The sequence below is a fragment of the Sceloporus occidentalis genome, unplaced genomic scaffold (genome assembly GCF_023333645.1).
Source record: "Sceloporus occidentalis isolate IW3139 unplaced genomic scaffold, rSceOcc1.0.p SCAF_8, whole genome shotgun sequence".
Classification (NCBI taxonomy): domain Eukaryota; kingdom Metazoa; phylum Chordata; class Lepidosauria; order Squamata; family Phrynosomatidae; genus Sceloporus; species Sceloporus occidentalis.
Window position 1 is genome coordinate 1,716,437 of NW_028316988.1, and position 64,783 is coordinate 1,781,219.

The 64,783-nt window shown below is 46.3% G+C and overlaps 1 long non-coding RNA gene across 1 annotated transcript; it reads left to right on the forward strand.

The window, feature by feature from the left end:
• The first annotated feature begins 19,721 nt into the window (after window positions 1-19,721).
• On the forward strand, window positions 19,722-46,607 carry LOC149307631 (uncharacterized). Its single transcript, XR_016282157.1, has 3 exons — window positions 19,722-19,806; window positions 34,533-34,659; window positions 46,548-46,607. It is a non-coding gene; the product is annotated as an uncharacterized LOC149307631 (long non-coding RNA).
• Window positions 46,608-64,783: the final 18,176 nt, after the last annotated feature.

Consider the following 64,783-nt stretch of genomic DNA (forward strand, 5'->3'; position numbering starts at 1 on the left):
CTCCTTCTTCTCTTCCTTCCTCTTCTTCTCTTTCTTCTCCAGTTTCACACTCTTCCAGATGTTCCCGAATGGACTTTTGAGCCACCAACAATTCCAATTCTGTCCAAGGATCCAGGAGATGCCATTGCCTTCCTAGCAATGTCACTTGGAATTAAGTGGAGCGAACATCTTCTTAGACTTTGAAGATTCAAAGGGACAGATCATTAGAGCACAATAGGCCGATAGAGGAGCAAAAGAGAGTTTGGTCGTCGATTGTGGCAATCCTTAGGGGATTATTGCTTTATGATTATGAACACTACATCTTCATCCTCCTCATCACCTCTTCATTTCCGTCTTCATCCTCTTTGGCCTGAAGCCTATGGCCATTTCCAATTGGCGCAGGCCTACCGAATCAATATTCAATATTCAGCAATGCAATGCAATATACATTTATTCCGTGGGACTAGTCTAGTTTGGACTAGGGTTCAAACCGTAATCTATACCTTCCCTTTCCCTTCAGAACCAGGACTCAGAGGATGGCAATGGCAAACCCCCTCCGAAAAAACTTAGCCTTAAGACTCAATTAAGGAAATCAATTGGACTCGAGAGCAAACGAACTTTCCTCCCATCTTGTTGTTCTTCTTCTTCTTTCAGACACTCCAGAATGTTCTTCCTCGCAGGGAACACTGTGCGGCGCGTTGGGTGCCAAGAGACCTTGTCGAACAGCGGTACAAGGAACGCACCGCCTGCATCTGTTGCCACAGCAACCACATCCCCACATCCGCGCATACACACATGTGGTCTCCTGCCCCAGATTTCTCCGCTGTGCGAAAAACTGGAGCAAAACCGGAGAAAACAACCCCGGTGCGTATGTATGCACATATTTTTTGTGGAGTTTGGGATGAGGGGTATGTGTGTGTGTGTTTGTGTTTGTTTGCATTTTTGGATACGAATGACAACAAACTTCTGGCACTCACTTTCTTGGAGCAGTGCATCCACTGTGGTTTTTGAGTCCAAGTTTCAAAGCCAAGTCTCAGATCCAGAACACACTGCGGAAATCATCCAGTTTGAGACCGCTTTAACTGCTATGTTGTTTTGTGAGACGTTGCGCCTTCTCTGTCAATCTGCAATTCCCAGAATTCCCTGGCACCGAACCAGGGGAGTTAAAGTGGTCTCACACATTATTATTATTATTATTATTATTATTATTATTTATAGAGGGTTGTAAATTTACACAGCGCTGTGCATACAATCAGTTAATAATAGAATCTTGCCTTCTCTGTCAGAGAACTCTAGGGCCACAAAGGACTGCACTTCCCAGAATTCCATAGCATTGAGTCACAGCAATTAAAGTGGTGTCAACCTGGATTATTTCTACAGTGCAGATGCAGCCTAAGACTTGGAAGGGCACTATCCTTGTCACCGAAACCCGCTGCTAATTCCTTGAATTAGCAAGAACCTCGTCTATCTGGATTGCCACCAATTCTGGGTGAGCAAGGATGATCTTTTTTTGGATAGCATCTGGGACTATATTTCAATGTAACTTAGTACTGATTTTTCTAATTGAGGACCTGTCTTTGCAAAGAGTTGTTCGCTGCGGACAGACCCTTCACAGTTCGGATTGAAAACCTGAGCTGATTCAGTGACCTGTTGACTTGGATCAGCCAGTGCATTTTGTGGCTAAGTGGCAATTGAACCCTGGTCTCCAGAGCCGTAATCCAGTGCTCAAGCCACTACACCATGCTACCTGACTTTTGAAAAACACTGGAGATGCCAAGGATTTGGGGGGGGGGGGCAGCATGGTATAGTGGTTTGAGCATTGGATTATGACTCTGGGGACCAGGGTTCGAATCGACACTTAGCCATGAAATGCACTGGGTAAACCTGGGCAAGTCACACTCTCTCAGCCTCAGAGGATGGCTATGGCAAACCCTCTCTGAAGAAACAGCCAAGATTAGAAATGACTTGAAGGCACACAACAATAACAACCACAACAATAACAAGGAGCCAAGGATTGTAATCTGGGACCTTTGGTACATGAGACTGACCTATTATTTGCCATTAGCCTTTCCTGTAATTGAATATAGGCCTCATTCTCACTTACGGACAAATCGGTGTGCAATCTGAATCGATGGATCCATTCGACAGCGGAGCGTGGTTCCCACTACATTTGCCCCGATTGCATTTTCCCCACTGTAAAATAACCCACTTGTGGTTCACATTCACAAATGAATCGATCCAAAATGGACCCGCTCCAGCCGGCCGAAGGGCAACTTTAAACCGGTTCTGATCTGCATCTGGTTCACACTTGTGCAGAAAGACTCGGAAAAAAGACGCTGGTTAAATAGATGTGGCGCGTGGTCCCCCCTCTCCGAATTGCTTCAAGTGGGAACCGGGGTCATTTGAATTGGTTGAAACCAAATTGTGATCCGGTTTAAAAGGTAATGGGAATGAGGCCATAGTGGGTTTCTTTTCTTCCTTCTTTAATCGTCTCCATGGAGGGATTAAAGAGGTGGATTCATTCCTTGAAACTGGAGGGGAGAGAAATCGATGGCAGTGGTTAGCAGGGATGGTTTGCTTCCTTCTGTACTTTGCCCCTGATGGTGCATCGCAGTACCATCGGCGAAGATTGATCGGCGTCTTTCATCTGGACTTCCAAACCTGCTAAGTCACTTCAATAGCAAACCGGGGAGGAAAATTAATCCCATTCAGCCTGCTCTTGAGACGTCTGGTCTAACCGGGGTGAAATGCGGCACGGAGAACACGGAGAACGCTAAGCATTTGTAGCTCCTCCAGAGCAACTCTATGGTCAGATGTTGACCACTTTGTTCACCTGTCAGTCTTGGGTTTGGGAAATATATCCCGCTGCAAACCGTGTTGGGAAGTGACTCCTCCGTTCCCTTCCCGCACCGAGGACGGCGCTATCCATTGTGCTTTATTAGTTTAATCTATGTGGAGGGTGCCGCTCGGATGCCGGAGACCAGGTGGAACGGATGAAATGTGACTAACTTCGGGGATGATGGATAATGAGCAGAAGCCGGGGAAATCAATGGCGTTAATTCCGGCCCTGTCAGCGGGAGAGGAAATTAATGAGAAAAATCTGTCCAACTTTATGGTATTTGCACATTTTACCGAGAGGCGATAATGATGTTGTTTCTGGGATGGCATGGCACCGCAGTGGTGCCATGCTTGACAGCCCAGGGTCCACAAATACATATATATATAGAGAGAGTAGTCCTTGGCTGTCTTCATACTGTGGGACAACCTCCCCCTTCAAAACCCAAAGGAAACCTCCACAAACATTTCGGGAGAAAAGGATCTAGTGCGGAGGGTCTGTCTGGTGTAATGGTTAGAGTAAGAACAGCCGACTTATATAGAATCCTATAGTTAGAAGGGACCCTAAGGGCTATCCAACCCAACCTCATTCTGCCATGCAAGAAGACACCATCCAAGCCCTCCTTGTGACAGATGGACATCCAGCCTCCGTTTGAAAGCCTCCAAAGAAGGAGACTCCATCACCCTCCAAGGCAGTGTCTTCCAATGTTGAACAGCTCTTACCGTCATGAAGTTCTTCCTAATGTCGAGGTGGATCCTCTCCACCTGTAGCTTGAATCCATTGCTTCATTGGGTCCTAGTCTCCGGAGCAGCAGAAAACAAGCTCGCCCCGTCCTCAATAGGACATCCCTTCGGATATTTAAACATGTCCCGTCTTAACCTTCTCTTCTGCAGGCTAAACATCTCCAGATCCCTGAGTCAATCTTCATGGGACTTGGTGGTTTCCAGACCTTCCACCATTTTGGTTCCCCTCCTCTGGACACCTTGCACCTATAAATGATGGTGATGATGCATCATCAAGATGGGACCTAAGTCTAAACACAACATTCATGTATATCTTGTATGCACCACAGTGGTTTGAGTGTTGGATTGTGACTCTCAATTCACACCTCGGCCATAAAACCTATTGGGTGATCTTGGGCAGGTCACACTTTCTCAGCCTCGGGGGAAGGCCATGGCGAACCTCCTCTGAGCACATCTTGCCAAGAAAGCTTGGTTTTTCTTGGTTTCGTGGCTGGTTTTGCAGTGGTTGAAGCACCATGGTGCGCTCTCATTCCTGTGTCCCAGCAAAATAATGCGGCAAATCTGGTTTTGGGGTTGCTTTGGTCTAATCTCCTTGTTTTCTCAGTGATATATATGGAAATGGAGACGCCGGGAGGGAGATGAAGCTGAAAGCAGGAGTCTCACTGTAACTTCGGCGCACCATTCGGTGCCACAAGGGAAGGGTTAGTTTGCGGTGAGATATCATTTCGTGACTAATTAAAACATTCTCAAGAGCCAGAGAGGTTTTCGTGGCTGTGAATCTCAACTCAAGAGTTACTTGGGGCAGGGGGAATCCTGGGAATTGGGATCCGGGAAAGCAACTTTTCCAACCTCTGGAAAGTGCTTAAGGCTTTCCTTGTTTGCAAGGGAGAGGTGGGACCTCAGAGGAAAGGAAACGTTTTGGAACCAGCGTTCCACTCCACATCTAACTGTTGTACCCCAAGCCCCCGCTAACCCTTCCCCAAATCCATACCCGGTTCCTTTAATCCTTTCATATTATTATGATCATTATTTTAAAAGAGAAAGCGGGGGAAGCCTGAGTGGAGCATTGCTGCCTTTCCGAGGCCTGGAGGGATCTGCTTCTTCTGCCTTTCTCATCCGTCGGGAGAGATTTGCTTTCCTGCCTTGCGCCGGCTTATCGCCTGGAACTTGGGGCCGGATGATAAGACTTTGAGCGGAGGGAAAAAATAATAAAATAAAATAAAAATATAAAATCAGAGGAAGCTGGTTCTAAACCCCTCAAAGAATGAAAGGATTAAAATCGAAAAGCCTCTCGCGCCCGGCTCTCTGGAGTTGGCTTTCCTGGGAATCCTTGGGGAGCCGGTGCGTCTATCTCTTTATTACCACTGACTGGCAAAAGAGGAAAGCATCTTTATTATTAGCCACGCTGGAAGAATCGCTTATCTCCCCCCCCCCTCCTTATTTGCTCTTTCTCAAGCCCAGGTTTCATCTTCTGGTCTTATTTATCTTGCAAATACCAGTCTGGATGCCACTGGGCAAAACTGGGTGGCGGGCAAAAGAGAAGGCCAAGGAGCGTGCCATTGAAATGGATAAAAGTTTGCAAACTTTGCAAGGATCGATGCTTCTCTGCATGCGTGGGGTTCGTCTCCTCTTGACCAAAGCTGGGCCATTTTGGGGGGTATCACTTCTTGAGAACCAACGTTGGACTATGTCTCCCTGAAAATGAATTTAGAACTAAAAGAGATCCCTTGGCCTTGGTTTTGTTTATCCTGAAAACAAGGAGCTGAGCTTAGTTTGAAGAGGCCCTAAGGCTGGCTCTCATCTTCATGATGGGCTACCAACCATTATTGTAGTTGAATTGTCTGCAACTACAATAATTTGGTTGGTAGCCCATCTTGCAGATGAGAGCCAGCTTTAGGGGCTCTTGAAACTATTATTATTATTATTAAACTTTATTTCTATAGCGCTGTAATTATACACAGCGCTGTACAAAGTCGGTAAAATTAGAAGTAAATAAAAGCCTGCCCAAGGCGTACATTCTAAGATAATAACAATTAAAAGAGGAATAGATAAAATTACCATATAGAAAGGAAAAAACAGAGTAAAAACATCAAATATCAAACAAATCACATCACATCAAATATTGTCAGACAGCCAGATAACAATCACAAATTCCCTGAGAACGCTTCCCTAAACAATATGGTTTTCAGCTCAGCTTTAAAGCTGGTTAGGGAAGTGATGAGCCGTGCATGCAGAGGAAGAAGGTTCCAGGAATGAGGGGCAGCTAGAGAGAAGGGACGGATCCGGGATGGGGCAGAGGAGATCCTGGGTTGAGAGAGGAGACTTTGGCTACCAGAGTGCAGCTCAGCTCCTATTAGCTATTCCATTTTCTATTTTTGGGTTGATTTCCTGAGACATCTAAGTTTTCCTTTCTACCTGACTAGAATACCCAGAGTAATGATTTTGTTGATCTGGACCCAATGTTGTTGTTGTTCTCGAGTCGATCTGGACCCATGGTGACCTTGTAGATGAGACATCTCCAAGACTCCCTATGCTCCAATGCTCTGCTCAGCTCCTGTAAATTCATATTTATGGTCTCTTTAATAAAGTCCATCCATCTGGCATGTGGCCTTCCTCTCTTTCTGCATCCCTCCACCTTTTCTAGCATTATTGTCTTTTCCAGCAAGTCCTTCCTTCTCATGATGTGTCCAAAGTACGACAGCCTCAGCTTTATCATCTTGGCTTCCAGAGAGATTTCTGGCTTGGTCTCCTCTAGGACCCATTTGTTGGACTTCTTGGTTGTCCATGGGGTCTTCTTTTCCAGCCCCACATCTCCAATGAATTCATTCCCTTCCTATCCGCTTTCTTAACTGTCCAGCTCTCGCATCCATCCATGGCAATCGGGAATACCATGGCTTGTGTGATTCTAACTTTCATGCTCAGTTGTATGTCTTTGCATTTGAGGATATTTTCTAGCGCGCTCATAGCTGCCCTCCCCGTTCTTAGTCTTCTTATGATTTCTTGACTGCAGTCCCCACTCCGATTGATATCTGATCCCAGTAATTTACCTCCATTTTTACCATAAGATCATCTTGCATTGGCCATAGGGCTTTCTGCTAGTATAAACCCCAAATATCCCTACAGGTTGTAGGCCCAGGATGCTTCCGTTCTTACTCATATCACCTCTGCAAATACACAAAGCCTACACCATGGTATACAACTGAAGAAGACTTTCTGCTTGTAGCAGTTCTAGTTAATAACTTTTTCTGGGTTTTTCGGACAATGTGGCTACGTTCTAGAAGAGTTTATTCCTGACGTTTTGCCATCATCTAAAGATGCCAGCCACAGTTCCTTTGAAACGTCAGGAATAAACTCTTCTAGAGCATGGCTCCATAGCCCCAAAAAACCACAAAAACACTATGGATGCCAGCCATGAAAACCTCTGAGTTCACAAATTCTAGTTAAGTCCTAAACCATCGAACATGACTTCAGGGACACAGAGGATGCATCCTACAAACCCAGATTTGGCCAATCCTGGTTGTATGGACCTCCACCTTCCCTTTCTGTTTGTTTGTTTCCAAAGGCAATATTGGCTCATCTTGTCTTGATGTGGGATTAATAGGATGTCGGCTTGGCATCGAAGGTGCGGAGGGAGAGGAACGGGATGATGAATATGACAGTTCTGCAATAACCAGTTTTAATCTTCCGTGACAGCTATGCAAAGAGCCTGACGAAGGAACCTTGGTTTGGAAAAGTCATCTCCGCCAAGGGAGCCGCGTTCGATGTCACCGACAGGAGAGGCAGGTATTATCAATAACATCAATAGTTCATACACCACCCATTAATTTTTGGCCAAGGCCTGAAAGAGGAGCAAAATCCTCTCCTGTGGGGCAGTAATGCCATTTTGTACAAGCAGCAGATAGACTGGATTTACACTGAGACATGAAACGCCAAACCGGTTCCGCGCCAACCTCCACTCCTTTGCTCCTCGACCGTTGGCGTTGCTTTTTATGAGGAGCATCCCCATAAAGCATTATCTTCCCCGAATTAGGGAAAACAGGCAAAATATGGTTTATGCGCCTTTTGCGCAACCGAGGAGCACTTTGCCGCTCTGTCTTGGCAGGCAGGCCGGCCAGCGCCGCAGGAGGGTGCGTTTAAATTGGAAATGAAGGGAATTTACTATGGCGTCTCCCCTTGATTGCCGGAGAGGAGGTGAAGTAAAGTACACTCTGGTTTATTAGCCAGGCTCCGCCATTGTGTTCGGCAGTAAACACCCAGAACGGGTGCCAATCTCGGCCTGGCAGATGGGCTGATAGAGGACTCCTGCCGAATTTTAATGGCCTTGTTTTGCTAAGAGTGAAACAACTCTACCGCTGATGCACACGGCCTCAAAAGGCTCCTCTCAACCTGAGCTTGCAAGTTACTATATATATATATATATATATGAAAAATTTAATATCTCTATTCAAAATATGCAACCACAATCAGATAGACATGATACAAAACAAACAAACAAGGCAGTCATATTTGTATCCCTAAAAAACAACATAAGAATCGTAGATTGTTCTTAACCTTAACCTTACACACTTTACACACATCTTAATGGTAGTAGTAGTAGTAGTAGTAATGTTTGTGAAGTCGAAGGCTTCCATAGTTTTTTGTGGGATTTTCAGCCTATGTGGCTGTGTTCTGGAAGAGTTTATTCCTGACGTTTCGCCGGCATCTGTGGCTGGCATCTTCAGAGAAACGCGGGCTTCCTCTGCAGCAAAAAGAACACGTTAAAAGCAGGTTCTTTTTGGTGCGTGCGGCAGATGCCATGAGTGCGCCATTGGCGCACTGTCATGTGTTGATGACGCAGGCACGGCACCGCGATGTGAGGACACAGCACCGCACTTGTGTCATGCTGGTGGCCCCCGTGTGGATAGGAGGCCGCCATGATGGAGGCGCCATTATGTACTAGGGTTCGGGAACATGCCATTGCTCCACAATCCCGAACCCTAAAATCGGCCCCAGACTGCCGCTTTCCAGCAGTCTGTACTGGGCCTCAGTTACTGAATTTTATACTTATTACCCTTCTATATCAACATTATGCATAACATTATATAACATTAGGTTCAATACATTTTAATACTTATTTTATTATACGTTACACACATGTTATACCGATACTTTTATACAGATATACCCTTCTCTCATCTTACCCATTTCCTGGCTGTCTTCACAAACTGTTGGCAGCAATATTATCCTTACCTTTTCCATCTTGGATGGAATAGTCGAAATCTTGGAGTATTAACAATTTACTGTTGTCATCTTTCGTATGATTCAGCCAACATAATGGCGAGTGATTTGTTTTTATCACCAACTTTCTCCCCCCATAAATATGGTTTCAGCTTGTTCAAGGCCCACACTAGAGCTATGCGCTCTTTTCCAATAGTGGCTAAATGTCTTTCTCTTGGTAACAGCTTTTTACTCAGAAACAATGTGTGTTTGTGTAGTTGTGTGCCTTCAAGTCGCCTGTTGACTTTTGAGGACCCCCGTGACTTTCATAGGGTTTTCTTAGAGGCAGTTTTGCCAGCGCCTTTCTCCGAAACCCTTGGCATTCGTTGGTGGTCTCTCATCCAAGTACTAACCAGGGCTTCAGTTTCCAGAACAACATCTTTATTCTAAGCCCATTTGTGCCTGGGACCAAACTAGCGTGAGCCATGTTAAGTGTTAAAGGTGCTTGCAAGAGTATTGGCAGGTGCATGATCGATGGCGCATGCCAACAGTCTGGCGATAAACTGGAGATTCGTTATTTATTTCCAAACGGCGCAAGGCACGGAGGGCGGGTGGTTTTTATGTCTTGGGAAGAAATAGATTGAACAAATAAAGGTAAGGAGCCCACAAGGTTGGCGAGAAGGGAGTTGCACACAGAACTGAGTATCCTGAAGGCACCAGATCTCAGCTAAGCGGAGTCAGCTCTGGTTAGTGGCTGGATGGGATTCCGCCAAGGAACGTTGTAGGCTAGGAGAAGGCCATTGCAAACCATAAGTAAACCCTATGAGATCCATGGGGTTGCCATAAGTTGGCAGGCAACTTGTAGGTGCACACAGATACACAAACACATACTCTCTTGGGGAACTGCTTTGTCACTATCTCTGTACTGAGATATTTCCCTCCATGGTTAAAACATCTTCTTGTTGTTGTGTGCCTTCCAAGTTGTTTCCGACTTTCGGTGATGCTGCAGCGAACCCTGTCACAGAGTTTTCTTGGCAAGGTTTGTTCATCAAAGGGTGGAGGTTGCTTTTGCCTTCCTCCGAGACTGAGAGAGTGTGACTTGCCCAAATTCACCCGATGGGTTTTCATGAGGGTTTCAAATCCTGGTCTCTGGTCATAGTCCAAAGCTATGGAAGGAGGTAGAGAATACCAGACTTTGCAATGACACCCAAATACATTCAGAGATGCAAGATGGACTAGACCAGTGATTCCCAAACTTTGGTCCTCCGGATGTTTCCTGACTTTTGGCAATGTTGGCTGGAGCTTCTGGGGGTTGGAGTCCAAAACATCCGGAGGACAAAAGTATCACTGGTCCAGACTTTCTATACTTTGTCTCCGTCATCAATTAAAATGGAGCCTGAAGTCAAGAAATTGGGAGATGACTAAGATTTGGAAGAGCAGCTATGTAGGGACTAGGTACGATCCTCAAGTGTAAAGAATGATCACCGAATACCAATGTCAGCATCACCAATGCTATTTGAATTCTTGATTTCTATGTACGGCTGTTTAAGAGAGCCAAGAAAGCTGGGATGAAGACAATCAACTCATTTGAAATGCACTAGAGCGGAATAATGATACCGCGGATTGCTAAGAATGAGTCTTTGAGCAAATCAAGCCTGAATTCTTACTATAAGCAAAGACGACTGAACCGAAGCTGTCCTACTTTGGACATGAGAAGATGCGACTCATTAGAAAGCACAATAATTGCTTGGGCATGAAACTCACTGAGTAGCCTTGGGCAAGTCACACTCTCTCAGCCTCAAAGGAAGGCAAGGGCAAGCCTTTTTTGAACAAGTTTTGGAAGGGGTCTCAAGGGTGCAACCTTCTGCCATGCAGGAATACACAACCCAAGAACCCCTATAAAGTGCCCATCCAACCTCTCCAAAATGGAGAGCCCACCTCCTATCCGTGGCACTGAATTCTGCTATCTGTCCAACAGCTCTTTCAGTTACAAAGTTCCTTCTAATTAATAATTGGTGCCTTTTTCCATATCTGTTGCCCGAGGCCTAATGGCGGAGTCGGCCTCGGATGAGTTCATGCGCCACTGACCGCCAACGACGGTCATTGTACGCCTGCCCTTTAATTCTTTTGCAGCCGCGTGGCATAATGACTGACTGTGTTAATGTTTCACTGACACCGAGTGTCGCCGATTATGATGACAAATGGCTTTAATTTGCTCGGAAATGAGAACGCGCCGCAAACGATCCGGTCGCCGAAGCCGAAATTCCTGGAGCTGGGGCTTTTGGAGGTGGCCTTGTTGGGCGCCTCATCAGGATGGCAGGGGACCTGTCGTCAAGACGCATTATTTCCTGCGCATTAGCAGAGTCCGCGGCGGCCTCCGGAAATGTATTTCCTGTCCTAGCTGCACACTACAATCCATTAGCCCGATCCACTTACGGCTGGCAGAGGGACCGTTCCCATCTCTCGGGAGTAATCCCTACTGTTTCCTCCATTAGTGTCGCTCGGCTCTTGGTAATGCGTTCCTTAATGGCGCATTCATAAAGTCCTCATTGCAGAGCAGGAAGCATTCTGAGCATGGTGGGGGGAGAGGCACGAGGGAGATGTAAAAGTGCGGTCATGTTGTGTACGGTTATGGGCCTTTGGGCATGAAACTTTGACTTTGGGCAAGTCGCACACTCTCTCAGGCTCCATGGCGAACCTCCTCCGAACAAACCTTGCCAACAAAACTTAAGCAGGTGTGGTGTAGTTAGACTTTATGGAGTTGTCCAATTCTAATTTCCGCAGCTGTAAGTCCACTTACGAAGGATAAATCCCCTATCATCATAATAATGCCTTTATGAATCATCCTCTTTCCATAAAGACTGGGGTGAAGAGGTATGTGAGAGTAGTGGCAGTGCTGAGCCAACCTTATTGTCATCTTCTACCTAAAAAAAAACCCAATCCACAATCCTTCCTTATAAAAATAGTGGTTCAGGTTCCAGGGGAGTTCAGCAGGCAAAGATTGCGAAATGAGATTATAAAAGCATGGGACGTTAAAGCTTGGTGTTGCATGGCAAATCTCCATGGGAAATCTCCAAAGCTGCTTTTATGCGCTGTTGTAAAGGGATGGACGAGTCGCTCATGCGATGCTGCGGGGATGATTTGCTAGGATCCTGTGGAGGTTATAGGGAAAGTGCAAATCCTGGAAAGCTGGGAGGTAGTTGGTCACATTGTGGACAGGCCTCCAAACAGCAGTCCTTGAACTATATACACATACATACACATACATACATACATACATACAGTTCAAGGACTGCTGCTTGGAAGTTTGAGAATCCACAATGTAACCATGCAACTGTCTGTCTGTCTGTCTGTCTGTCTGTCTGTCTATCTATCAATCATCTATCCATCCTGGAAATGTGGGAGGTAGTTGGTCACATTGTGCACATTCTGTCTCAGACCTCCAAACAGTAATCCTTGAACTATCTATCTATCTATCCATCTATCTATCTATTGTTCAAGGACTGCGTCTGAGAGTCCATAACGTAACCATGTACTATCTATCTATCTATCTATCTATCTATCTATCTATCTATCTATCTATCTATCTATCTATCCTTCCAAAACTTTTGTATCCTAGAAAGCTAGTAGGTAGTTGGTTACATTATGGAAAGTTTGTCTCAGGCCTCCAAACAGCAGCCCTTGAACTACACATATAGTTCAACTATATCTATATATATACTTGAACTATATCTGTCTATCTATCTATCATCTATCATTCCAAAACTTTTCCTCCTGTCTCCTATTTTTGTTGCTGTTGTTGTGTGCTTTCAAGTTGTTTCTGACTTATGGCAACCCTAAGGCATGCAGACTGTATATGGGGATCCTAAGGCAACCCTATCAATGGAGGTGTATGCATGTGCATATCTATATATCTACACACACACACACACACACACACACACAGAAAAGAGAAAGAGCTGAATTAGGATAAATCCACAAACTCCAGTCCTTTGGCAGTGCTGTCCATCACCTTGGAAGCCCTTCATTTGGCTTTACACAGTTTTAACCTTTTAACACTTTTAAGATGCTCAACTCTTTCATTGTTTCACCCTGCGGAACGTGCTTTAACCGATGTTAAATTTGTTTTGAAAGGCCTTGGTTGTTGAGATCCCACGTTGTGCGGTTAGTGGCGGCGGAGAGGAATAAAGAGAAAGACCGAAAGCGAAACCAAGGGAAGCAGCTTGAGTTGGCTCATGGCTACATCTTCCCAATGGTCGGCCCAAGCGCAAATCGGAGGCAAAATGGTGGACGCAGAGAATGGAGAAATAGACGTGCCATGGAAAGGTGGGCAGTGATCTTGGCACGGCGGGAATCCCCGATATTTTATGTTACCGAGGTGCATGGGTGTTTTTGTTTATCACAGGGGATGGTTGTGCGGTGAGACCGTTTTGCAATGTCTCTTGAGGCTGGAGGCTGAAGCAATGGGAGAGAAACAGCGAAACAGAGATGGAGCATACAGGGAACGCACAATCCCAGCTCCAAACAGACGCTGGGGGTAAAACGTCTGAACACAGATCATAAAAAGAACAGAGCAAAGCCATAAACGAGGCTGGAAAGCTTGGGGTGGAAGGCATCCTTTTGCATGCTGAGAACCATTGGCTTTCAAAACTACGTCTGCTCAATACCTTTGCTGGTATAAGCGCTGCCTGTTGCGCATTTGTGTTAGTGTGGGTCTTATTTTCAGCACATGAAAGATCAGCTTGTTCTTGGTTATGGAGATGGTGGAAGGGGGGAAAGCCGTAGTTATTACCAACAGCTTGAAATAGCAAAGACGGCAGGATTTTAACGCTGGATTTTATGGTCTTCTTAATCCTGTTGGTTAGTTCCAGCTAGAAGACCCTTTGGATCCGTTGCTGAGCAGGGAATCAATGGAAATCCCATTGATTCTATGGGTCTTCTCTAGTTGAGATGAACAATGGGAACCAGGCCTTTGTAAAGCTGTTCAATAAGAGTATGGAGCTTGGAAAAGTTACTTTGTCTAGACAAACTCCAGAACCCTCCAGAAATCCTGGCTGATTTGGGGGAGTTATAGTCCAAGGAAGTAACTTTTCCAAGCTCTGATGGGTTTTTCAGAGACTACAGTCTCATCCGTACTTGAGAATTGATGCGGTTTGATGCCGCTTCACCTGCCATGGCTCCATGCTGTAGAAATCCTGGGATTTGTAGTTTTGCGAGTGATTGAACCTTCTCCGTCTGGTGCCACCACAAACGACAAACCCCAGGATCCCGTAGCATTGAGCCACGACAGTTAAAGCGGCTTCAAACTGCATTATTTCTGCAGTGCAGACGAGGCCTTCATTGACTTGCAACCTTTTCTGGGCACTAAATAGACTGGAATGACTGGAGATAAGAATACAAAACGCTTGCAGGCCTTTGGCTATGTCTGCATCCAGACTATGCACAGAGATTCCTTATTCTTTGGCTCAATCGAATGCAAAGATTTTATTTTTTCGCATGATTCTTGTAAGCAGACAGAAAATTGCTTCCTTTCAGGTTTCTGGCGCCTGCCTCTCGAAACCGAGGCTTCAAAACAGTTTCAAGGAGTCCTCTGGGATAATTCCATTTTTATCTCTGCATCTTCCGATAAATGCTATTGCTCGCTGTTGCTAAATCCCACAGAAACACATTCCACCTTGTATTCAGCATGTGCTGAGCACCGATTTATTTCATTTTAATTTCTTTTTGGGTTGTTCTTGTTACATGGAATTGGAAATCTGCTTCGGAAACCAATGCGCAGCGCTCTAACTTTGCATCTTAAATATTCCAAGTGCTTTGGATGTTCTCCTTTCTCTCGCCAGAGACAGCTAATGCTACAAATTTGAATTATAAACCAATTATTTCCCGGCCGCTATGAACCTGTTTCTTTCCCTCTCCAGCATCCGGTGCAGAGGTACGTCATGAAGATCAGGGATCCAGAAAGCCAGAGATGTTGAGATGGGATTTCTTTGGTGCTCTTATCTGGCGCAATGAAATGGCCTGAGCAAAGCTAATTTATTATTATTATTATTATTATTATTATTATAGCGAGCATTGAATCAGCTCCAATGGCCTCATTGGCCCAGCCTCCTGAATGTAAAGTGCAGAGAGCATTGCCTGACCTTTTGCTCCTTGCGCTTTAATTTATGTTGCTGGAGAAAGTGAAGTGCCTCTGTCTCCATCTTCTCCTCCTGATGCTGCCTAGGATGGATTGGGTTCTCACTCTGTCAGTAACATGGCAAGAATGCCAGCCTCTTCTTCTGGCTCCGACGGGAGTCCTTCATCTTGGCTGTCCTCTTCTTCTTTGACCAAAGAAGACATGATAGGAAGAGTAGATGACTCCTTAGAGGAGTATTGCATTCTCTGTCATTGGAAGTCTCCAAGCAACAGAGTCATCTCCAGCTTTGCCTTTCTGACATCTAACAAGGGTCAGGCTATGCGGCCTCTGGATAACCTCCTCCTCCTACGAATCTGTTTGAAAAAACATCCATGTATCTCCGCAGCTGTTTGATCCCTGCCAAAAAGAAGTTTGGCCAAGAGCAGTCCGCACCACACAGCGGCCCTTTCTACCGATTATGCATGGCCTTAAAACAGATGTGGCTTGTCATTGATCTGCGCTGCCGGTACCCAGTGCCTTTGACAGCCGCCGACTCTCTCCGAAATTCCAAGAGCGCTTGCCAAACGATTGCGAGCAAAACAGATGAATATTTGTTAACTGTCTGTCATTTGTTTTCAAAAAAGAAGGAGAAAATTTGGGCCTCCCGTGAAGCAAGGGCGATGCTCACACACGGCTGGCTCTCCTTAGCTTGACAGCCCAGGCTCTCCCTTCCCATCCTTTCTGCCTCAGCTGCGAATTTGCCATCATGGCGCTGCTGATGGATTCACGGGGGACTTCCACCAAGCGCTGATGGATTGCCGCTCCAGCCCGCCGCGCGTTCCAGCTGTCATGACCGTCCGCGCCGTCGGATTGACAGGGCCCATAAATCATCCCTGAAGGCAGCGCGCTTTGGAAAGGCAAAGGTGGGCCTGCGCTTGGCATGCACCATGGCATGGAGCGACCCAGAAGAGTCTCATCTTGGAAGAGGGATGTCACCCCTTTGCTAATTTTCTTCTCGCAAAAATGAATTATTTGAGCCCTTTTCTTCCTGCGGTGAGAAAGTCTGCAATGCCGGCACACTGCCTTGCAGCAAGAATTCAGGTCTAATCTGCACTGCAGAAATAATAGACTGCCATTGGCTTCATGCTATGAGAGTCTGGGGTTTGTAGTTTGGACAACTATCGAGGTTGCTCCATCAGAGAGCGCTGGAGCTACCACAAACGACAAAATCCCAGGATTCCATAGCACAAACCCATGGCGCATAAACATTAGGGAGAACTTCCTGATGGTAAGAGCTGTTGAAGATAGAGCCAGCTTGTTTTCTGTTGCACCAGAGACTAGGGCATGGAGCAATGGAGTCAAGCTATAGGAAAAGAGATTCCACCTGTCCGACAGTTTAATACACTGCCTTGGAAAGTGGTGGAATCTCCTCTGGAGGTTTTTAAACAGAGATTGGATGTCCAGGAGTGCTTTGGTTGTGTCTTCTTGCATGGCAGAATGGGGTTGGATTGGATTGCCCTTGCAATTGTAGGATACTATGGTTCTAGACACTGTTTGCATGCTGCGGACCCTCTTCTGGCCACTTCAGGTTGTGGGATTGTTCCCCCATCCCTGTTAGGTTATGGCTTTGTTTGGGGACGAAGTGAAAGCCCAGCGTACTATGACATCTCCGCCAAAGTCAGCCAGCCACGGATGCTGGCGAAAATGGGAATAAACTCTTCTAGAGCCTGACCACAGAACCTGAAAAACCCACCCAGAAATCTTTATTTACACTTGCATGCTAAACCTCTTGCAACTGGCGTATGGTGACTGACAGATTCAGGTGATCCTGGGTGTTTCCCCGGAGGAACAGACTGAGGAGGATGCTTTTGATCCTCAAAGGAGGAGAGATAAGTCGCCGTCTTGAAGCAGCCACCCACTCAGTTGCATGCAGAGAGAGGGCCGAAGGATGCTTTCCTACCCAAGGAGGGGTGGCGGGTGGTCAGACTCTGCCAGCGCCTTCTGAATCATTAAAGATACAACAGACACACGCAGAGGATGGTGAGTCACAAAGAAGAAGCTTGCAGGAGCCGGTGCTGTGCATGCTCAGCCTGGGCTTTGAGATGGCATTGGTACCCCTTTGGCGACAGACCTGTGCCGCAATGGGCAGTCTGTGCCAATACTACTACTACTATTACTACTACTACTACTACTAATAATAATTATAATGCTAGGCAAACTGGAAGTTTCTATATAATCTATATCCTTGGGAGACCAAGTGGATTATTCGGGGAAGGCCTGTCGGAAGAGATCCATCTTGGCGGCCTTTTGGATCTCTTCCGACAGGCCATTCCATAATTTGGGATGTCAGAGAAAAAGATGGTGAGAACGAGAGAGAAAGGTTGTGCCAGAGACAACGAAAGAGGGAAGGAGTGTCGAAGAAAGAAAACAAGGAGAGTGTCAGAGAGAGAGGGAATGAGAAGGAAAGGAAATGAAAAGGAAGAGTGAGACAAAAAGGGGCCTCCAAAAGACAGAGAGAATGGGAATTTTTGGAAAGGGATGTCAGATCATTGCATTTATTCCTCAACGTCTGTTTTGCAAGGCATCAGTCGAAAGTGGCGATGTCTGTTTTTGGGCGTTTCGGTAGCTTCACTCGTTCCACTGTTGTTTATTGCCACGATCTTCATTAGTTTTGGTTTCGGAGCCTTCGACATCCAGGGAAATTTCTGAGCGAAAGTGTGCGTGTGTGTGTGTGTTTATTACCAAAAAAATGAGCCATGAATATTCAATGCACCAGCTACACTTTGCAGTCATGGATTATTTATATGTGAAATAGCGAAAGCATCATAAATAATGAAGTGGGAACGATCATGGCTTGGGCGCGCGTGTCTTGTGCGTTGCCTTCTCTTCTGGGCGAGGACAGATGCAGATTTATTTATTGAAAGGCCTTTAAAAGAGCCGATCCTGTGCGTTATTTTCAAATAAGGCCAGGGATAGGATTCAAGTCTGCAAACTCCCCTCCAAGATAGATGCACAGCCCCAAATGTGTGGGGCTTGGTTTGTTGTTGTCGTTGTGTGGCATCAAGTCATTTCTGGTTCATGGAGACCCTAAGGTGAACCTGGGGTTTTCTTGGCAAGGTTTGTTCAGAGAAGGTTAACCATTGCCGACCCCTGAGGGTGAGAGAGTGTGACTTGGTGTGGCGTGGGACATGTGATTTAATGCCACAGGGGGTGCTCTGCGCATGTTTGGGGGGATTGTTTTGATTGGAAGGCAGATCAGGGAATGTGCTGGATGGGGTTACACACCCCCTGAAGATGCAAGTTCATATTTTGGGGATATCCCTGGATTCAGCTTTGAGGAGATTATCAGACGGGGGATGAAACGTCCTTGTTGTGTTCTTACAGTGCAATTGCGAGGAGATTTTCATACGACGTCACGCTTATCCCATCCAGAAAGTGTGATTGACCACGATGGCACGAAAGACGGATGTTGCGCAGGTCCCATCATTGTCCCGTCATTGAAGCGGCATTGCCCAGCATTTTGCATTAATGTGAGTTTGCGTTAATGCAGCGCCACTTCAATGGCAGAACAATAGCCCTGCGATCTGAAAGCCTTTTGCGGGGAGCGATCCTGTCAGTGTATGATATTCTTCTGAACCTGGAAGCCCAGGTTTCAGCTATTTCCAGGTGTGCATTTGGGCAGTTAAAAACTAGAGGGCAAACAATTCTTGGGGGGGGGGGGGAGTCAACATGCTTTTGACCTTTGGGATTCTCCAAGGCCTACAAAAACATCCCCGAAGGGCCACATGTAAGTAAGTAAGTAAAATTTTATTTGTATACCGCCTTTCTAAGACCAAGGCGGTTTCCAGCATTCCACATAACAATAATAATATGACAATATGTCAATATAAACAGTATAAAATCACAAAAACATAACATTAAAAACCTTATACAATAGAAACAATAAAAACCACCACTCATGCCAGCTGACATGCTGACGAAGGGGGCGAGGAGAGAATACTTCAGGGGTCAGAGAGTCAGGGGTAAGCCTGCTCAAATAGGAATGTTTTTAACCCCTTCCTAAACTGAGTAAGGGAGGCGGCCGAGCGGAGCTCAAAGGGCAGCGCGTTCCAGAGGCTGGGGGCCGAGATGGAAAAGGCCCTCCTAGTAGTAGCAACTAATCTGGCCTCTGGAACCCTTAGCAATTGCTGCCCAGATGATCTGAGTGTGCGGGGTGGATTGTACGGAGAGAGGCGGTCCTCTAAGTACCCTGGGCCCAAGCCATTTAGGGCTTTATAGGTAACAACCAACACCTTGTATTGCGCCCGGAAGCGAATAGGCAGCCAGTGTAGGTCGTTAAGGACCGGTGTTATATGACTGGCCCTGGCTGTACCAGTGACCAGTCGTGCTGCCATATTCTGCACTAATTGCAGCTTCCAGGTATGATACAAGGGCTGCCCCATACAGCCCTTTTTGGGGCTTATGCTGCCCATCCTTGTTTTATAAGAACAGAGTAAAACAAGAACGGCAGCGTTTTTGGAATTCCACTGCATTCCCAGCCTCTCTCCAAAAAAGCCTTCCATGAGTCAAGCGCAATGGCTTCCAGATTTATTAACTGCTCTTCCAACTACCTTGAGCTATTCCTCTCTCTTTCACCGGGGAGTATTTCTATTTCTTAAAATAAAAATTAAAAATCCAACCACTGTTCATTTTTATTCTTTCAGACTCCTCCGTCTCTCACACTTTCTTTCGCTGCGGAACCAGCCGCCGGGTCATGCTGGGTTGAGAGGCGTTTCCGTGGGCATCGCCGGCGGCTGTATCTTTCCAGGGCTGGTTGGCTGTCAGGTCTGGGAAGCAGAGCTGAGTTGAGTTCCTTGAAGGAGGTGATGAAAGGACTTCCAAAGGGACCCCTGTGAGAAGAAAGAGGCAGCGGCATTGAGGTTGGCGGAGCTGACCAGGTATCACCCCTCTTTTGGAGTGTCACTCTTTGCGCACAGCAGTCCTTGCACTGTCCTAGTGACGCCACTGCCATAGAACAACACTGAGGCCATGTATTGTCCCACCCAGAGGAGTTCACTTTTGGGAAACAACTCTCAAGGTAGGAAGAGGTTAAATACAGTGAGACAGAGGTACACACGCATATAGGAGATTTTTACACCAGGGAGAGATCATCATTGTCCTGTCCATGTCCTGTCCTTCCCACGCGGCTTTACAATGACATTACATTCATCCGGACACTGTCCTGTCCGGAAAGCGCTAGTGACAGCAATTGTACAAAAGCCTTTCATATGACGTCGCGGTGATCCTGTCATTGTCTCATCATTGAAGTGCCATTGCCAACCATTTTGTATTAATGGGAGTTTGTGTTAATGCAATGCCGCTTCAATGACAGAATAATGACAGGATCAGTGCTATGTTATGAAAGGCTTTTGCGCCATTGCTGTCATAAACGATAAGGACAGGGGACCGATCCCATCCCTATCCCATCAGTGTATAATAGTCCCTAGAGAATCTGTTTCTGAGACTTGTTTCCCCTCTTTCTGTGAGACTTGCCTTTGGCTTCTCCAATCTCTAGTTGTCTTCTTCATGTCAAAGGGTGAGAAAATCTATATGTGTGTTTCCAGTTCGTAATCTCTTAAGCTTAGCTTGGTTAGGAATAGTTCCCGTGCCATTTCCCACCTCTTTTACTTTGCGAAACAGCTTGCATTGAACATAGACTGTTGTGTTGGTTTCTGTTGCAATATTCTAGAAACAGCAACCATCTATCAATGGGGCAGTGAATCCTCCCCAGGTTTTTATCACTCAATGCTTTGGCCTTGGTGTCGAAGAGGAAACTGGCAACTGTCATAGTAACACAAGTGTTCCAGTCTGGTACACAGTACATACTACCCAAGCGTTCTCATCTGAAATAGCTCTGCAGTTTATGCAGGAGAGGGAAAATTTTATGGTCTTTTAAGTCTACATAAAAATTACAGTCTAGCAGAGCGAGTGCGGAAGATTCAGCAGCTCTGGTAAATGGAGCAATCAGTAGGGCACTAAATCTACTTTGGGGTAGTAGACTGAACTCCAAATCTTGACTTAGGACATTGAAAGGTGCCAAATCCCAGCAAAAAAAATAGCTTTGGCACTGTGGAAACTCCCTATCAGAATGCAGAGAAGAGCAAACCAGGCACAGCTCCATCATGCCTTGGTCCATCGGCTGGTGAGAAGTCCTCCCTCCATGTTCCTACTGCCATTGCTCTGCCATCTGAGGGGTAGAAGATAAGCCAGGCATAGCTCCATCATGCCTTGGTCCATTGGCTGGTAAGCCCTCCCTCCATGTTCCTACTACTATTGCTCTGGCATCTGAGGGGGAGAAGATATTTAGCCAGGCACAGCTCCATCATGCCTTGGTCCATCAACTGGTAAGTCCTCCCTCCATGTTCCTACTACTATTGCTCTGCCCTGTGAAGGGAGAGAAGATCATCCAAGCATGGCTCCATCGTGCCTTGGCCCAGCAACTGGGCAGAGGACCTCTCTCCATGTTCCTACTGCCATTGCTCCAGCCTTCAAGAGCAACCATCCTCTGATAAATGTACCCTCACCTCCAGCATCCCCTTTTCCTTGCGTGTCCTGTCTGATTTAGATTGTAAGCCTGAGGTCCTGGATCTGTCCGACTAATGATTTGTAAGCTACCCTGGGAGCCTTTTCGACTCAAGGGTGAGATATAAATATTCCCAGTAAATCAATTCGCCACGCTGCCAGGAGCCACCCCTTGAAACGGGTCGGACGTGCCCAAAGAGAGGATGGACAGCCTTGGGGGATGTGCAGAGTGCTTTTGGAAGAAGATCACTGCTCCTATGTGCATCTTTGGGGGGAACAGAAGAGGGTACAGAGAGAAATGGAAGGGAAAATATGTTCCTAAATTGGCTCTCTAAATTATTCCTTCAACGAAGCCAACGCTGAAGGTCACCAGTAATGAAGCTGTCAGGAGACAAGTCCTGGGTAGTCAGCAGCCATGAGGCGGATGGAAGGAGAGGAATATGGCTTGCTAGATAATGTTTACAGGCAAGGATTTCATTTGAACCAGGAGAGCGAGGATGTGCAATGTGCATGCTTTCGCTCCGATTCTCTTTCGGCCACATCCACAGATTCTCAGTCTTCTTAATTTTTCATTTTTGATATATATATTTTATCCATTCGATGTTTTATGCAGAGGAAAAAATATGCCACGTATAAGGTTCTCGGGTACAAATAGTGATGTATTACATTATATTGCCGTGCAGCAAAAGGGAAGAAGGAGATGTTCTTAAACAGGAAGCAAAAGACGTTGCAGTTGTTTCTCCGTATCCACGGATTTTCCCCCCAAGCACCCACAGTTTGAAAATATTTTTTAAATGTATAAATTCCCAACAGCAAACCTTAATTTGGCCATTTTATACAAGGGACACAATCTCACTGTGCCATTATATTTAATGGGACTTAAGCGTCCACAGATTTTGGTGTCCTGGAACCAAATCCCAGTGGATACCAAGGGTCCTCTGTACTTCCAAATTTCAATAGAAATCAGGCCACATATTTAAATGTTAGCCCCTTCCCAAGTTAGGTCGATATATCTTTTCTTCTCTCTCTCACTGATATCTTTATGAGACGCAAATCGAATCAAATTGATGGAACGGGTTTCTGTCGGGTTTTTGGACGATCGGCGGAGGCCTGAAGCTGGCGTTGCTCCATCCCCACGTCTCATTATCCTATAAACTCTGTCAGTATCTCTCCTCACTTCATCTCGGTTGGATGCGGGAAGCCCGTTTCTTGAACCTTAAACGAAATCCACTTTGCAAAGAAGAAAATGAACCATATATATATATGAAGAAGACGCAGCAGAGCTGTAAGAAGTGTTTCAGGAGGGAGCCATGGCTTTCTCTGATCCTGTTTTGCCACTAAGGGATGCCAGGCGCATGCAATATTGAAGACGAGCTGCAGACTCTGTCTCCTGGAAGAGCCATTGTGTTCTTCTCCGCCGCAGGCCCTTTCTCTGGGGAGGGCAGCCTTGACGTCAGGGCCCCGAACCATGCTGTGGGCCTATTCTCTCTTGCCAGGGTGCATGATTGTTTTGGACCACAATGGGAGCCGGACACTCCAAGGACCCTTTGGCTTATTCTTTTGTTGAGCCTCTCTCCTCCTCTCTCCATCCCTCTGTCTCTTTGTGTGGGTAGGAGTTGGGGGCCTTCCGGTGAGCATCAAAAGATGCTATGGGTATGGGTACAGGGGAAGAAAAGGAGAAGGAAGAAGAGATGGAGGCTCACATTTCCATGGCAACTGGTCCCCGTTCTGCTGACTTTGGCTCCCTGTCACTCTCTGGAAGCGTCTGTCGCCCACGGCGCCTGGGGTTTTGGGGCCAGCCATTTGTTACAGGGCCAGGATCACACAGACAAGCCTGGCGCAGCCCGATGTTCAGGGGTGAGTCAGCCGCAAAAGCGTGCAGCCAAGAGAGAAGCATCAAGGTTAAGACGGTGCATCAGAAAGCTTCCCAGCCATACAAAAGCAGCAAGGCAGGAAGGAAAAGGAGGCAGCATACAATACATCCCATTGTATTCCCCCCACTTCTGCCTTTGAAATGCCAATTATGGACTCAGCAACTTTGAATTTATATATGCCCTCCCTCCTCCCTTCCCTTCTGTTCTTCCTTTCCTACCTACCTTATACCTTCCTTCCTTCCTTCCTTCCTTCTTTCCTTCCTTCCCTAAGTTCCTTTCCTCCCTTCCGGTCTTCCATTCTCTCTTTTCTCCATTCTTCCTCCCTACATTGCTTTCCCTCTTTTCTTCCTTTCTTCCCTTCCTTCTTGTCTTCCATTCTCCCTTTTTTCCATCCTTCCTCCCTATATTCCTTCCTTCCTTCCTTCCTGTCATTCTTTCCTTCTTTCCTTTCTTCCCCATTGCCGTTAAAGTGGGGTCAAACTACATTATTTCTGCAGTATAGAGGCAGCCTCTGTCAGGAGGAGGAGGAGGAGGAAGAGAAATGTCTTTGCTTGCTATTGGAAGGACTGCAAGGAAGGAATCAATATAGCCTTCCTAGGTAGGAAATTCCAGATCCTAAGGGCAGCCACTGAAAAGGCCCTGTCTTGGGTCCCAACCAACTAAACCTGTGAAGATGGTAGAATGAGGAAATCGTGTTCTGGTCGAGCAAGCGGCTGCGCAGTTGTCCTCACGGGTGTCTGATATTTTCCCTTCTTCTCTCTCTCTCTCTATTGCGCATGCAAACGGCGGCCTGGATTGTTCTTGCCGAGGAAATGTCAATTGTATGGAAATGTCATCTCCGTTGCAAAGTTCTCTGGGGATTGCCAAGAATGGCAAACTTTTGGCTCTCTTAATTTTCCTCCCTCTCTCTTTCTCGTTCTTGCGCTCCCTCCCCTCTTTTGTCTTTTAACCTTTCTGAAGAGAAAGGCGGGTGCGTGTGTGTGAGTGCGAAGCAGTTGCACCCAGTTTTTGCATTCTGCCCAAATGCACGGCAGTAACTGAAGGAGAAAGGTTAAGAAGGCTGGATGAGAAAGGTCATGCCGCACAAAGCGACGACGCATCAGAAAACTGCAACATGGTGGGATGTGAACCAGTTGCAGCCCTGCTGCGTCCTTAACAAGACTGGAGAGTCCCTGGCTTTGCAGTCCTAGGGTTTGTGTGAAGTGTCAGTTTCGGAAGGATGAGAATGACTCTTGTCATGATAACAGGAAAGCCCAAGTATTGCAGGAATGCAATCGGCTGCAATGTCTCTGCATCACAGAGGCAATACATCTCTTTGGAAAGTGCGTTGGGGGAGGCCTTGCATCTCTGAACATCAGGTGCTAGAGAGGCAGTACATCATGGCACATAACATGTGGGGGGGCAACAAGTCCCTGTGCAACATGCATCAAGGGACACAATATGCTGGCCCAATATATAGTAGTGATAGTGGCTGTGGTTGGTGTCATCTGATGCAGCTGGGAGTAGGGCATGCTGCCCCACTGTCCTCCATCCTTCCCAATGGTTTGCTTGCCTGCCCCATGGCTGGCAAAACTGCTGCTGAGGGGGGTATGATGGCTGTTTGGGGTCCGGTGCCATCGCTCAGGGGAGCAGCCATGCCGGACCCCAAACAAAAAGCACTCCCCAAACAGTGCCTTTTGCTTGAAGAGCAATGCTGTGGCCTCTGGAGTCTTACACGGCTGCAAGAGTACGATGCAGCAGCTAAAAAAGCCAACACCATTCTAGCTTGCATCAATGGAAGCATAGCATCTAGATGGTGGCTCTACCCACTATGGATGCTGGCCATGGCTGACACGTTCCGGTTCCCCCAGGGACGGAGCTCCGAGCGGATGGCTAAACCCGACGAGAAGAATTACACAAATCCCAATTGATTTCCCGCCCTTAATGAACCGTGCAAGTGCTTTTGATTGCATCTCGAAACGATTTATAATTATTCGTTGAATCGCAGGGGATAATTAAACTTCATAACGATTAAAAAAAAATACACGCCGGAATGAGGAGAAGGAAGAAGAACCGAAACCTTTTTGTCCCTTGTATTTTAAGACGGGGAAGAGCGGAGGAGACGAGAGGAAAAAAATGAGAACGGAGACGATATATAAGTGGGAGCAAAGAGCCCTGAAACGCATATGGAACAAAGTTGATCTCTTCCCTGGGCTTTGCCAAGATACGGCTGTTAAATAGTCCGAGCGGCATCAAACTGGATTATTTCCACAGTGTGGATGCAGTCTAAATAGCACCTGCATAATTCTGGTGCATATTTCTCATCTGTAAAATGAGTAGAAAAGTAGATTAGAGTACCTTGTGAGGAAGAGACTGAGAAGGGACCAAGGGGACGTCTTGACTTTCTTGACTTCGACCCGTCTTCCTCAACCCTATTAGGGGTGACCCTCACCTCCTTTCGCTCCATTTGTGCATATGGCTTTCTTATCATCTCTTAAACTAGCCAGGCGATAGATAAAGAGATGAGCTTTACTATTTGGTGTGCGCCTCTCATCCCAAGCCATTAGATGCTCCCAAAATAGCAGCAAATCAATGGATTCATAAGTAATTAAACTCGCTCCTTTTTCCCTCCGGCGACTCGGGGATCTATAGCGAAGGAATTAGCAAATTCTTCCTTCCCGCTCTTTGGGTTTTCTCATAACGTGGGCTTTCCCCAAACGGCGCAACTTCTTCTACCCAAGGTCCCAAACATAAAGGAGCAATCCAAGGTACCAAAAATGAAGGAGCAATCCAAGGTACCAAACCCTTTCCCTCCCAAAATAAGTCCAGCTCCTTGCATTGCTTCTTTCCAGTTCAGACGACAAACCAAAGCGGATTTGCCGTCCCAATGCCAAGCAGACGCCTGTCGCCAATGGGGCGACTTTGGGTCGAAGTTACTTTCATAGCGGCTGGCGCATTATTAAATTCATTGGTGAAACTTGAGCTTGTTCTGACTTCCAGCAAACCCACGTCAAATTCCTCCGAGAGAGAGAAAGAGAGAGGAAAAGAAAGAAATCTATTTGGTGGTGGCAGCCACATCCCTCGGTGGAGATCAGTGAGCTGTAGCAAATGAAAGCAAACCCCATAAGGGCCCATTGAATGCCTGGCTTCTCCGGGAATCTGAGCAAGGCTTCGGGTTCGCAGGCAGAAGTAGGTCTCCAGGGAGCCAGGTTCAGCCGTGTGTGAGGCAAGGAAAGGCAGGCGGCAGCCGAGGCGGAAGGGAAGCCGGTCGCATCTCATTTTGGAAGCTAAGCAGGGTGGTTTGGACTTGGATGGGAGACCACCAAGATCTCCAGACATGGTTAGGAAGGAAGCCTGGAGACCCACAGCTGGACAGCATCTGATAATATCCCAGCCACATCTCCCTTGTTGCAACAGCCCCATCCTCCCTTTCCAGGCAGAATTCAAAGCGCTGGCGATGGCCTATACAATTCTGTACGGTTTGTCGGTTTTTGTGGGTTTTTACAGCTCTGTGGCCATGTTCTAGAAGAGTTTATTCCTGACGTTTTGCCGACATCTGTGGCTGGCATCTTCAGAGAAAGGCATCTTTCCCAGGGTTTTCTTATGGACAGAATAGACAGAGATGGCTTTGCCAGTTCCTTCCTCTGAAATGTAGCCTACAGCGTTTGGTATCCATAGACGGTCTCCCAGCCAAGGACTAACCGGGGCTGAGCCGGCTTAGCTTCCAAGATCAGACAGGATCTGGTCCCTTTATTGGACTCTCAATACTGACAGCCGTTCTGGTGCATGTGTGCCTTCGAGTTGCCTGACAACTAATAATAATAATAATAATAATAATGATGATAATAATAATAATAATATGTTTTATTTATAGACCGCTATTCCGCAATGATCATAGCGGTGTACAGTAAAAATTGCAATAGAATACAATATAAAATACACGGTGACAGTTAAAGGAGGGAGGGGCCTCTTCTTTCAGGCAGTCCCCGATGTTGCTGGGTCTGCCTGATCGCTCCCTCTGAGGCCAAGATGACAGTTACAAGAGGGAGGGGCCTCTTCCTTCAGGCAGTCCCCGATGTTGCTGGGTCTGCCTGATCGCTCCCTCTCAGGCCAAGATGACAGTTACAAGAGGGAGGGGCCTCTTCCTTCAGGCAGTCCCCGATGTTGCTGGGTCTGCCTGATCGCTCCCTCTGAGGCCAAGATGACAGTTACAAGAGGGAGGGGCCTCTTCCTTCAGGCAGTCCCCGATGCTGCTGGGTCTGCCTGATCGCTCCCTCTCAGGCCAAGATGACAGTTACAAGAGGGAGGGGCCTCTTCCTTCAGGCAGTCCCCGATGTTGCTGGGTCTGCCTGATCGCTCCCTCTGAGGCCAAGATGACAGTTACAAGAGGGTTTTATGACAACTCCATGAATTTCAGAGGGTTTTTCGTAGGCAAGGGATCCTCGGAGGTGGTTTTGAAATGTAGCCTCCAGCACCTGGCACTCCTTGGCGGCCCACCATCCAAGCATTCGCCAGGCTTGACCCTGCTTCGCTTCCAAGATCAGACAGGATCTGACAGCTGCTTTAATGTTCAAGGCAGAGCGTGGAGCACATTTATTATACCAATGACATGGCGGCCACCATAGATGTTAGAAGACTTCTCCTGGTTGCCTCACACCTGTTCATCGATCCCGTCCTCCTTTGCATTCAGGCCATGCCAGGTTGGGCACGAAGGGAACACTCTGCAGTTGGCATGGCTGGAAAAAAGAAGAAGGAAAGTGAACCTGAAATGAAACGGCGAAGCAGAGCTGGGGAGGAAGGCAACCGTTTTGGAGACAGAGGAAGAAGAAAGGAAAGGTATCCCAGAGGCATCCGGGGAGATGAGTGTAATGCTTCATTGCTGGTGTCAGAGAGATTGAGCCAAAGCTCCCTCCTTTCCGTTCACTTCCCATTTAGCATCTCTGGCTAATGAGGGCTTCATTGGAAAATCTGTCTGAAAACAATTAGAATTATGCTGCCGGTGGGGAGTTAATTCAATCTCGGAGTATTGTGAGGCAGGGAAGCTGCGTAGTTGTCACCTGGTGAGTTGCAACAAGGAGGAGGCTGGTTTCAAGAGGGAGCAGAGAGAGCGCTACGAAGGTGCTCTGATGGAAAACATAGTTTGGCTAGAGTCCTCTGGAAGCAAATGTTGAATAGCATGGGGAAGAAACTGTTTGGACTGGCACACCCAGGCCTCATTCCCAGTTACAACTAAATCGGTTTGTGATCCAAATTGATGGATCAGTTCAACAGCGGAGCATGGTTCCCACTACATTTGCCCCAGTCGCATTTTTTGCCTCTAAAATAACCCACTTGTGGTTCACATTCAGGCATGAACCGATTCAAAATGGCCCCGCTCCAGCTGGTCGAAGGGCACATTGAAATCCATTCTGATCTGCATCTAGTTCACACTTGTGCGGAATCGATTTATCCAAAAAGACGCGGAGAAAATCAGTGTCAAAAAGATGCGGGTTAAATGGGCCTAGCGCATGGCTCCCTTCTCCGAATCGCTCTGGATGGCCCTTTTTGAACTCCGATTCCCCAATTAACTACAAATCCCAGGATTCCATAGCATGGTGTAATGACAGTTAAAGCAGTACATTATTTTTTCTGCACTATTTCTGCAGGGCAGATTCAGGCCTGGTCTGAGATATTTTTTGCCTGTTTGCTGAAACCAACATTTGATGGCCAAGACATCACTGGGAAGACACATGACCAACTTTGGCTTGTCATTAGGTTCAAATTTGGGGAAACAGAGGGGAACCAATTCATTTTCCTGAGCTCCGATGTTGCCAAAAGGGAAGGCAAGGATTTGCTTCAAGTCTCCTCCAAATTCCTTTGTTCTCACCAAAGTTAAAGGGATGGGGTCTCCATCTTCCCTTGCATCCGTTCCCTTAATAGGCCATTAAAAACGCATCCTTGCAGGGAAAGGGTTTGATGCCGGCGTCGCACCAGCGCCGCACGTTTCTCTGCCTTGAAAGCCGAAGAGATCTCCCCCGTCAATCAGGTTCTGCCAGAGAAAGTGGAGGGAAGGCCCTTGAAGCTCCTGGATGTCTTGCTTTTGAAAGTTGGAGATAAGAAGGCGTTGGGTATTGACTTTCATTCCAGAGATTGGAGCCGGAACATGGTGTCTTTTTGACGTGTGAGCGGAAGATATTCTGAGCATGGAAGAGGAGAGATAGACGGGATTGATGGGTGAACAAGCAAAGAAGACAGTTGGCGATGCATAAGAAATTAAAGGAGTGGAATCTCAGGCTCCTTCCTTCCTTCCTTCCTTCCTTCTGTCCAGTTTTTGCAACCATATCAGGAATGCAACAGCCTGGGCAATCCTGACTTTCCCTGTGAGCTACTTGTGAATTCCTTCAGTTGCTCTTCCTTTGCATCACACCTGACACATCTGTTCCACCAACCATTCCCTGCCTTCATAGAAATTCGGCGTGAACGGTGGAGAAAACGTCACCGCTTCTTGGCTAATGGAGACCTTTGGGGTGTGTGTGTTTAGCTGGCAGAAAGTAGGCCAAATAGGGTGAGGAAGAGGGGGAATAAACATCTTCTCCTGCAATGCAAAGAATCAAGAAATTGGGGTGGTGGCAGCGGATGGTGTGTTTTGCTCTGAAATAGGAAAATACAACAGGGAATCAAAAGGGGAGAATCCAGACTCTCACATCTGCTAACATTTTAAACCGTAAGGGAGCACGAACTTCACCTTTTGTTTATGGAGATGTGTGTGTGTGTGTGTGTGTGTGTATATATATATATATATATATTCTTACTGCCTTCAACAGGGAAGGGTTTCCAAACAGGCGAACAAGGCAGCTGAGTAAAACCAGGGAAACAATCACATTTGAAACGGCAGCATAGCAAAATAAAAAAGGTGGGGTTAAAGCCATGGCTGGACTTCATGATTTCGGTTTGTAAACCAGAGCTACGTATTGATAACCGGTTCCTATGGACAGTCCCTATGTATTCAATAGGGTTGGAAATATGTCAACGTCCTCCAGTTTTGACTTACCAGGCAGCAGCCGCTGCAAAAAACGGGGGTTTGTTGCCCTGTTTGTGGGGACATCGCAAAGTAATGTTTCCCCACCAGTAATCTCCAGTTTGCTACTGGTTGTTACACTGGAAGTAATTGGAACAAAAGGTGGGAATATAATCTCTTCTGCACCCCGGATCGACCCCGTTATTCAATGTCTGCTGTTTTGGCCCAATCTGGAAAGATGTTTCCAAAGACAGAAAGTTTGCAGTCTCTTGGCTTAGGACCCCCAGTTTGGGAAACGTAGCGCATGTGTGTGTTTTTATGTGTGACAGTCAGAAAGTGGGTGGCGCATGGCACGCAACCTCTTTTATTTCCACTCTCATCTCCCCTCATCGCATTATTAATTAAACATTTCCCACATTGTCTGGTGCGGCTCTCGACGTTCAGAGGAACCGAGGCACGCAAAAAAAGGAGAGGGATGTTTAATTCATCGCTTGCCTCCCGGTCTTTCTGACTCCTTCTGCATTCATCTGAACACAAGTTTCCTGGGGGATTGGTTGCGAAAGCGTTAGGTTTGCATGCACACAGACGTACGCAACAACACACACACTCGCACATGTGCGCTTCCTGGAACGGTTGCCTTGCTGTCTTCGGAAGGCTTTTCTGTTTACTCAATTAGCCAAAGGTGCTTTCTTCTTCATCGAGAGCCAAAAAAACTAAAACTGAAATGAAACGAAATCCATAAACACAAGCGCATCTTGTTTGCAACCGTCTGGGCCCTTTTGAAGCCTCTGATTTCCCCGAAACCCGCTACACAAGAGCTTAATGATGGGCTGCGTCTCTGTGTATACTTGAAAAGCGAAGGAAATCGCCATTGATTACATGATAAAATGAATTAATTAAGCCACCGCCGGCTGTTGCCTCGGCCTTTTCATCTCGCCTTCCTGAGCTCAGAAAGGCTGGAACAGGCCGACGACGGGAAAGGAGGCGAAAACATTGGCACGGCACATAGCCACTCGGGTGACGGGCCTTAATCAATTAACGGGTGCAATTAATCAAATCGACGTTCTGGTTTGCAAGTGGGGTCCTGGGGCAGCGGCGGGGGGAAACAGCATTTTCTTTGAAGCTTCTCAAGGGAAATGTGGTTGTAGTTTCTTTGCATTTTGGGGGGAAACCTTCCAAAACAATGTATGTATCTGATGACTCTCCTGGAATGAATACACTTTCTTGTTCTTGCCTAATGTTTTGTGGGTTTTTTCCACATTGGGTATGTTTCACGCTTCCTTTTCCAGCATGCGGCCATGTTCTAGAAGAGTTTATTCATGACGTTTCGCCAGCATCTATAGCTAGCATCTTCGGAGAATGCTGGCATGGAAGAGAGTGGGGCATATATACTGTTGGTTGAAGGGAAGCGATGCAGATGTTGATCTGCGGATTGTTCTGTTGTTCAATGACAAGGCCTTAGGAGGTCTATTTAATGAGTGATCCGTTGTCTGCTGGGGAAAACCCTGATCCTGGGTGGTTTCCATTTGCATTTGTTGGGTCTTGATTTTGGTGTTTTTCAGGACTGGTAGCCCAACTTTGTTGGCCTTATTTCTGCAGTGTGGTTGTACTCAGGTGTGGGTATAAATGCCACCCTGGCTTTGGAAACGGGGACGAGAAGCATCCCCAAAAGACATCAGTCGCAGCGCCAGGATTTTGCTGCTGAGCCGAAGGAGCTGCAAAACAGAACAGATGTTCACGAAATACCCCTTTTGTGGGTTTCCCCCGAGGGAAGCGGTATTCTCATTATCACCGAAGCAGCGGCAGGCGCTGGAGATGCATTGTGATTTAATGCACAGATACTTATTTGTTCTTTGTAGTGGAAGCCGAAGGGAGGGAGAGGATCAGAAGGAAGGGGCAGGATGACTTTGGTGGAGCTTTTGAGCTGTGATGTACTTTTAAATTGCTTCCCTCCTAAGTCTTTGGAAAGATGTGCATATATATATGGGGTAAATAAAGGAAGCATACACATGAATTTCTTTTTAATGTGAACCTCGGTGATTTGTATGCAGGAGCTGCTATTTATAAAGTCAGCTCTCTTGCGTGGCACCACCAAAGCCAGGCTGTGCTTTTACCAATCATCAGATCTTGCTAATGCAAGGGATGGGCCATTGTAGCTGAGATCCTATTTATTAATTTAGGCCAAGATCCCACAACACTGTTGATATTTTGTGGCTTCATGACTCTCTAACTGTATTTCAGAAACGCAATGAAACCATGTGAGTGAATGTGGGAAGATGCATACCTGGTCACACTGGCAAGAGTGCTCCGGTGTGTACTGGTGACTTTTGCTATGCATTGGGCACTTCTGATGTGCGCCGGGCACTTCTGATGCACATTGGGTACCTGCAATATGCACTGGACATTTCTGACCAACATCGGACACTTCTGAAAAGCACTAGGTACTTGGGCCCTTCTGATGTACATCAAGCCCTTTTGATGCACACTGGGCAATACACATTGTGCATTGGGCACTTCCAATGAACATTGGGTATTTCTGATATGCACTGGGCACTTCTGACAAACAGGCACTTCTGAAAAGCACTGGGCACTGATGCATATTAATAATAATAATAATTTGTTTTATTTATATACCGCTATTCCAAAGATCATAGCGGTGAACAGCAAGTAAGCTAATTAGCAAGTAAGCTAATTTGCCCCCAACAGTCTGGGTACTCATTTTAGCGACCTCGGAAGGATGCAAGCCTGAGTCGAGCTTGGGCCCTTTTGCTGGTCTTGAACTCGCAACCTTGTGGTTTTGAGTGAATGGCTGCAGTACAGGCATTTAACCACTGCGCCACCAGGCACTTTGGATGTGCATTAGACAATTTTGGTATGTGCTGGCACTTCTGGCAAACATCGGGTGCTTCTGAAAAGCACTGAATACTACTGATGTGTACTAGGTCCTTCTGATGTACATTGGGACCTTCTGATGCATATTGGGATACATATTGTGCATTGGGCACTTCTGATGCATGTTGGGTATCTCTGATATGCACTGGGCACTTCTGAGGAACAGCAGGCATTTCTGAATGCACATTGGGCACTTTGGGTGTGCATTGGGCATTTGGTTTGCATACTGGGCACTTCTGATGTGCGTTGGACACTTCTGAGGCATATCGGCTATTACTGATTCATGTTGGGTACTTCAAATGTGGATTGGGCATATCTGATGCACCTTGGGTACCTCTGGTGAGCATGGGGGACTTCAGATGTGCAACAGGCACTTCTCATGTGTATCGGGCACTTCTGATGCACATTGAGTTCTTCTGATTTGCACTGGGTTCTTCTGATGCACATTGGGCGCTCCTGTGGCACTCCGACATTTGCCTTGGAGCACCCCAATGTTCATCACTGTCCATTGCGCATCAGGGCAAGGCACATTGGTCACCCCACCATTGCACAACGGAAGCCTGTTGCTGTAATATCACAACAGTCCTAAGGGGAATGTGGACACCGTAAAACTACTCTGTTCAATTTTTGTGCATATTAGGGCCATTTATGAAGCCGTCCATCCCAAGTTGGAAGTCCAGCCTTAATTTATATCCTCCTTTCTTCCAGCGCAGGATCTGAATTAAAATAAACGAAGCGAAGTAAAGCTAAAGGGGAACAAAACTGTTAGCACAAAAGAAAGAATTAAGTTAAGCATTCCCTGCCAACAAAGACCTCATCCGTGCTCATTTGAGGCCAGTGACAACTTCTGCTTTAATGGAGTGTGGAGTCTGTTCTGGGCTTTAGTCCAAACTTGGCAAAAGCCGCCCAGATTCCTGACCCTAGACAGGTCTTTCCCAGTTACTGGAGTTGATATGTTCCCAGGCATCACTTCTTTAAGAGAAAAGTTGGCACAGTTTTCGTACAATCATGCCAGAGGCACAAACAGCATGGAAAGAGCATCCATAAAAATGTAGATGCAGCCTATTTTTTCCTAAGTTAAAACAATCCAGAGAGCTAATGCAGTGCAGTGGTTAGAGCACTATTACTTATTTACCAGAGCTTTTCAATCCTCAGCAAATGTTCTTCCATTTGGTAATTTTTCTAAAGACTTGAAGGACCACAAAAAACTCTCCTCCTTGTGCATAAACCACAGGGCTATCCGGATGAAAGCTGGGATGTGGATTGCTGCTACTTTTCTCTCTAGATGCAGTGCAAGTGCAGCTTCGGCTAATGGCTAGCACCGGATCATTTTCTCTGCTTTGTATCGTATATTCTGCAGGTGTAATTGCATGCAAATGGCACTCGATTGAAAGGATCGCATGGCCTTAAGGATGGCCACGGAGTGAAGGCAAGACAACGCAGGAATCGGAGACTTCCATGTCTGCAAACTGGCGAATCTTCTTAAAGTAGGTTTCTTTTAACCCTTTTGTGGAGAGCAGTGCTGGTTTTACTGGGTTTGGGGTGGGGGAAAGCTGTTGCAGGAATGGCATGGGGACTAAAAAGCCTTTTCCTAACCAATCCCAAAGGGCTACAGATACATTTAAGGGATTACAGATTAAAACACAAAGATGGATTTTCTCACTGATGTGAAAAGGCGGGCAGGGAAAGAAAGCAGGTCCAAGAGAAAGACTCTTTTTCTCTGTATTGAATTTCCTAACTTGGGAGCTGTCTCTTAAAAGTGAAGGGAATACCTCTAGATGGGGCAAAATATGATCTCGGCGTCTAAATTAACTCAAAATCATCAGGAACCTAGCAGCATTTTCTGGGTCTAAGGAAACTGTTTTCTTCAATACACCTGGACTTCACATCTCCGTTTTTGGACTTTTCTCCTTCACGCTCTAGATCAGTGTCTCCCAAAATTTTGGTCCTCCAGGTTTTGGGACTTCAACTCCCAGAGGCCCTGGCTTAGCTTGGCCAACAGCAAGGAACTCTGGGAGCAGAAGTCCAAAACATCTGGAAGACCAAGGTTTGGGAAACGCTGCTCTAGAGTCCAGCCTGAACTTAAAGGATGCTCTCCAAAGTGTTGTTGAACCTATTGGGTTTGGGCCATAGTGGTGTCGCGGTTTGAGTGTTGGATGACGACTCCGGAGACCAGGGTTCGATTCTTGTTTGGCCATGAAACCTATTGGGTGATCTTGGGTGAGTCACATACTCTCAACCTCAAGGGAAGGCCATGGCAAGCCCCTTTTGAAGAAACATGCCAAGAAAACCACATGGTAAGGTCACACTTAGGGTCTCCAAGCCTCCGCTGAACAAACCTTACCAGGAAAACCCCATGATGGCTTTGCCGTCGGGTTGTCATAAGTCAGAAATGACTTGATGCCATACAACACAGAGAGATTTCAGTACTGTCTCAGGTTTGGACTATAACCAGAACTAGATTTGCCATCTCAATGTGATGGTAGCCACCAGCGGGCAAGAGATGAACCCTATCAGTTTTTAACCTGCCATGCAGAAATATATCACACTTGATGGCTGTTCACATTGCTCATCCTTATTCCTGGCCTGCTCCAGATGTAGTGCTTGCATCTGTCATCATTGCTCTTCGAAGGCGGCCAAGGACCCCGATTGGTCAGACCCCACCTGCGCATCCCTGAGACGCAAAGTTAATTTTGCAATTCTGGATAGCAATTCCCCACCTCCCTCCCTGCTTTATAGTTAGGGGAAGGACTGCAATTCATTCCCTCGGAGCACCCGGGCTATCGATCAAATTCTTGACGGCTCATGTGTCATCGAAGGGATAGAGGAGGCGATCGCTTCAGGGCAGAAAGACTGAGAGAAAGAGAGAGAAGGAAGGAAGAAGGGACAATAGCCCAACTTATAACTACGCTCCTCCATTTTGTTGTTTGGCTCCTCCGAGAAGATGTTGCAAATAAAGTCACTTCCAACCCAATTTTCCCCCCTCCGCTTTTTCCTTCTGAGGGTCTGGCGAGGATTTCAGGTCATAAGTGCAGCAGAGGAGGAGATATTCTTTTGATCACCTAAATCCAGGTTGGCTTAATTAGCAGAATCCCTTTCAGCTCTCTGGGATTTGCAGAAGTAGAGAAGAGCACCTTCCGCCCCCACGTTCCCCACGATTTCCATGCGTTGGGCCTAGGAAGGCCCATCCGGCTGGGCCCTGCTGCCTCCAAGCTTGTAGGGCAGCCCTTGAGAGAGACGGTTTGCAATTGTTCAAGTCTTCCCCATGAGGTTATAGAAAGGAAGATGCAAGGAGAATGCAGAAAAGAGAGGAAACGTTGTCATCTCCGCAGTAAAATTCCATCCAAAACCAATTAAAAGGCTGGTGCTCTGTTTGGAATAGAACCTGGAATCTGTTGTTGTTGCTGTTGTTAACTGCTATAAAGTCAGCTTTGACTTAATGACCTTATGAAGGATAGTCTTCGGCCTCATTCCCACTACCTTTTAAACTGGATCGCGAATCAGTTTGAACCAGTTCAAATAACCCTGGTTCCCACTTGAGCCGAATCGCTGAAGTGATTCGGACAGGGGGGCCATGCGCTAGACACGTTTATCTGTAAGTGGGAATGGGGCCTTAGATGACCCTATGAATGATAGTCTTCCTACCTTTGACCACGTTGCTCAAGTCTTGCAGATTCAGAGCCATGGCTTCCTTGATCAAGTCCATCCCTCTGGAATGTGGCCTTCCCCTTTCCCCCTGCTTTCTACCTTCTGGTTGTTGTTGTGTGCCTTCAAGTCGTTCCTGACTAATGGCGAACCTATCCTAGGGTTTTCTTGGGCAAGATTTGTCCAGAGGAGGTTTGCCATGGCCATCCTCTGAGACTGAAAGTGTATGACTTGACCAAGATTATCTAGTGCGTTTCATGGCTGAGATGAGAGCCATAGTCCAACACTCAAGCCACTGCATTACACTGGCTCTCCTTCTACTTGCCAACATTATGGTTCTAGTGAGGGCTGTCTTCTCATGTTATGGCCAGAACTATGCTGACCACCAAGGTGACCCCATCATGGGGTTTTCCTGGGCTGAGAGAGTACGGTTCACCCAGGTTTCCATGACCAAGCGGGGAATCAAACCCTTATCTTCAGAGCCATAGTTGGTCACTCAAAACACTAGTCGGACGCTCAGAAGGTGGGTTCCCAAGGATTGTATGCTGCAGAAGCATGCAATGAAAATAAAATGCATCAACCATCCCCTCCTAATTTATTTATTTGTTTGATTTATGGGATCTATATCTCACCTTTTCCCAAAATGGGTTGCAGGGTGGCCATAATAGCCACAAAAAGTGTGCAAGCAGGTGCGCAGCAGAGGTAAATGTTTGTTCCCAGCCTTCATATCTTTTCCCAGCCTCAAAAATGAACGCAAATGCAAGAACCAACAAAGGCACTAATGCAAGTTAACTCTGACTTGTCCCAGTCCAACCCTCAAACCATGCTGGCTCTCTGATGGTGGCCAGCCCTCGGTTTTTGGTCTAACATGCTTAACCCATCTATTCCATTCAACTCCAGTGCCTAATTCTTATGGATCGGCCAATCTTCCCACAAATCCTCTAATCCCATCCCTTTAAGTTACCTAAACCAGCATTTGCTTCCCTATCACGCTGGCGCTGAATCCATATGAATGCCATCCATCTCAAACAGCTCCGATTTTTATCTCTCGCTCCTACTTTTCTCTTGCTTGACTTTTCCGCTCTGCTTGCCTGGGATGTGCGGAGATTAAACCAAAATGAATTACAGTTTTCTTCCTCCGTTCTTTAAATTTTTGTTCATTCCCAACAGCCAGCGGAGGAAAAAGGATGACTGTCGCTATAGCCGGCCTCTCATGTGCGTCTTCCTCCACTCAGTGCTTATCCATGTTCTTCTGGAAGATAAGTCGTGCTGATCTCTCCTCTGGTTAGAACTCATGAAGTGCCAAAGGAGGACATTAGGTCAATTCCGTGACAGCTTATTCCACAATAAAACTGATAAGGAAACCAATTTTGGCTGCCATTGCTCTGATAGGGACCCAAAGACGTTTTCACATCAGATGTCAGCGACTTCGGTTCGGAGGGCAATGGATTGTCCATTGTCCAAACCGCACCTACTTCCTCCGTGGCTGAATTTTGCAAACCCAAAAGAGATTCTTTTTCTGCCTTCCCTTACGTACTATCTAAATCGACGCCTTAAGTCCCTATATTGGGACTATAGAGATATAAGAAAATCATTATCATCATCATCATCATCATCATCATCATCATCATCATCTGGTTTTTCTTCACATTTCCAGCAACTTTAATTATTTCTCCGCTTTATTTCGGCCAGTTTCGTTGGTGCCATACGCCGTCTAAAGAATACTTAGTCTCCAGATCATAACCAGTGATGCAGATCGTCCCATCCAGTGTTTCAATGCATGTGTGTGAAACCATGCCATGTATGCGCTCAGAAAAGACGAAGCCACATTCGGTAGCTAAGTGATGGGTCTCCCTCTTGATGTCAGTCAAGACCTTTGGAGCTTTGATCCTTTTGACAGTGTCCTCTCTCCAGCTTTTCTTCTCCGGCTAAATCCGTCTCCCTGCAGCCAAGTCCAAAGATTGAAGAGGTGGCAGTGGATAATTACCTTCTGCCATTAATATTTAAACCACAAACACAACCCCGATATGCTCTAATACCATTCCCCAGGAGCCCAGGACACACTTGGTGTGGGTCACAGCCGTCCGAGACTTAATTATTGTCAGCAGTGGATCCTGAAAGGCCAGGAGGATTAACCTAATGAGATGGCGCCCCAAGCCTTGCATTTGCGGCAAGGCAAACCGCTCAGAGTACAAAGCTGCCGTAGCAAAATCTTCCTCACCATTCCCTTGTCTGGGGGAACATCATCATCATCATCATCATCATCTATAGTGACCTTTTCACCAAAGGGTGGAACATCAAACGTGTACACCCACCATCCCTCCATATTTGTGGATTTGATTACTCACGGATTTGATTCATATGTTCTCTTTAGGAATATCTAGGTCCTCCAGCGCAACTCTATAGACATCTTGAACTAAAGGTTGCACTGAAGGATCTAGAAATTCCTAGAGAGGATACTAGGCCTTTCTAGCTCCTCCAGTGCAACTTTATGGTCAACTTTAACTAAAGGTTACCCCAGTGACATGGAAACCAATATGAAATCCCGTCCTTACTCTTATTAAAACCTCGGTGGGTCAAACCGTCGAAGATAAATACATATATATTTCACTCCCGGGATGTTGCTCCATGCAGATGACTGGCATAAGGAAAAGCTGTAATCCCCTCTGAGCTTTGCAGATAGGATGGGATTTAATTCCAAAACGTCGACTAATAAAGTATAACCTCTTCTAATCTTGGCCTTTCTCATCTCAATCCTCTCAAGGCTTTGTAACTGGCCACTTTCCTTTTTCAAAATGCACTCTTATCTGACTCTTTCCCATCGGTCCATCATTGGGAGAGAAGGCCGGCAACAATATTTTTAGGGATGCTCGGGTTCGATCTGAACGATGTACTTCAGAATAACGTTGTCAACATAAATGGAGGATCCTCCCCAACCTCACGGTCTGGAAAAGTTACTTTTGGGAGGGACATGTGTGCCTTCGTTTCCAACTTATGGTGACCCTAAGGTAACCTTATCATAGGGTTTTCTGCAGCTGGGAGTATGTGACTCCATCTTTGCCAGTTTTTGGAAAGCTCTTGATGGAAGGATGGTGGGTTTCGGGGTGAGAAAACGGATAAAAGAAAGCATGGATGTGGAAGGAAAAGAGAGTGGAAGCCGAAGCGTCGAGAGGCCCTTACAAAATAGTGCAGTGAACAGCAAAAAAAGGTAATTTTATGCAATCAATTCTGGAGCCCCTGGCCAGGAAAGGATAACGCGAGGATATTAAATCTGTCCCTCTCTCCAATCTGTCACCATGCTGTCAGAACCGATCGATTGTCCAGCCCTGCCTTCATTAACCGTCTCCTCCGTGAGGCAGGTTGCTCTGTCCGCTCGCCAACCAGCAATTTCCTAGGCTGAGTAAAAGAAACTTGGAGAAGCATAAATGGATAAATGGATTTTTCCAGAAGGCGCCCTGCAAATTTCTTCTTGCCTCCCTCCCAAAGCGATTGATGGTGACCAGTCTGCTTTGGGCCGGGAGGATCCCTCTGGATTTCGAGGGGAACCAAGGTCTGGGGAGGAAGAGGCAAAGAAGGCGTCTCAGGCCCAATCCCCACTTACAGATAAATCGGTGTGCGATCCGAATCGATGGATCGATTTGCAGCAGAGTACCCAAAGAGAGATTGTTTTTATCTCCAAGGTCCTCATTCGGAATTTATCTCCCAATGGTCTCCATGACCCTCTCATTGTGTGTGACGTTAAATCCTTGTTCAACGAAAGCTCCCTTTTCCATCTCAGCTTGTTTGGAGCGAAAAGCTGGTATTGAACAAAGCCACTGAACTAAGACGGCTCAATAAGCAGCCGGGCCGAACGAAGATTATTGCAATGGAGACAAATACTTCCGCTTTGGCTAAATAGGGAGAACCGTATATATAAGGCCACACTGTTGGATAGTTATACGGATGCTGATGGTACTATCTGAAGACCAGTTTATGGTAGTGTTGTTGTTGTTGTTGTCGTTGCCTTCAAGTTGACTCTGTTGTGTAGTGCAGTGGTGTCTTTGAGTTGACTCTGACTTCTGGCAATCCTATCTGAGGATATTCTTGGCCAGATGTCTTCAGAGGAGGCTTCTCATGGACTTCCTATAAGGTTAACTGGATTAACAAAGCTGAAACCTGGCCTCCCAGAGTCCTAATCCAACACAAAAGCCACAACAGATGCTGGCTCTCAATATTTCTTTGCAGGACATTCACCATTGACTTTCTATAAGGCCCAGAGAGTGTGACTTGCCCAAGGTCCCTGCAGTGGTTTCCATGGCCATGCAGGGACTCCAAGGGGCTGAACTCTATCCCCTTCCCAGGTAGGTTCAACACCTTGATAAGTTACTTTGGAGCCTATAATAATGCCCATAACAGACTCACCATGCCCCTGGCATGGATGTCACTGTCTGCTGTTGCATGGGATAAGGATTAAAATCATAGAATCATAGAGTTACAGAGTTGGAAGAGACCCCGAGGGCCATCCAATCCAACCCCCTGCCATGCAGGAACTCACAATCAAAGCATCCAGCCTCTGCTTAAAGACCTCCAAAGAAGGAGAGTCCACCGCTCTCCAAGGGATTCTGTTCCACTGTTGAACATCCCTGACTGTCAGGAGGCTCTTTCCAATGCTGAGGTGGGATCTCTTTCCCCGTAGCTTCCATCCATTGTTCCTTGTCCTATTCTCTGGGGCAGCAGAAAACAAGCTTACTCCATCCTCAGTATGATGTCAATTCAAATACTTAAACAGGGCTATCATATCACCTCTTAACCTTCTCTTCTCTAGGCTAAACATACCCAGTTTCCTAAATCACTCCTCATAGGGCTTTATGGTTTCCAGACCCTTCACCATTTTGGTTGCTCTTCTTTGGACACGCTCCACCTTTCTGAATTGTGGTACCCAGAACTGGACACAGTGTTATTCTGGGTGACCAAAGCAGAATAGAGTGGTGCTATTACTTCCCTCGATCTAGACACTATACTTCTGTTGATGCAGCCTAGAATCACGTTGCCCCTTTTAGCCACCGCATCACGCTGTTGTCTCAGGTTCAACTTGTGGTCTACTTGGACTCCTAGATCCCTTTCACATGTCGTCATGTGAAGCCAGGTGACCCCCATCCTATATCTATGCATTTTGTTTCTTTCTGCCCTAAGTATAGTACCCTAGATTTCTCCGTGTTGAAATTCATTGTGTTAGCTTTGGTCCAGCTTTCTCATCTATGCAGGTTTTCCTGAATTCAGATCCTCTCCTCTGGGAAGAGCTTGGCATCACCTCTGCCCACTTGCTTTGCTTCTAAACCTACTGGACCTCCTTGGGTCCTTCTGGGTCCCCTTCCTTGCCTCCCATCCTATAGGCCCTGGGCTGCCATGAAGCAGCTGGGAGCCAAGGCATGGCAACCCCTCCAAAGAAGTCGGAGGGTTAGATGACATCCAATTATCCACACGGAATATAATGTAATTTCACCCATGGGCAAGCCTGAAAGGGATGCATTTCCCCGGCGGGTGATGTATGATGCCTCGGCCGCTATCTCTGTTTGCCGAGCCTCCGGCTTCATCCCCGGCTCCCTGGCAAATCTCTAAAGCTCAGAAAGCAAAGGAGCAAGGGAGTTTCACAGCTGAGGAGCTCAGATAAAACCCTCGACAGGGCGGCTTGTTGTTAAAATCCCAGAGCAAACACAGGGAAAATTAATGGCTCCCTCCATATGCTCCCCCCTTTTTTTCCTAGCCTTTTCTATTTGATTTCTGCTTTCCTGGGTTATTTCTCTCTCTCCCTCGTTCTCTCCTATCCTTCCCCTCCTTCCTTTGTTCTCGCTTGCTTCTTTGTCTCTTGTTTGTGATAAACACCACCTTGCGCCACCATGAAGGGTTTCACCCAGGGCTGTTTGCTTGTACATCAGAGGGGAAAAATGGGCTCCGACAAGGCCAAGGTGGCTGGGAGATATTAGCAAATGGAAATGTAATTAGGCCTCACTGGAAAAGGGAGGCATCAGGCTTTGCAGAAAAAAGCCTTTGCAAGAGAAAGATGCCCAGCCTCCATCACAAAGAGGGCTCCAGCTGCTTCGTCTCCCCATTCCGCCTTGAATTTTTAGAGCTCCGAACCAACTTTTCTTGGCTTCTTTTCAACACCGGGCATTTGGGACTGTCCATTTTTAATATGTGTGTGTGTGGCTTTTGAATTTTTGCACAGAAGCGTTCCTTTGGATTTCATGTCTTTTACATCCTGCATGGCAGGGGTTTGGATTGGATGACTCTTGTGAATCAACCCTTTGATTCTACGCTTCTGTGATCTATAGTATATGATCTCAGTTTTCAGAGTCGACCAGATTGTGTTATTGACTGGCCTTTTGGGCCATCAGTTGTTAAAAGCCTAGCCAAGAATATAGGCATCAGCCAGGTATCGCCAGATAATGCGGCACACGCTGGGCAGTTCTGCTATTGTGTTTTGACACTTTCTGGGGTTTACTATTCATATGTTTACAAGTCTGTAGCTATGTTGCGGTCTCCTTTAGATGGTCAGGTGAAGGACCCTAGTCATTCAATTTGTATGTAGAACATATCACGTGAAGAGCAGGTCTAGACTCAGAAGAAAGAGGAGTGAAGATAGGAGGAAGGAACATCAACCATCTTATGTATGCGGATGACACCATGCTACTATCGGAAGACATCACAGGCTTGGAACAATTACTAAAGCAGGTCAGAAAAGAAAGTGCCAGGGCAAGCTGGCTGCTGAACATAAAGAAACCATGGAGGATTTACAGAAGTTCAAGCTAAACAATGAAGAAATCAAGATAAAGAGTTCTTGTACCATGGATCAAACATTGATAAAAAGTGTGACTGCAGTCAAGACATGAGAACAAGACTAGGAACGGAAAGGGCAGCCAGGAAAGAACTAGGCACAATCCTAAAGTGTAACGATACACAACCGAGCACTAAAGTTAGAATCATCCAAGCCATTGTATTCCCCATCATCCTCATTTACGGATGCGAGAGCTGGACAGTGAAGAAATGGGATAAGAGGAAAATTGACCCATTTGAGATGTGGTGATGGAGAAGAGTGGAAGGATCCCACGGACAGCCAAAAAGATGAACAAACGGGTCCTAAAAGAGATCGAGTCCGAACTCTTCTTGGAAGCCAAGATGACGAAACTGAGGCTGTTGTACTTTGGCCACATCGTGAGACGGCATGATGCACTAGAAAAGACAATAATGCTTGTGAAGGTAGAAAGTAGTAGAAAGAGTGGAAGACTGCAAGCCAATGGATAGACTCAACCAGAGAGGTCATGGGAGTGAATTTGTAGGACCGGAGTAGACCAATGGAGGACAGGTGGGCTTGGAGATGTCTCATCCACATGGTCGCCATGAGTCGAAGACAACTTGATGGCAGATAAGAAGAACAAATGCCTAGTATCATATTGGCTTGTTTGTCTCATGTTCAGCTTGTGGTCTACTAAGACTCCTAGATGCCTTTCTTTGTCAGTCCAGATGTCACCCATCCAAGATCGATGCATTTCAGTCTCCAGAAAGCTGTTTTCGGACATACTTCATGCTCTCTTCTGACCAACGTTTCCAGAAGGCATCTCTGGTTGCCCTTAACAAATACTTCTAGCTGGACTCAGGACCTCCCAGACTTGTTCCAGCATCTTTCCAAACTTGGTAGTGTTTTCTCTCTAACGCATCACACCATTCTTATGAAGAATTACACTTCAGGATTTCCATTCTCGAAGCCACCGGGGAATTCAAGGTTATGCCGCACTTTCAGCTCAGAAAAGTCATCTTCATTCCTTCTTCCCCTCTTGCATCCCTTGTCTATATGTCTATTCGATGCATGGCTTCGGGTGTCATTCCCTCCCCACTTTTATCACATTGTGCAAGAAGAAGGGACTGATGTACAGTTGCCTTGGGAACTATAATTCTGAAAGTCCCTGGTTGGGGAAAAAAGCTAAACCCAGGAAGAACGCAGGCTGAGATACCTCCTTTGCTTACCAGTCAACGCATCGAAATTGATGTCCTAGCGACCGGGAGGAACAAACTGAGAAGGCACATTGAGAAATGGTTTGGAAGGCAGCGGAGAAAGAATTTGTTTCTCTCTATGTGCTGCATTATTTATTCTGTTAAGAAGAAATCCCCCAAATTTCAAGAGAAAGCGGCCAAGGAACACCCTAAACCCATCCAGCATCAACTTCACCAGCGAAAGAAGGAAAGTGAACCTTCTCCCCCCAAAAAACTCAACTGTGTTGGGCTATGCTCTTCACCCTATTGTCCTCCATCAACCTCATCCCATTAAGAACCTGTGTCTGAGTGATCTTGGCAGTCTCACATCCAAATACTAACCAGGACTGACCCTGCTTAGCTTCCAAGGTTTGATGAGATCTGGTCCCTTGTGTGCCTCCAAGTTGCTTGTTGACCTATGAGGTCACTATGGATTTCAGAGGGTTTTCTTAGGCAAAGGATCCCCAAAAATGGGTTTGCCAGATCCTTCTTCTGAAATGAAGCCTGGAGCACCTAGTATTCATTGCCAGTCTCCCATCCAAGAACTAACCAGACCCTGCTTAGCTTCCAAAATAAGATCAAATCTGGTGCCTGTAGGGTATTTTAGATACAGCACAGTTATGGATTTACCCCATGCAAGGTATGAACCCGGTCTTTCCAAAGGTTTTTGCAGTTCAGGCGCAATGTGCAAGTTAACTCCAGGAACACAAGCTCTCAGCAGATTTTTGAAAAGGCTGAACTCAGCAAGCAGGGTTAATCACAATACACACAACTGTTGTCAGGACTGATGGGTTTTCCAGTTGTGCCACTCTCTTAAAAGTTCAAGCCATTCCCCATTACTCAAGCCTTCGTCCCATTTGTCAGCAAATCAAAACATTCGGTCTTCCCAGCATCTCCCCCTCCTTCTTCCCACCAAGAACAAATTTGGCAACTCATGGTGCCTCATGCCTCCTCATGCTTCTATTCACTATCCCTATCACTGCGAGTGATGCGCAACCTTTCCTTCCCAGCAGCCCCAATGGGATGGCATAGCGGCCATAGCCCATCGTCCTACATTGCCATACATGTATACTCAAGCAACCCTGTGAGGCTGAGCGGTGCAAGGATATACAACGAGGGAGTTGTATGGCACAGACTTGAATATGGATCCCCCTAGACCCATTTTCCAGAATGAATAGTAGAATAGTGGCAAAAGGTTGGATCTGGATGGCCTTTGTGGTCTCTTCCAACTTTGTGATTCTGGGATCCTATAACTTTTGGAGACACATCAGGTGCTGGCTTCTTTTTTTTCTAGTGAAGATAGATGAGAACTCTCCATCTTCTGCCTATGCCAGGTAAGAGAAGGTTGTTGTTGTTGTGGTGGTGGTGGTGGTGGTGTGCTTTGGTGTTATTCACAATTTATGGTGACCCTAAGGCATCACACTCTCTCAGCCTCAGAGGAAGACAATAGCAAATCACCTCTGAAACAACCTTTCCAAGATATAGAGATTCTAAAGTGAACCTATCATGGGATTTTCTTGGCAAGATTGGTTCAGAGGGGGTTTGCCATTGCTTTCCTCTGAGGCTGAGAGAGTGTTAGAAATGACTTGAAGGCACACAACAACAACAACAACAACAGGACTCTCCAGAGATTATGTTTCTGAGATGCTCTACTCATGTACTTCTGTTCTTTAGGGATTCTGAGACCTGAAACCCAAAGAAACCTAACTTTTCTACCTTCCAGAGAGTGCCATTTCTTGTTGGGTGCATTGGCAACACTAAAGCACCGGAGTCTGGAAATAGTCGATGATGCTACATCCGTAAGTTATCCTTTTATTCTTTTAAATAGCTGGAAAAACATTCAAACCGATCCCAGAGGATAATGGAAACCACGCACGGGGTCGAGTCCCCACCATTTGGCAGCTTTTGTTCATCGTGAAATATGAATCGCTGGCGAGGTTTCCGTGATGATCTCCCCACTTAACTCCAATTAAAGTTTTCTTTTGCTTCCTTCCCTTCCTTCCCTCGCTCTTCTAATTGCAAAATCTTGGCACAATGCAAAGGATGGCGATGGAAAGAAGGAGAAGGGGAGGAGAAGGGGGAAATAGCATTTTCTCCCCCAGATTTCTAAGGAAGTGGAATTAAACCTTTGGGTAAACAACCGGCTGCGCTTGCAGATCTTTGCAACCAAAAAAGAAAGCCCTCCGCTGCTGACGGGAAGCGAATGCAAAAGGCGGCCCACTTGGTTGAACTTGGATGGGAAAGTTAAGAAAAGGCCATGCTTGATCCATTGATTCAGATCGCACACCAATTTATCTGTAAGTGGGAATGGGGCCCATAATAAAACAGTAAAGGAGCTACTCTCCCTCAAGTAGTTTCTATCTCTTGGACAGTCCTCTTCCACTTTGGATGAAACCCCAGAACGGATTCAGAGCCCTACTGATAGGGAAGCAGCTCACGATCATTGGGTGGTTGATCTAGTTAATGCCCCCATGATCTTAGGCACATCAAATATTTGCTTTTAAGTCAGCTTCAAGGGAAATGGGAGGAAAATTCCCCTTTCTGTGGGCCGCAAGACATCATAGAAGAATAGCAGAATGGGTAAGAATTGGAGAGACATGTTCTGGATGTTCGCAGCATGCGGATTTCAGCCTCATGAATATGCATGAGGCTCTAATTGGCTCCTGCATGGAGCCAAAGGTGCCCGAGGGCCTAGGCATCCAGACTTAATTGTTGTAGACAATTAATAACTTGGATCGTCTTAATTCCATATTGCACTCTGCAGCTCATTAGAAAAGCAAGGCGGGAAGGCCCTTCCGAGAGAGAGGTTCCGTCTGCCATGGAGACCCGTCTTTTCCGTCCGGCTTTCATTTCTGGAAAGCTGGTCGGACTCAAAGGTCATGATCTGGAGTCCTGGGAAACATCTCAAGCCTTGGAAGCACTCAGATGGTTGCCGCCTGAGCTCAGACTTGGCTAGAGATCAATGCCCTACAACCAGAAGCACTTAGACTAGTAATAATAATAATAATAATAATAATAATAATAATAATAATAATAAATGTTTATTTATAAACCGCTTTTCCAATGATAAAAGCGGTGTACATGTCATTAATCAAACAGTAAAAACAGTAAAAAGAGTCTACATCATAAAATACATATTAAAATAGAATTAAATTCAAACGACAGTAAAAACATCAGATAAAAAACTGTTAAAAACATAGCAATCTATTAAAACCAAACTGCAAAAACAATAGAGGAGGTAGAATCTTAGATGGAATTGGGAGGGTAGGCTTGTTGAAAGAGGATATCTTCAGGGAGGGCATTCCATAAAGAGGGCGCTACAGCTGAAAATGCCCGTTGCTGTGTTGTTACCAATCTCACCTTAGGGTGGTCGAGTAAACATTTTCCTGTAGTTCTGAGCGTGCAGGGAGGATTATGTAGGGAGAGGCGTTCCCTCAAGTAACCCGGGCCCAAGCCATTTAGGGCTTTAAAGGTAATAAGGATCATACAGTTGGAAGAGACCCCAAGGGCCATCCAACGCCCTTCTGCCATGCAGGAACACACCATCAGATTGCTCCCTGTGACAGATGGCCACCCAGCCTCTGTTGAGAAACCTCCAAAGAAGGAGACTCCACTGCTCTCCAAGACTATTGAACATCTCTTACCATCAGGACGTTCTTCCTAATGTTTAGGCAGAATCTCTTTTCCTGTAGCTTGCATCCTTTGCTCCAGGTCGTAATCTCTGGAGCAGCAGGAAACAAGCTTGCTCCCTCCTCAATATGATATCAATTCAAATACTTAAACAGGGCTATCATATCACCTCTTAACCTTCTCTTCTCCAGGCTAAACACGCCCAGCTCCCCAAGTCTCTCCCCATAAGGCATGGTTTCCAAACCCTTCGCCATTTTGGTCACCATCCTCTGGACACGCTCCAACTTCTCAACATCCTTGCGTTCTCCCCAAAAGGGTGGTATTTGGTGGGTACAATCATAGGATCTTAAAGTAGGAAGGGACCCCCAAGGGCCATCTATCCGACCCCCCTGCCATGCAGGAATACACAGTGAAATATGTCCCTCCAACCTTTCTTTGACGTCAAAGTCAATTTGATGGCACTGACGACGCAGCAACGTTTCTGAAGCCACCTTCTCTTGTTAAGGAGCTTTATTTCCATAATATTTTAAGGTATTTTTCCAGCTATGGTTCCCCCCCTTTTTCCCTCGGCTGCTTTTAATTGATTGCCTTTTTAAATGAGTTGCCCCGAACTGATTGTTTTATTGGGTTGTTTTGATTTGATTGATATGGATTTTATCTCTGTGTGTTTTCGTTGTACGTTGCCCCCAGAGCTATTAGATGCCAGGTGATTAATAAATCTTCGCCACAAATGAATAAAACAGGAGAAGTGGACGGTCTCGCCATTGGCTAGTTTGGATAGAGTTAAGAGGACTGGAGCATGAAAGACAAAACACACACAGTCACAAAAGCAATGGAATTGTGATGGTTCATAGCTAGGAAAATGAAACAAATCTAGATGCCACTACCAGAGGGTCAATGTGGCATAATGGTTAGAGTAATAGTAAATAATCGTATTTGGTTAGACCTCACCTGGAATCCTGTGTCCAGTTCTGGTCACCATAATTCAAGAGAGATGTTGAGAAGCTGGAGCATGTACAAAAGAGTGACCAAAATGGTGAAGGGTCTGGAAACCACCAAATGTCTTAGGGAGCTGGGTATGTTCAATCTGGGGAAGAAGAGGTTGAGAGGTGATATTATAGCCCTGTTTAAATATTTGAAGGGATGTCATATTGAGCTTGGAGCAAACCTGTTTTCTGACGCTCCAGAGAACAGGACAGAGAGCAACAAATGCAAACATGAGATTCCACCTCAACATTAGGAAGAACTTCCTGATGGTAAGAGACAGTGGGAGATGCTGCCTCATAAGATGGAGTCTCCTTCTTTGGAGGCTGTTGGGACTGCTGTGGTTGTGTATTCCTGCATGGCAGAGACTATATTCGGTGGCCCTTGGGGTCCCTTCCAACTCTAGGATTCAATGAACTGGTGGAGGATCTCTCAGGGTCATCAGAAGTGGCTCCATAGCTAACTCAAAAGGAGTTAGTTAGTAGTGTGCAGAAGAAGGCAATGGTAAACCACTCCTGGATGCCTTTTTCATGTATTAACCAAGTGCACATACCAATACAAAGATTCATGAGCATGAGGAGAGCATGGAGGGGAGCAGCTTTTGACTTTGACTCATGGTTGGCCATGGTTAACTTGGGCAAGTCATACACTCTCAGTCTCAGGAAACCCAATGATAGGTTCACCTTAGGGTCACCATAAAATGACTTGAAGGCACACAACAACAACAAACAACAACAACAAGTGTTCAGGACCTTGGGTATCAACTTTACAGTTCAGACTAAAACCTCAGATCAGACTCACTATTGACCATCAGAAGAGAGGCGCAAGGCATCAAGATTCAAAGAGATATCCATGTCAGTCTGTAGAAACGGTGTGTAAAGAGATGTTATAACATCTTTGAGACTCATTGAAAGAAAGAAGTTGGCAGCGTAAGCTTTTCGTAAGGCTTAAGTCCACTTCCTCGGGTGCGTTTGGACGGCAAGAGTTATCCTTCCATGTTTCAGCCAAGGAGACGAAAAGGAAATGATGAATTGCTTGCAAGGCGGGGTGTCTCTTTCTCCCTGTTTGATGAGGATCTGATGGGAAACATGTTTAGAGAGGGGACCTTCTAGTTAAAATCTCCTGACCCTCTGCCCTCCCAGTAGTCCTTGGCGGGGAACCTGCCAAATTGCCTTCAGAGGCAAGACGCAGGTTGCGCTTGAGAGTGGCAGGTCTCCGCAGGTGAGGAGCGGCAGGAGGTCCCCTTACCTTCCCGAAGCTCCACTTTTTTATTAAGTACTTTGAACAGCATCAGGGGGCCTGTTTTCTCCATCTTCAATCAACTGGGAGGCTTATCATCCGCCTCCCTGCTTTGCCAAAGAGCTCTTCAGCATCATGGGCAAGAGGACTCAACCATCCCGCCCTGAACATACCAGAGACGCAATGTCTTCCAAAGTCAAGAGGAGTTTTCTTGGAACGGAGACTTAATTTAGGCTAAACCGACACCGGAATGCAACTTGTACGTAAAAAATATCACACGAAGAGCAGGGCTAGACTTAGAAGATGGAGAAGTGAAGATAGGAAGATATCAACATATAGGAGGCTGTTGAATACCAACAGTGTAAGATATGTGAACAACACTACACTCCGAGTGGAAAACATCAAGGACTAGAAACAATAAGGAAGAAAGTGTCACCTGTATGCAACTTGTACATAGAAAATATCACACGAAGAGCAGAGCTAGGCTCAGAAGAAAGAGGAGTGAAGACAGGAGGAAGGAACATCCCTAACCTAAGATGTGCAGATGACACGGTAATACTAGCAGAAAACATCAAGGACTTGAAACAGTTACTAAGGAGGGTAATTCCTTAGGCAATTCCTCAGGAAGAAAGTGCAAAGGCAGGCTTGCTGCTGCGCACAAAGAAAGCAAAAAAGAATGACCACAGAGGACCTGGACAAATGCAAGTTTGACAGAGAGAGAAGGAAACGGAGAGAGGGAAAAGAGAGAAAGTAGAGAAAGAAAGAGGTAGAGGGAGGGGAAAAGAGGGGGCAAGTGGGAATAGAGAAGAGAGAGAAAGAAAGAAAGAGAAAAGAACAGAAGAAAGGGAGGGAGGGAGAGAAGGAAGGGAGGGAGGAAGAATAGGAGGGAGGGAAGGAGGGAGGGAGAAAGGAAGGAAGGAAGAAAAGAAGAACAAAAGGGAGGGAGGGAAAGAGAAAGAGAGAAAGAAAGACGAAAGATAGGGAAGGAGGGAGGGAGAGGGGAAGGAGATAGAAAGAGGGAGGGAGGCAGGGAAGATTTGCACAGTGCGAACGTGGACTGCTATTAACAATGAATGACAGCGGCATTATTTATACATGCAAGTACATGAAAGAAACATCTCTTGCCTTTTGACAAACATTCAATTTGTTTTGCTGACTTAAAGAAAACCCACAGCTAGAGTTTGAATATTGCAGAGCGGTGCAGGAGTGGGAAGGGAGATGCCCAACTGTCGCGTCTTGCATCTTGCCTCAGTCTCCTGTCGGTCGTACCTGGGTTCACCTCCTTGCACTTGCTTCTCTCAAGAGCCTGGAAGGTGACTTCCGAAGGCCGGATGAATACAATGCCATGCTGAAGCCCTCCATAAAGGCACAGTGGTGGCATGATGCTCTCTTCAGCATATCCATTCATCTTCAAAGTCAACTGCCAGGCCTTCTTTGCTTAACTGGTGCAAGAAATGTTGCCAAACGGATGATTCACGGTTCCAGCAAAGGGGAAACAGGCCTTGCATAATGTGCTGGGCATTTGATGCTGATGTTGTTATTTTAATTTATTTCAACCAGTATCAAATTTTTAAGATGGTTACATCGCTTGTGTGAATTTTTAACCCTGTTTGTTTTAAGGGCTGAGACCCGCCTGGAGTCCCAAACTGGGGGGAGAAAGTGGGATATAAATTAATAACGTTGGTCAGGACCCTACTAAGAACTTGCGTCTTTGTAAGGAGACTTACATCTGTGGAATTAGACTTGGGCAGGTCTGTAAAGGCTGTATCCAGTAAAGTTATGTGACTATGGCCTGTTACAGACTGCCAAAATAAAGCTGCTTTGGGTCTCTTTGGAGGTATGCTGTTTAAATGAAGCATGCATCCTAAGAATCCAGAAGCTGCACCAAAGCTGCACTCCAGTGCTTAGGAATGGAGTGTGGCTTTGGCACAACCTCCGGACTCTTAGGACCCATGCATCATTTAAACAGCATACCTCCAAAGAGACCCGAAGCAGCTTTATTTTGGCAGTCTGTAGATGATCCCTGTAAGGGAACCAGCAAAGTGACCGATGAGAATTGGGAGTGTTGTGCGTTGGTCCGGTTGTGTATTAGGATACTGGTTATGGAGTGCCGATGTGCATCTGGATAGCATCCCATTACACATCTTTGCAATTCACTAACAGGATTTCTCCGTTGGCCATTTTCTTAAGTAGGAAAACTCTCGGATCCGAAAAGAACCGAGAGGAGCGAAATCAAGGATGGACCCCGGCTGTATTCGGATGACAGATTCGGCGATAAAAAACATCTGATAACATTAGGATGCCGTCCAAATTAAATTTTAAACCAGATAGAGGTAAACTGGATTAAGATGCAGTGTTCTCTTGGCAAGATTTGTTCAGAGGAGGGTTGGTTTTGCCTGCTTCGGAGGATGAGAGAATGTGACTTGCCCTAGGTCACCCCTTGGGTTTCCATGGCCAAACGGGGATTCGAACCCTGGTCTCCAGAGCTGCAGTCCAATGCTCAAAGTACTACATTATACTGTCTCTGTGGTGCTTAGAGATGGGTTTAAGCGTCCCTGGCATCTATTTGGGCCTGTCTTGTTTAAAACCCCTCGCTGTGCAAAGACACTAATGGAGCCAAGGTGCCTTGGGGGAAAACTTTGGAGGCGCTCCGTCGCAGAGAGAGCAGCCACAACCTTTTAAAGCAAATGGCTTTCAGAAAAACCCATTAAGCTGGTTTAATTGCAGGGGAAAGCCCATGTTCCTCAGTTGGGATGCTCAGTGCGTCGTGCGCCTCTCCCTCCCCCCCCCCCTTGCTTTATGGCGCAGCTCTCATCTTCCTACAATGACTTGGGGAAGGATTTCTTTTAGGGGTGGATTGCATTTGCATATAAATTATACAGCGGTAGCTACGTCTGTAATCACATGTCTCCGAAAAGGAACTTCTGCCGCTCGCCAGGCTTCCTGGCATGATAAAGCAATGCTTGTTGTTATCTTTTAGGAAAAGAGGACAGGGATGTATAATTCCTGTTGTTTTTATATTGGATTTTAAAGGAACGCTTCAAGGTGGAGACCAGAGTTCGGGTCTTTGGCTAGCGGGTTGTGGAGAACAGGGTTTGAATCCCAGGTCGGCCCTGTCAAGCCACTGAGTGACTTTGGGCAAGTCACACTCTCTCAGCCTCTGAGGATGGCCATGGCAAACCTCCTCTAAAGACACCTGTCAGAAGTGTCTCCGGATGGTTCTCCTAGTTTGACAACTGGTTCTCAGGGTATACCTGCCCTGTTTGTACAAAAGCATCGCTCAAGTTGGAGCGGACATAATTTAATATATCCTCCGCCTGGCTTCCCTGTTCCGCATCGCCAGCCGGTGATGGAAAGGGCCAAGAGGAACGGCGAAGGCTTTCAGGCAATCAGGCGGTAATGGCGCTCGCGGAGGCTGGCTGTCCCCCAGACCAAATTTACAGGCCCTGCGAGGATCCGCTTGGCGTTATTTAACACTTCGGTAATGAGCACCTGAATGGAGACGATCGCTCAGGCGGTGTCACCGGGCCCACGGACAAAGCCCAAATGGAGCCGTAAATAAAGCCCACTCCGTCCAACAGCCAAGCAGCCTTCGTCTGGCCTGGGGAGGAAGACGAAGGGAGAAGCCATAGTCTGGCCTGGCAGGATCCCACCAAGTCCCCCCAATTGGATCACTCTTCTAAAGTCTGGATTAAAACTCGGAATGGACAGGACAAGAGAGGATGGGTTTTCGTTCCTGCAAGGCTCCTTGCTCATTGGTCTCCCTCAGTGCGGACATCGTCTCAGTGCAAGCATAATGGTAGCATCTGGAAAACTGTGTTTTGGGCAGTGAAATAAAGGAATCCATAGGTTTTTTGAGCAGTAGAAAATCACAAAGAGAACAATTCTGGATAGGACAAGACCAATTTAGGAAAGCCTGATGACTTTTTATCTCAGTCCTCCAGATGTTTTGGACTTCAGTCCCCAGAATCCTTGACTGTAGATCAAGCTAGCTGGGGCACCAGCCATTCCTAGAGAGAAATACCATAGAATCACACTGGAGGACCTAGAAATGCCTAGAGAGAAATGCCAAATATAGGCCACTTAGGTCCTCCAGTGTCATTCTATGATATGCTTGGGCTGGAAATCATTCATCTCATTGAAAATAATAGGGTTTCCTATATTCGATGTTTTCAGGTATCCATGTGGGGTCTTGGAATGCAACCCTTGCAGATATGGGGGTCATATTGCATTTGCGATGCTTCTTTCCATCCCTGGTGAACTGGAGAGATGGGACCATGGCACACCGCTGATGAATACGATGGATTTGTTACCAAAGTGCTGCATCACAATAAGCGCATTGCCTCCTAGGAGCGCATGCTAATTTTGTGTTGTTTACTGCCCTTTCTGATGGATTGATTGATTGATTGTTCGTTGTCTCTCACATCAGCGTGGGCTCAGCATGCTGGGCAGAAAACGTGCTTTCTCCCATTGCTTAAAACAACCCTAAATCTTTCCTCCACATGCGGCCATGCATTTACAATGGGCAGCATGGTTGATGGTGAAAAGTGCTGGAAGATATAGTCCGACGATATTCAGAAGACTGTCCTACTCCTTCTTCCAGGGAAGTCCAGCAACTTCCTTGCCAATGGTGTATTAAATCCACACTGAATAGTGGAAGTGAAAAGGATGGAAGAGTTTTAGTAGACGCCGAGTTGAACAAGTGGCGTGACGCAACAGCTAAAAAAGCCAATGCGATTCAAGCATTCATTGATAGAGGTATAGTGTCTAGATCAAGGGAAGTAATAGGACCGTTCTCTTCTGCTTTGGTCAGGACTCAGCTGGAATACTGTGTCCAGTTCTGGGTTCAAAAAGGATGTTGAGAAGCTGGAGCCAAAGGAGGGCATTTGTTGTTGTGCCTCCAAGTCATTTCCAAGCCTATTACGAGGTTTTCTTGGCAAGGTTTCTTGCCAAAGTCACCCAGTGGGTTTCATGGCCAAGCTGGGAATCTACCAAAGGTGATAAAAGGTAAAAGGAAAATCAAGCTTTCTGGGGAGCTGCTTAAGTAGGCAAATATGTTTAGCTTTAAGAAGAGAAAATGGAGTAATGTAAATCAGCTCCCACCACTTTGCACCTTAAACAGTCAGCTTGAGGCTGTTGGAGAGAAAGGGTCCTTCATTCCTGCCTTTCATGTTACTAAACCTGTGTCAGGTTCCTCTGTTTAAATATTTGAAGGGATGTCATATTGAGGAGGGAGCAAGCTTGTTTTCTGCTGCTCCAGAGAACAGGACCCAGAAGGATGCAAGCTACAGGAAAAGAGATTCCACCTCAACATTAGGAGGAACTTCCTGACAGTAAGGGCTGTTCAACAGTGGAACACACTCCTTCCTCGGAGTGGAGTGGAGTCTCCTTCATTGGAGGTCTTTAAGAAGAGACTGGAAGGCAATCTGTCAGGGATGCTTTGTTTTGGATTTCCTGCATGGCAAGGGGTTGGACTGGATTGCCCTTGCGGTCTATTCCAACTCTATGATTCAATGATTCTATATTTCAATCTCGCCTCTCATGTCAAGAATCCACATGCGCTGGAAAACAGTCTGGATTCTGTAACAGGTAACTAGGAGAGAGTGGACTTCTTTTGGCTCATCTCTTCTTTCCTCCTTGGTTTCTGTAGGAGACACTTCTTCTCTGAGTGGCCTGGCTTTTGCCCTTATACGTAATCAGGCGCGGGGCTCTTGAGATTCATGCGAATTTGACAAGCAAAGCAGTTTGTGAACAGGGAGATGGAGGTAAGCGTTTTTGAGGTCAGGAGAGAGGCCAATGCTCTCTAAAGCATTAAGGATGCTTCTATGACAAGTGGGATGAGCTTCGAAATATTACTCCTAGAATCCCAATCGCTTTGGGGCGCTGAGAGTTGCAGTCCAAAAAGTAGCATTTCCAACTCTGAGGTTTTAGACTTCAGCTTCTAGACGGTGGCTTGGGGAGTCCCTTGTTTATGGGGTGATGAGTCCGTTCTGGGGTTTAGTCCAGATTTGAAGGATCCCGGCAAGTCCTCCCTGTTTATGGGATCCAAATAGGGACTTGGATCATTCTTTTTAAAATTTGGATTAAAAGAATAGCGTCATCGCTCCCATCTCCTCACGTCTGTAATAACTACAGAGAACTACTCCTAGGCCCTGTGTGTTGTCTTCTGCCCCATTGTCAGCCCCACCCTTCAAACCCATTTGTTGTTGTTGTTAACCACCTTCAGGTCGATTTCGACTCACGGCAACCCTGTCGATGGTGAGACATCTCCAAGACTCCCTGTCTGCTCAGGTCCTGCAAATTCATACCTGCAACCTCCTTTACAGAGTCTGTCCATCCAGCATGCGGTCTTCCTATCATTCTACGTCCCTCCGCCTTTCCTAGTATTGTTCCCCTTGATCCAAGGTATGTGAACTCTTTTACTATATCAATGTGCTCATTGTCTTGGTTGCATTTGTGTGTGTAGATCTTCCATGGTCATTATTTTTCTTTCCTTTATGCTGAGCAGTAAACCCACCTTTGCACCTTCTTCCTTGATTTTTGTCGGTAGTGGTCCCAGGTCGGTAATGTTGTTGCTAGTGGCATGGTGTCATCTGCATATCTCAGATGGTTGATATTCCTTCCTCCTGTTTTCACTCTTCCTTCTTCTGTGTCCAAGCCTGCTTTTCTTATAATATTTTCTCCATTAAAGTTGAAAAGATAGGGCGAAAGGTTGCAGCCTTTGCCAACTGGGAACCATTCTGTTTCTCCATGTCTAACATTAGCCACTTCTACTAAGTATAGATTCCTCATCAGGGCTATCAGATGTGGTGACACTACCATGTGTTTATATTTGATCAAATCCATGAAGCCAAAAATTTGCATGACTTTGGCTTCAAGGAAAGTTGAATTCAGTGGTTCTGCTGGGGCATATTGACCCCTTGTTTCCAAGTCCTCCTACGTTACACAGCCCTGCTGTTTGCAGACCGCGCTTTCTTTCACGCCTCCCCTCCCTAGCCAATATGTTTAACCAAATCCATGACTCAAGATCCACATGATTTCAGCAGCAAAGTGAGTGACTTCTGACTGAGTCACCATGCAGACGGTGTGCAAGATGGTTCCCTCGGAGCGACACGTTGCAGGGATGGAGGGGGGTGGCTCTCTTTCTTTCTCTCTCGCTCGCTCCTCCGCCGCTTAAAACCCATCCTCGGCTCATCTCTCTTCATTAAATTTCTCATTACTCAGCATTTGACACTCTGCAGCCCCGATACATCAGCCGATTATAGACTGCAGACTTCTCCTCTGCCACTTTCTTGGGCAGAATCCATTCCATGGAAAGAAAGAGGAGGCAGAGGGGGTTTGGGGTCTTTTTTAGTAGCTAGGGCTACTAAGGTTGGCTACACAGCAGTTCCTCAGGCTAGTAGTGATGTTGGAGAATTGCTCCTGGCTTGTTGCATCGTTTCCACCGTCACCTCCTCCAACATTTGGGGAAGTGAATTTGCTCCATCCGGCACCGGCTCTAATATTAGACAAAGGGAGTTGGCAAGCTGAAGCCAGATTTACACACAACTAGAGCGTTAGGCTCTTGGATTTGGAAAATGCTTGCTCTTGCTCTCTCTTTCCATACACATATATACACATATATATACCAATGCCTTATCTAGGTCTGTCCCTGGTCCTTCCCCCCCACCAAATTGAACTGATGCAATAGGCTGAAGCCTACCAAAGCTTGGGGCTACCTCCTTCTTCCTTTCACTTAGTGTCAAAACACACACTGCAGCAATAATCCACTTTGAGACCGCTTTCACTGCCCTGGCTCAATGCTAGGGAAATCCACGAACTGTCGTTTTGTGAGACATTTTGCCTTCCCTGTCAGAGAGCTCCGGTGCCACAACATGCTACAATTCCCAGGATTCCCTAGCATTGAGCCTGGGCAGTGAAAGCGATCTCAAACCAGATGGTTTCTGCAGTGTGTTTTGGACCTTTTAGTCTCAAAGGTGCTACAGGATTTCAATATTGGCATCTTGGGCACACTCCAGAAGACCTCACCAGCAGAACAGCTGAACTCCCCCTTTCCTTAATTCACCCCCTAATAACAACTTTGGCCTGATTCCCATTACCTTTTAAACCAGATTGCAAATCGGTTTGAACCGGTTCAAATGACCCTGGTCCCCCCCTTAAGCGATTTGGCAAGCGGGGGGGGGGGGCATGCACTAGACTCATTTAACCCATGTTTTTTTGACGCTGATGTTTTCCACGTCTTTTTTGATAAATTGATTCCGCGCAAGTGTGCACCAGATGCGGATCAGAATCGATTTATATTTGCCCTTCAGCCGGCTGGAGCGGGTCCATTTTGAATTGATTCATTCATGAATATGAACCACAAGTGGGTTGTTTTATAGGGAAAAAATGTGATCGGGGTAAATGTATTTGGAACCCCGCTCCGCTGTCAAATCGATCCATTGATTCGGATCGCACACCGATTTATCTGTAAGTGGGAACGAGGCCCTTCTTTGCCTGGACCACAAAGCTATCTGTTCTCTCTAACAGATCCCTGACTTTTATAGAGAGAACTGGACTGTACCATTTGAGCCGTTTCTTGCAAAACAAAGAAGATTGGTGCGTAAAAATGCAGGAGCTGCAGCCTCACCAGATCCAGCCTCTTTCTGGCCAATGTTCCCTAAAACCTGGTGGAGATGATGCTCTCGGCTCGGGATGCAAAAAAGAGATGCTTCTGCCTCTCCTCCTTCCATGGAAGAAAGGATGGTAGAGCCCTAAATTTCTCCTGTATAAATACTGCTGCAGCCGCTGGTGGATGCTCCAGAGCGCAGCGCTTTCTTCGCAAGCAGAAGGAGCCTTCTCTCTGCGTCGGGGGATTGCAAGCTGCTTGCCAGCCTCGGGGGATCCCTTTCTCCATCCTTGCCAGGGAATACCACTTTCGACACACACCCCTCTACCCTTTTTGCCTTGGCAGACAACGCTCCCCCCCTTTAGTCCTTCTGGGGGCATCATCCAAAGTAAGATTGAGCATCATCTTCATTATTATCTTTTGAGGGGGGATGAAAAGGGAAGAAAGAGGTGCCCTTTTATGCACGGAGCCAGGTGCCCGCCTGGTTTGCAATTGGGCTTCCTGGCTGGATCTGTGCCCAGGAGGTGACTCTGGTTTTTCTTCTCTCAGATGCCGCTGGCTCAGTTTTGTCAAAAAGGGAGAGAAAATGGGCTCTAGCTTTATTCTTTCTTGGAGCTACTTTCTTCTCTCAGGTGCTGGTTTGGCTCGGTTGTGCCAAAGAGGGAGAGAAAATGGGTTTGAGCTTTAGCCTTTGCTGGAACCATTCTTGGGTACCTTTCCTTGGATCCTCTTTGTTCATACTGGTTTGGAAGCTGCTGACATTTTACCAAAGAGGGAACCATTCTTGGAACCATTCTTGGGTGCCCTTGGATCCACTTTCTTATCTTGGGTACCAGTTTGGAAGCTGGTCCAAACTTGCCGTCTCTTCCAACTCTCTGGTTCTATGGGGACTCAGTCTTGCCAAAGAGGGAGATAATATGGCTTTTACCCTTTCTTGGAACCATTGTCAGAGAAGGAATCGGTGCCTGAGTTCTTGAACCCCTTAAAGGGATTTATCAGGATGGGACTTTTTTAAAGAAGGTTTGGGCTTCGCTTTTGGGACCTGTGCCCAAGGTGGAATATCTCAAAGGGGTTGTTTGGAGGTTGTGGTGTTGATTTTGGAGTTGCATGAATTGTTAAGTTATTGGGATCTCAGTGTTTCTTGTGGGGATGGAGGAGGTTTATGTGGGTTTACAAGGTGTTGTTCAAAGGATGGGACCGGTTTTTGTGTCTCTTTTTGGACAGTTTCCAGAGAAGAAGACCTCTCCTGGTTGCATTTTGACATCAAACAGAGATATCCTTATTTGAGTATAAATTATAGCAGGGTAGTTTTTGTGTCTTGTAACTTCTGTTATATTTTATATGCGATTTTGTAATGTTTCTAGATGATAGTAACTGCTTTAAATTTTATCATAATGCATTTCCGATATCACTTTACCCATGCAATTGCATGTGATAATCATTCGCGCAACCGCTCACCTTTATCACTTTATTTGCGGGATGCTTTAAATATGCTTTAAGGCTGAGATTAGCCCCCAATGTGATAAACTCATTTGAACATGATTCAGGACACATAGTTATGGAGCACCCTAAAGATGAACCCATTTTGGAAAGGTACAAGGTTTAAAGGACTTCAGCACTGCATGTGTGAAGTCTTCTTGCTTTGGACGACTGGTCCATAGTCTGAGAAAGCTCAGTCTTTAATAGGTCTTGTTGTAGTGGTAGTTGTTGTGTGCCTTCAAGTTGTTGTAGACTTATGAAGATTGTAAAGCAAACCTATCATAGGGTTTTCTTGGCGAGAGTTGTTCAGAGGTTTGCCATTCCTTTCTCTGAGACTTCTGTGGCCAAGCTGGGATTTGAACCCTGTTTGCCCATTCATCATCATCATCATCATCATCATCATCATCATCATCATCATCATCATCGTTTTTATTATATCCTACCTTTCTCCCAATATAGAGACTCAAGGAAACCTCTGTCTTTAGATTGGAACAGGGTTGCTTCTTGTTTATCCAGTCTTTTTCAACCTTTTAACCCTGGAAATGGTTTCCCGGCACTAAAAATTCACCGACTTGCAAAACCGAGGGTCATAAAGAACTGTTTAAAAATGTATGCTGGTTTGATAGGAATTTGGCCTGCCAAATCCTCCCCCCCAATGACCTCAGATTCGCTCCGTCGCATACAGAGTTTTGGGAGTGAATGCAATGGTCTTGCAAAGAATTGTCCTGCAAAGAGTAAGGAAGGAGTTAAAGCCTTCTAATGGGGTTTCGAAAGCATGTCAATCTGTTGTGTCCTGAGTCATGTGTTATTGTATGTCTTCAAGTTGTTTCTGACTTATGGCAACCCTATTACGGGGTTTCCTTGGCCAGCTTTGTTCAGAGGAGGGTTGCCATTGACTTCCACTGAGGCTGAGACAGTGTGACTTTGCCCAAGGTTCCTCAATAGGTTTCCTTGGCCAAAATCCACTGACCATTTTGACTGGACAGTTGGGCGTTGAAGGCCTACAATGTCCGGTGGCCAAAGCTGAAGAACTACTGCTTAGATAACTAACCAGTTGGGTCCACATTTTAAGGTAGGATAAGATGGGGAAAAAGGAGGCCCTCCATCTGTGTTGGCACTACAACTCCCAGCAGCCCCAATCAACATGGCCAGGGGATTGTGGGAGTTGTGGTCCAATAGAAGGTCTCGCTTTGCTCAACCCTTAGGTAGGAAACGTAGCAATGTATGCGGAAGACGCTGGAAGTCCCAGGTTGAGTGGAACCTTCTCCATTGAGAAAGACGGATGGAGATAATCCAGAAGATAATCCAAGAGCAGCCTTGAGTTCAAATCTCTACCTGAAGGATTCACAGAATTAGAACATGAGTTCCCATGTTAAAAGGTCTACCCCAGCCCTTTCCATCCAGGTGTGTTGACTATGATTCCCATCACCCTGGACAGCATGATGAAGATGTGAGTTATAGTCCAACACATCTAATCGGGACAAGTCAGTTCAAAGGAGCTTCAAGTTCTTGCCAGCCATTATCTTTGGGCTGTGTATTAAAAATAAAAAGTAAAATAAAGTTTCCCCCTTTCCATTTCTTTATAATGTACCTAGGCTGCCTGACAGCTGGAACGTGTGGTCTCCTTAATCTGGCTCAGTATAAGGCAATCTCCTGTGTTCCTATGTGGAAGGTCCCAGGTTTCGTCCTCAGCCCCTTCAGGTACAGCTGACCAAGAATTATGCCTGAGCTCCTACAAAGTCATGCCTACCAGCCAGAACTGGCAAGACTGAGCCATGTAGACCAAGAGCCTGGCTCCAGTGCAAAAGCAACTGCACATGTTCCTTTCCAAAAGGTCCTAGGTCCTGTTCTCAGCATCTTCAGATAGGGCTGTGAAGAAACCCAATCTGGAAACCTTGGACAACCATGGCTCCCAGTCAGGGTTGCAAACACCAAACTAGGTGTCTGACTTCAGTGCAAAAGCAACTTCTTGTGTTCCTTTTCAAAAGGTCCTAGGTCCATGTCCCAGCATCTCCAGGTAGGGCTGTGAAGGAACCCAACCTGGAAACCTGGACAACCATGGCTCCCAGTCAGAGCTGGTAATGTGGAACTAGGTGGACCAAGGGTCTGTGTCCAATGCTAAGTCAACTTCTCATACTCCTTTCCCAAAGATCCTAGGTCCAGTTCTCAGCATCTCCAGGTAGGGCTGTGAAGGAACCCAAACTAGAGACCAATGCAAAGGGAGCTTCATATGTTGCTGTGCAGAAGGTCCCAGGATTAGTTTTCAGCCTCTCCAGGAGCAGCTGCATGAACTCCTGCAAAGTTATGGCTGCCAACACCAAGTTAGATGGATCAAGGACCTGTCTCCAATGCCAAGGCAACTTCTTATGTTGCTCCACAGAAGGTCCCAGGCTTGGTCCTCAGGCTCTCCAGATACATCTGGACAAAAATCACACCTGAACGCCTGCGGAGCCATGGCTGCCAGTCATATCTGGCAACACTGAGTTAGATGGACCAAGGACCTGACTCCAACATAAGGGCAGCTTCTTATGTTCCTCTGCAGGAGGTTCTGCATTCAATCCCTAGCGTCTCCAGACAGGGCTGGGAAGGAAGTATCTCCTACTAGTCAGAGCTGACCATAAATGGACCAATTCTTTGACTTGCTGAAGCCAAACATTATTTTCCACCTGAACCACCCTCCTTCTGTGCCAAATGATGTGTGTATATATGTGTTTGAGAGAGTTATCCTAAGAAGCGTCCCTTTCTGCAGCTGTGGATGGAAACCTAGCAACTAGACTAAGTCTTGCCTGGAAAAAAATGGAGAGGGAGAGCGAAAGAGAAGAAGCGATTGATTTCTCTCTCTCTCTCTCTCTCTCTCTCTCTCTCTCTCTCTCTCTCTCTTTTATCATACCAGGAGCCTTCCTCATCAGATCTGGCTTTATTTCTTCAAGTGTCAGCAGACAGATGAATCGGTCGCAAAGCAAAGGGAGGGGAAGGAAAACAACTAGAGATCTGTAGGCCAAAGGAGGAGGTTTTGATGGATCCAGCTCACTGGGCTGTTCGATGCATGACTGTTCTCTCCTTCGGAGTAATTTGGGTGGAAGGGGGAAATCAAAATCCCAATTTAGCTTTTAAATAGGGACAGGGAATCCCCGGCTCCTGATCGGATGAGATATAGGTACAATACATAGACATAGGAAAGGGAAACTTGGCTTAGCAGTTGTACTTGTGGGCCTTCAAGTCATTTATTTCCAACCTTATGGCGACCCTATTATGGAGTTTTCTCAAGAAGTTTCTTCTGAAGGGGTTTGCCATAGCCATCCTCTGAGGCTGAGAGAGTGTGACTCACTGGGTTCCATGGCCGAGCGGGGATTCGAACCCAGGTCTCCAGATTTGTAGTCCAGTGCTGAAACCACTATACCGTGCTCACTTAGCAATGGTCCTGTGGAAAGGATTTTGGGATTATTGTCGATCGTCAGTTGAACATGACCCAGCACTGGGATGCTACGGCAAAGAAGTCAAATACTATCTTAGTCTGCCTTAATAGGGCCATCATTTCCAAGTCGAGGGAAGTCGTTGCTGCACTATATTCTGTACTAGCCAGGCCTCCCTTGGAGTCCTGTGTTCAGTTCTGGGTGTCCCATTTTATAAGAAGGCCGTTGTCAAGTTGGAGGCCTCTCCTGACTTGTCGGTTCCTCCTTAGTAATAGTTTTTTGCTGTCTGATGCGACTTGGCCACACATCTCCTCCTTTTCATCTGTCAAACGTTGGAGGGTCTGTCCTCCCTTTGCAAAAGTTTGGAAGCCCCAGAGACGCCTCCCGTTTCCATTAATTCTCTGTCTGCTCGGCAGCCCCGAAAGCAGCTGGGAAATTAACCATCCCACAGACTTTCCCATCTGTTTAATGAAAAATTAAATATTAATCCTTGAAGGAGGATTGCAGCAGATGCTCGGCTCCATCGACAGAGACACCCAGATCCATCCTTTCCATAGAGAACAATGGACCCCTAAAGAAAGAGAAAGAGATCCTTCCTGCGGCCCC